At 47.7% G+C, this 70328-nt stretch overlaps 4 protein-coding genes and 1 long non-coding RNA gene across 12 annotated transcripts in view; 2 read left to right on the top strand and 3 right to left on the bottom strand.

Moving 5' to 3' along the window:
• tada2b (transcriptional adaptor 2B) overlaps positions 1–378 on the bottom strand; it is an 8202-nt gene extending 7824 nt beyond the window's left edge. The window contains exon 1 of the mRNA XM_029257477.1: positions 51–378. Coding sequence (XP_029113310.1) covers positions 51–320 — 270 coding nt within the window. The 5' untranslated portion in view covers positions 321–378. The remainder of the gene's footprint in view (positions 1–50) is intronic.
• Positions 379–403: 25 nt separating this feature from the next.
• Positions 404–2219, top strand: cfap184 (cilia and flagella associated protein 184). Its single transcript, XM_029257486.1, has one exon. It carries the CDS (start codon positions 705–707, stop codon positions 2094–2096), a length of 1392 nt encoding a protein of 463 aa, XP_029113319.1. The 5' UTR covers positions 404–704; the 3' UTR covers positions 2097–2219.
• Positions 2220–14658: 12439 nt separating this feature from the next.
• Positions 14659–42275, bottom strand: tbc1d14 (TBC1 domain family, member 14). 6 transcript variants are annotated; one of them, XM_029255542.1, is made up of 15 exons: positions 42214–42275; positions 41642–41805; positions 36139–36793; positions 27843–27966; positions 23059–23177; positions 21745–21827; positions 21250–21367; positions 21036–21142; positions 19912–19992; positions 19740–19828; positions 19080–19151; positions 17964–18092; positions 17151–17260; positions 16530–16788; positions 14659–16197 (listed from the first exon to the last, which is right to left on the bottom strand). In XM_029255542.1, the coding sequence occupies exons 2-15, from the start codon at positions 41697–41699 to the stop codon at positions 16141–16143; spliced, it is 2061 nt and encodes a 686-aa protein (XP_029111375.1). In that variant the 5' UTR covers positions 41700–41805; positions 42214–42275; the 3' UTR covers positions 14659–16140. The 6 variants fall into 6 exon arrangements, with proteins under 6 accessions (XP_029111375.1, XP_018585867.2, XP_018585868.1 ...); XM_018730351.2 differs by having other exon boundaries at positions 42179–42254; XM_018730352.2 differs by lacking the exon at positions 42214–42275 and having other exon boundaries at positions 41622–41669.
• Positions 42276–42312: 37 nt separating this feature from the next.
• LOC108921078 (uncharacterized) lies at positions 42313–45826 on the top strand. Of its 2 annotated transcripts, XR_001965029.2 has the most exons (3): positions 42313–42394; positions 42544–42709; positions 45750–45826. It is a non-coding gene; the product is annotated as an uncharacterized LOC108921078 (long non-coding RNA). The 2 variants fall into 2 exon arrangements; XR_001965028.2 differs by lacking the exon at positions 45750–45826 and having other exon boundaries at positions 42544–44291.
• Positions 44700–59072, bottom strand: kiaa0232 (KIAA0232 ortholog). 2 transcript variants are annotated; one of them, XM_018730349.2, is made up of 8 exons: positions 58841–59072; positions 53653–54149; positions 53344–53484; positions 51323–51392; positions 50699–50783; positions 47250–50556; positions 46433–46541; positions 44700–45931 (listed from the first exon to the last, which is right to left on the bottom strand). In XM_018730349.2, the coding sequence occupies exons 2-8, from the start codon at positions 53881–53883 to the stop codon at positions 45915–45917; spliced, it is 3960 nt and encodes a 1319-aa protein (XP_018585865.1). In that variant the 5' UTR covers positions 53884–54149; positions 58841–59072; the 3' UTR covers positions 44700–45914. The 2 variants fall into 2 exon arrangements, with proteins under 2 accessions (XP_018585865.1, XP_018585866.1); XM_018730350.2 differs by lacking the exon at positions 58841–59072 and adding an exon at positions 57014–57491.
• Positions 59073–70328: the final 11256 nt, after the last annotated feature.

Below are 70328 nucleotides of genomic sequence, written 5' to 3'. Positions count from 1 at the left end.
CGTTAGCCCGCGTTAGCCCGCGTTAGCCCGGGCGCGCTCCTCCTACCCACCCAGTTGCCGAAGCCGTACTGTTCGATGGCATCGAGCAGCAGCTGCTCTTCCCTGCTCGTCCATCCTCCCTCCGCCTCGGGACCCCACAGAGTGAAGCGGCCGCCGTCCACTTGCTGGTAGCCGTGCCATCGCCGATGGTTGCCAATCTCGGCCCCCGCGGAGAAGCACTCGGGACACAGTTCGATATCCTGGCAGTCAGTGCAGCGGAGCCGCAGATTCGTCACGTCCGCCAGGCAGTTCACGCAGTACTTCTTCCCCAGGTCGGCCATGTTGCTGGCTCCTGCTTGTTGTTGGAAGCAGCAGTGCCTCGCAGCCTGCGCATGCGCACTAGTACGTCCTGGCTCCGCCTACTGCGTCTCATTAATATTAACAAGAAGGCGCCGGTCCGCTCTCATTGGCCGAGTGTCCGCGTTTCCAAGACAACCGAAAACGCCAGCGGAGGAAGCGCAGCTCGGCGTTCCAATGCCTTTTTAAAGTGGCAAATTTCACTGCCCGCGCACTTTTTCCCGGCGTTTTATCCCGCTCGGGAAAGTTCTACTGTCGTCCAAAAGTCGTTGCTTTCCAGTTTAGGCGGCGAACAGGGAAAGTTTGTGAGAGAGTTTTGAGATCGCCGCTGGTCAGCGCGAGTAACAGGTGCCGGACACTGATTTACCATGGAGAGGGAGGATGGCTCAGAGCGCGCCGAGGAGGGCGCGGAGGAACAGCCACAAACGGAAGAGAGCACCGAGGACAGCAACGGTGCCCCGGAGGAAGCCGAAGCCGCAGCCGCAGGAGGCGTCCTGGAGCAGAGCCAGGGGGGGTCAGAAGGTCATCAAAGTGGATCTGAGGATGCAGAAGAGGAACTGCGGGGGGGGTGGCCGGTAGACAGCGAGGGGCTGGCGCTCGACGCCGACGAAGATGAGGAGGCGGCGGATGAGGGCGGCGACAGGGAGGACGAGCTGCGCCCCGGTGACCGCCTGCTGCTGGAAGGGGGCGGGACCGAGCAGCTTCCAGGGCTCGCGCCGGAGGATGCGGGCCTCGGCAAACCCGCCGGCGACACGGAGGCGGCCCCGCAGGAGAAGGCACCGGACACGGACGAGGAGGAGGTCGCGAACACCCTGCGCCAGCTGCAGGACGAAAGGGAGCGTCTCACGCAGCTCAACGGCCAGCTGCAGGCCAGGCTGGCGGAGCTCCTCTGGCGCAAGACAGGAGAGGAGGCGCGGGCCGAGCCCCAGAAGGACGCGGCGGAGCCGGAGCGGCGCTACCGCAGGTGCGTGGCCGCCATCGAGGAGCTGAGGGGGCAGTACGAGCGGGACGCCGAGAGCCACGGGCGGCAGGCCGAGCAGCTCCGTCTGCAGGCGCGGGAGAAGCTGGAGCGCGTGGAGAGCGAGTGGCGCGCCCTGCAGGCCCTCAAGCGGGACGTGGCGACCGAGGCGCTGGCGCGGCGCGTGGGCAGGCAGGCGGCGCAGGCCCAGGTGCAGCAGATCCAGGAGGCGGAGCAGCGCAGGGAAAAGGAGCTGGTGCGCGCGCGCCTCGACAACGTGCGCCTCTGGAGACAGGTGCGGCGCTACGAGGCGGCGCTGCGGGGCAAGGAGGAGCTCGCCGGCGGCCTGCACTTCATCGACTTGGAGCAGCTGAAGATCGAGAACCAGACGTACGCGGAGAAGATGGAGGAGCGCGGCGAGGAGCTGCTGCGGCTGCGCAAGAAGATCACGAGCACGGTGCAGGTGCTCACGCACCTCAGGGAGAAGCTGCACTTTGTCGCCGAGGAGAACGAGGCCCGCCGGGCGCAGCTGGCCGACGCGGAGGCGGCGCTGGGCGGGGCGCGAGACGCGCTCGCGCACACCAAGCAGGCGCGGGACGGCCTGCGCGCCGACAACCAGCGGCTGCGCCGGCGCTGCGGCATGCTGGGAAACATCACGCTGCTGCGCGACTGGGAGGACAAGGTGAGCGCCATCGAGGAGCTCGAGCAACGGCTGGACGCCCTCAAGCGGAGACACGCCGAGCTCACGGCGCACTGCTCCAGCGTCAAGAGGAAACTGCAGCAGGCCAAGGGCAAGGAGTAGACGCGTGCATGCACGTGCGCGCACACACACGCATTGACACAGAAAGCGAGAGGCATTATCATGTATGTACATTATTACATAACATGTATGTATGTATTATTAGTGTGTCGGATGTAGGATGCCATGCGTTTGTTGTATTTTTCTCTCAGATGTTCGTCGCTTTGGAGAAAAGTGACAAATGAATACATGTCAATGTAACACGCACACACCGTCTGAAACCACTTGTCCCATACGGGGTCGCGGGGAGCCGGAGCCTAACCCGGCAACACGGGGCGTAAGGCCGGAGGAGGAGGAAGAGGGGACGCACCCGGGACGGGACGCCAGTCCGTCGCAAGGCACCCCAAGCGGGACTCGAACCCCAGACCCACCGGAGAGCGGGACCCGGTCCGACCCGCTGCGCCACCGCACCCCCCACGTCAATGTAAATCGGGCACTTCCTCCAAAGTCACTTACACCGATTTACCCGTTTACAGAGCAGGGTAATTGAAGTACCTTGATCGAGGTGGGATTTTAACTCGAGCCCTGTGAGTGCAGGGTGGAACCTCTAACCGCTGCGCCCCCTGCTGCCCCAAACTTTCACTTAGTTCCCTTTAGCATGTTTCGCAGTGGAAAACGTGGTAAAGATGCAAGTGCGATTTTACGTGCCGCACATGACAGCGAGCGTGCACAGTATGGTACGGGTAGGTGATCGTTCCCGGCGTGGATGTGTTTGCGATTGCGATATGCACCGTGTTCTAGTGGAGTGATAGTAACGCCGAAGGGGGCTCCACGCACTCGGGTCGAACCGTTACGTTTACCTGGATGAGTGTAATCGAGCGTCACGTAACGTCGGTTCCGTGGGGCTTCGAGGAGTTTCCACGCGGCTCCTGAAGACACCGGACGAGTCGTCGCGGCGTGACGCTGACGGTGTAATAAAACGGTATGAAAGAATAGTTTTGTCCTCTGCCGTCACCTTTGCACCAGCGCACACACCACAGCTTGAGGGCAGGGAACACACACTTACCACGTTACTTTTATTCACTTACCGTGCTGACATTTTCCCTCACGTTAATGTCACCTCTTGCTCAGTTAGTTCACTGTGAAAATGACCTGTTTGTGGCCCAGCGTCTTACTGACATGATGTACTTGGTGCAAATCGAGATCTTCTCAGTCCTTTACTGCTGCGTATGAAGGATTTCGACACTTTCGCTCGTTCGCCTCACTGCTGCGATGAGGCCCTTCCCATCTTCTCTCACTAACGTTACCACTGGATCATAATGAATAACTTATAGCGAGAGGCCACTCTTCGCACGTCTCATTCCGGCTGCGGCCTCGGATTTTTCTTCTCTCTTTTGTTTTGCTCTGTGGAAGATGCTCTGCGAAGTGCGCGTAGAAACCGACACTCCTGAAAAGTGACTGCGAAGATTTTCAGCCTCAGACTGAAAGTTTGACATCCTAATAGCGACAAATTCATTGCGTTGTTTCTGTGTTCGGCGCATGAAGGTCTATTGACGCTGGAACAAGTGGGACTGCTTCGTATTGTGATCCAACGACAAACAACATTTAATCTTGCGATGATTCCCTGGACGTTTGGACGACGCCTGTTCGAGTGTCGCCGACTGCAGTAAACATTACAAATCACATCGCGAACTATCATTTCCACACCGGTAACGAGCAATTGACCGTGTATCATTTATTACCTGTAAAAGATGTGGAACAATTAATATCGTCCTTTTTAATTGTTGCTTAATGGACAATTAATGAAATAGAAACATTTTCTACAAAACAAAATTATCTACTGATGTTTTATTGTAGTTGAGTCTTGTTTTTGACCACCCTGCCACATGTGCTTTGAATATATGTGGTATTTCCCCAGGGTGTGTGTGTGTGTGTGTGTGTGTGTGTGTGTGTGTGTGTGAGAGAGAGAAAGACAAGCTGCTCTCACTGGGTGTGAGCTCGAAGCAGAAACATGTCTCAATCACACAAAAGCCATGTTGTGCTGATGTGAGATTTTCTAAAAGCTCCGGAGACCCGAAGGAGAAACGCGAGTTTCTTGCAGTCGCCGAACGACCAGCAGGTGGCGCTGCGGAACCGGCTGGAAAAACCGCCTGTTACCGGTAACCGAAGTGTTTGTTAAACTTTTGCACTCTGTCGTTCTCACTGTTAAAAACCACAAACACTGACACGAGACGCGTGTAAATATGACTAAATGTGAAATGGTAAAAAGTTAAAATTCTACTTTCTAACAGTTTTTCCACTCAAAATTCTCCCTCTCGCACACAGCACAGCTGTTTACGCTGTTTACGCTGTTTACACAGTTTTTCTGCTCTTTTTCGGGATTACCACCAGCCCAGATCCGGTGTGTGGTTCCGCACATTTCAAGTGGACATGTAAAAATGTGTCAATTCATCTTTTCCGACGTTCAAAAACCTTAAATAAATAAATAAATAAATAAATAAACAAATAAATAAACAAAGCTAAAACCCGTTACGTGGTCTCGCGCTCACAGCACCGGGAAGCTCCGTTACTCGGTATCGCTGGCGAAGCGCAGGATCCGCCCGTATTGGCGCGGAAGTACAGCGCGCTGTGCAGTCAGTCAGTGTCACAACAACACTGCAACACTGCAACACTGTAACAGTGAGTGTAACACTTTCCCGAAGCAGAGCTGCGCGCGCGAACTGCCTCTGACAGGCTCTCTGTGTTTTGCGCGCCTTTAATTTACGAGTACTAACTAGTGTATTATACCGTATTTACTGCGGGCATCACGCGGCCTCATCATCTCTTCCTCCTCCTCCTCCTTCTGCTGGGGACAAAGAAAATATTAACAAATATTAGAAATGGGTGTTTATGGACCCAAAGGTTACGGATTCAAATCCCACCTCCTGCTGTAGTAGTCCCCAGCAAGGTACTTACCCTAAATTACTCCAGTAAAATTACCCAGCTGTGTACATGAGTACATAACTGTAAGGAGTAGAACATTGTCAGTTGCTTTAGAGAAAGTGCCAGCTAAATGTACTGTGTTTTACTACAAGTACATATGTGTACAGGTTTTAATGGATGTTTTAATTCAGTCCACGTTCAATTTCTGCACAGGGGCCAACGAACCGGCAGAATGTTGTTTTGACTACTTTGAACGAGATATCAACAAGAAGTTCATCACGAGTTATTCACAGACCAGACCGGACTGCCCTAAAAAAGGAATTATGTAATTATTATTTTTCTTAATTTTCTGAACAAGTTCTACAGGCTTCACTTTACTCCACCATTTACCCACAAATATACCTGAACACATTCAGTGTGATCCTAGTTTATACACATCTGTTACACTCTGAAAGAAGTCAAATATTATTTTTCAGCTTTTACACCAGAAGATCAAAGGAAATCTGCGTCAGTCCAGAGCAGGAATGGGTTCAAAAAGTCATAAAATACCTGGACAAGCGTATTTTTTAATAACCCCTGCGGCCTCCACGCAGACATGGGGTCGAACAGATTGACGAAAATGTGTGATGTTTAATGCGACGCAGAGCTACGGCTTTTCTCTCAACTTTGTGTGTCTATATTTGACATTAATTTCATTCAGCGCATTTATTAAATCTACTGCTTAGATGCTGTTTTGTGTTCGTGCAACCGAATGAAGTTGTACCTTTTAAAACGAATGTTATATGAACCGAAGGCAAGAGCTGCAGCAGTAGAGCAGTAAACAACAGAAGTGTGATCAGGTGAAGCGGAGGCCATCGGAGATGTTTAATCGTGCGAGAAGACCGCATATAGATTGTGTCGCGAGCAGCGATTTGCGTATGTTGATCCGGGGACCTTTTGGCTGATCGGTGCGATTGGTAACGCCATTCTTCTGTGAAAACATCCAGTCTAATTGAGATGCTTCACTTACGAGCAATGTTAATAGCAGCAGTATAACTGTACAACTCGTATTAACATGTTCTGTGGCTTCTGGGCCTCTTTGCTTTCACAGTGACGTCACACTTGTAACCATTAAAGGAGCTTTTGCAAAGTGTCTGGAATCGTCTTTCCTTCTACTCATTGCTTGGGTCTCCATATAACAGTCGAGTCCGAAAAGGGGACAGCTGGCAGCGTAGCAGTTAGAGCTGCTGCCTTTGGCCCCAGAGGTTGTAGGTTTGAATCCCACGTTCAGCTGTAGTGCCCTTGAATAAAGTATTTACCCTGCATTGAAGTCAGCGAGCTGTATGAATGGGTAAGTAATTGCATTCCATCTGTCCATGAGGACACATGCAGTTTACTGTAATGTCTGAAGGTGGACATAAGGGTTTGGATCTCATCAGCAGAGTGAGACATAAGTGCAACTTAGGAAACCAAGTACAGATGTGGTGGAACAAAGGGTTGCAGTGACTGCTAATTGATAAGGACCCAAAGTGAAACAGAAGGATGGGACCAAGATGTGGACCCAGAGAGATGACAAAGACAAGTGACCAGGAACTGCTCAGGTTCCAGCAGTAATACTCTCAGGAGCTGACCATGGATCAACAACTGCTCAGCCCCCCCCAGCTGCCTTTAGTGTGTGTGTCACTGTGCACCTGCTTCATCTTAACTCTGCTCTTGCGTTCCCAACATGATCCAAGAGAAATCACGAGGGTGTTTAGGACTCATAAAGTATACAGGACAGAAGCTACTTGCTGGATGAAAAATCCCTGAAACCTCATTAAAACTGACTAAAATACGTATTTTAGCAAGGTAAGCAAGAGGAGTTACCATAGTAAAGGACGCAACCGTGTAAACTGGGTTGGACAAATTCACTGACGCACAACATGGACTGTGAAGTAATACTATATGTCTGATTTTTAACTGCTTCTCATGAGTTCCAGGTTCTCCTCCCTCATGTCAGGAAGTGTATTTTAGCGCATCTGCCTGTACTTCCGTCATTTCGTACATGTGCCTGGGGGGTTAGGGGTTAGGGTTGGGTTAGGGTTATGATTAGGGTTAGGAGTTAAGGTTAGGGTTAGGGGTTAGGGTTACGGGTTAGGGTTAGGGTTAGGGGTTAGGGATGGGGGGCCATGAGCTCCTCGCTTAGGCCAAGGTGTGAGAGCCGCCTGCTGTCGCCATGGTTTCCAGTGGCTTTTCAGCGAGGCTGGCGGGACGCAGAGGAGGAAACGCACAGGACGGGGTTCCAGGAGAGGCCGACGTGGGGATCGCACACGGGGGGGGGGGGGAGGAGGGCTCATTCTGGGAGCGGGCCCGAGGTTCGAAGAACGCGGTTCTTGGTCCGAAGAGCCGCCCGCGGTCGTGGTGCGAAGCGGGGGAGGTCGCGAGCGCAAGTTTTGCGCTCCGAAAGGCCGTTCGCGGCCCGTGTTCCAAGAGCAGCGACGGCTGTGATCCGAGGAGCAAAGAAGCAGGAAGATGAGGAGGAAAAGGCGCGTTGAGTCTGCGATCGAGATCCCGCAACCGTTTGGGTGGAACCTTGCGCTCCGGTCACACGCACACGGGGATGTTCACGAATACACTCAGATGTGCCGAGCGACAAAGTAAAAGTTTTGTATTTATTTGTCTGTTTTTAGGGGTATGATCAAGTTTTATATTCATATTGTACTTCAGAAGTATTTTATGTGTTTTGAAGGAAGCATGTATATGGATACGACGACTTCGGTCGAGCTGCTATTGGGGGACAGTCCTTCTGCGGCTATGTTGGCGTGGGGAAGACACGAGGGGTCAGTTGTATTTTTTGAAGCCAGAAAGGGGATTGTTACGGGAAAGACTGTCTTGATGATGTATTTTATGTAATATGGTTGTTTGGTGGGGGGTGCGGTGGCGCAGTGGCGCAGTGGGTTGGACCGCAGTCCTGCTCTCCGGTGGGTCTGGGGTTCGAGTCCCGCTTGGGGTGCCTTGCGACGGACCGGCGTCCCGTCCCGGGTGTGTCCCCTCCCCCTCCGGCCTTACGCCCTGTGTTGCTGGGTTAGGCTCCGGCCCCCCGCGACCCTGTATGGGATGAGCGGTTCTGAAAATGTGGTTGTTTGGTAATTATTTTGTTGACCAACTGTAGGAAAATGGTGTTGGGTTTGTTTCATTGGTTGTGTGTATTATTGATGACTTTATTAAATAAAAAAAAAAAAGTCCGATCCGTTTACCTGCACATTCAACTTTCACAGTGAGTACTCCAGCTGGATGTGTGACCGTGCTTTTACACCATTTTCAGTGTATTTCTCATGCTCTGCAGCACTGTGTGTGTGTGTTTCATTTATTGACGTGCAGTTTCCTCTGCCATCATCAGTCAGTGCCGTAGTACCGTAGTATTAATAATTAATGTAGTACTAACTCAGTAGTAGTACTGTACTGTGCTTTCTGTCGTTAAGAGACGGTTTGTGACAACTACACTTGATTAGAAAAAGGAGAAATAAACGCCAGTAAAAGTGATTGAACGCGACAGGCAGCGAGTCCGTTCCCAGGACGTGAGGAAAACCGCGTACGGTACCTCGGTACCAGTGAGGTAAAACTTAACGCGTCGTGTCGTGGGGCGAACAGCAGGTGGCGCTGCGGGGCCACGAGTTTCCTCCCAAGTCCGGAAGTGCCCAAGTCCGGAAGTCGCTGCTCGTGACCCCGAGAGAGTAAGAGCGGGAAGAAGTAAATGGGCGCCTCTTTTCCCAAGTTTCACTTCCACGAGTTCTCTTCGTTATTCGCAGTGAATCTTAAAACTAGAAATAATCCAGTTTTTTCCCTCGAAGTGTTTAGAAAAGTGTCGGCGATTTAACTCTTATTCCTTAATAAATTAGTGTTGTTTCTGTGTACTTTTGGCGACTCGAGTTTTGTCCGCATTCCCCTCTTTATTATTCCTCCTCTGAGAAATGACGGTACACGGAACCCCGCAGAACGGCAACTCGCACAACGGGCTGTTTCCGTGGCGCGAATGAGGCCGTTGTGTGAGGGAAGGCTTTACTCTGTACTGCCAGCAGTGATCAGTCAGTGTGTGTCTCTCTCACTCACACACACACACACACACACACGGGGAGAAGCCAAGTGCGAAGTCAGTGGTCCAAGGTAAACTCGGTGTACTGTGGTAAAGTCACCCTGCAGCAGCTCCACACTTGTCTCAATCTCACCAATCAAATTCCCTTTATAATTGTTGCATTTATTCTTTTCTCCAAATGAACTTAGAATGTTCATTAGACGTTATTTACCCGTTTGTACAGCTGGGTCATTTTACTGGAGCCCTTCAGGGTAAGTACCTTGTTTAAGGGAACTGCGGCTGAAGGTGGGATTTGAACCTGCGACCTTCGGGTCAAAAGGAGCTGCTCTAACCACTACGGTAGCAGCTGTACGCAAGTGGTAGAGCGGCGACCTGCGTGTCCCTCCGACACATCCAAGCGTGGTAAAGTAGCACTCGGTTTGAGCACCGTTACATTGCTTCACCGCGATGGGCTTCGCACCATCGTGACACGTGTACAGAAGTGGTCGGGCTGCGACACCGCTGGCGCTCGACACGCTGCCGCCCTGTCAGCGACAGCGAGCGAGAAATAACTTTTATATGCGTGGGACGGCTGGGGGTGACGGGCGGAGAGATGTTTCCGAGTCGGCGACCCAGCGATGTTTTACAGGTCCTTTGACATCTCCCACTGTGTCTTTGCTCATCCTCCACCTTCAGACCGATCCAACACCCTGTTCTCTCTCAACCTGACACATGGACTCGGTGCGGGCAGAGCTGAGTCACGTTAATACCTCGTCTTAATTAATATCTCGTCGTTTTTACATACATCTCATCTTCTCTACGTATTTTACAGAAGTGCAGACCGGTACTGTGAACGATGCTTAGCCTCAGAATTGGGATTAAATCGATAAGTTGGCTCTTAGCAGCCTTCCCAGAATGCACCTCACCTCACCTCACCTGTCCTGTAGTTTGCTATGGATTTTGTGACCACTATGGTCAGTATACATCACAGTTACTGCACTTAGGTTTAATCTTTACTATGAGGAAGATAGAGAACTGAAATGTCACCTGAATTTTACTAATAATAAAAGGTAAATGTACATATTATTATTATTATTATTATCACTACTACTAAATTCCAGCCAGTTCTGGTAGAATAAACTGAGATCATAAGAAGAGAAAACAACCTGGAATTGATCAGAAAACTGTTTGTTTTTAAATACTTAAAAATCATACATGTTACTTTACAGTCCATGTTATGGGTTGATTATTTTGTCCACCCAGTTTATAGTTTTACCTGACAGCACAGTTGGGTATTTTACTTTGGTAATTCCTCTTATTTACTTTGTTAAAATATTGCAGTCAGTATAATGACATTTGAGGGATTTTCATCACAAAAGCAGTTTATTTTCTATGTAATTTCAGTCCGAAAAACACCAAGATGCATTGACAAGTAAAGGTAGATTTCCTCAGAAAACTCCAGAACTTCCTGCATCTTATTATGGATGGATGGAGGAACCCTGAGCAAGGCCCACCTGAACCTGCCCGCCCCAGACGGGGCGCAGGGAACCGGAGCCTAACCTGGCACAGAGAGCGTAAGGCAGGAGGGGGAGGGGGACACACCCAGGACGGGATGCCAGCCCATCGTAAGGCACCCCAAGTGGGACTCGAATCCCAGACCAACCCACCGCGCCACTGCACCCCCATGCATTTTATTATATATGATTCATTATTCTGAAGTCTCCTGTAATAATCAATAAGACTTGTGTTCAACACAGTAGTTTGTCCATTTTCGGAACTCAACTTATGTGGAGACCCAAGCAATGAGTAGAAGGAAAGACGATTCCAGACGCTTTGCAAAAGCTCCTTTAATGGTTACAAGTGTGACGTCACTGTGAAAGCAAAGAGGCCCAGAAGCCACAGAACATGTTAATACGAGTTGTACAGTTATACTGCTGCTATTAACATTGCTCGTAAGTGAAGCATCTCAATTAGACTGGATGTTTTCACAGAAGAATGGCGTTACCAATCGCACCGATCAGCCAAAAGGTCCCCGGATCAACATACGCAAATCGCTGCTCGCGACACAATCTATATGCGGTCTTCTCGCACGATTAAACATCTCCGATGGCCTCCGCTTCACCTGATCACACTTCTGTTGTTTACTGCTCTACTGCTGCAGCTCTTGCCTTCGGTTCATATAACATTCGTTTTAAAAGGTACAACTTCATTCGGTTGCACGAACACAAAACAGCATCTAAGCAGTAGATTTAATAAATGCGCTGAATGAAATTAATGTCAAATATAGACACACAAAGTTGAGAGAAAAGCCGTAGCTCTGCGTCGCATTAAACATCACACATTTTCGTCAATCTGTTCGACCCCATGTCTGCGTGGAGGCCGCAGGGGTTATTAAAAAATACGCTTGTCCAGGTATTTTATGACTTTTTGAACCCATTCCTGCTCTGGACTGACGCAGATTTCCTTTGATCTTCTGGTGTAAAAGCTGAAAAATAATATTTGACTTCTTTCAGAGTGTAACAGATGTGTATAAACTAGGATCACACTGAATGTGTTCAGGTATATTTGTGGGTAAATGGTGGAGTAAAGTGAAGCCTGTAGAACTTGTTCAGAAAATTAAGAAAAATAATAATTACATAATTCCTTTTTTAGGGCAGTCCGGTCTGGTCTGTGAATAACTCGTGATGAACTTCTTGTTGATATCTCGTTCAAAGTAGTCAAAACAACATTCTGCCGGTTCGTTGGCCCCTGTGCAGAAATTGAACGTGGACTGAATTAAAACATCCATTAAAACCTGTACACATATGTACTTGTAGTAAAACACAGTACATTTAGCTGGCACTTTCTCTAAAGCAACTAACAATGTTCTACTCCTTACAGTTATGTACTCATGTACACAGCTGGGTAATTTTACTGGAGTAATTTAGGGTAAGTACCTTGCTGGGGACTACTACAGCAGGAGGTGGGATTTGAACCCGTAACCTTTGGGTCCATAAACACCCATTTCTAATATTTGTTAATATTTTCTTTAAAATTGTTGCATCAGTGTTAGTTACTCAGAGTAACAGAGATTCTGACTTCAGAACAAAAATACAGTTGAAGTGGAGCAACTACAAGTTGTACCATAGTAAATGTGGACTTACTTTGAGCAAGAGTTGAGAGCCACAGTTGTGTCCCCAGCAGAAGGAGGAGGAGGAAGAGATGATGAGGCCGCATGATGCCTGGAAAGGTGCGTGTGTGTACGAGTGCGTGTGAAAACCACTTCTGCCAGAGAAGCACTGAGACCAGAGCAGCAGCACCATGTCATTTTTAGTACAGCAGCACATTTTTTCTGTATGTGCGCGCATGTGTGGGGGGGGGGGGGGGGGAGATGGGGGAGGGTTGTGGTTGTCATGGAAAAAGTTTTCACCTACATTTCATAGATTGGCAGGTACCCCGATCAACAGCCTCTACCCAGACTGACTGCAGCTCCACAGCCCAGAGCTCCTTCTTCTCATTTTCCTTGGGTCCCTGCGGTAATATTTAGAGGCGCACGAAGAGGAGGGCCCTGGGAAACGGCGGTTGCCGATGCTACGGCCAATTAATGCGGCACCTGGCAAAGTGGCTCTAGGGTGCAAAGCTGGTAAAAGACACAGTACGATGATCTCACTGCCAACGACGCCTTGGGCACCTTCGCTCGCCCTCACAGGCCTAATTCCCCCGTCCTGTACGGAGTCACCGCGCGCAAGTGACCATATTATTAGCAGCCTGCAGGTGGGACCTTTGGCTCAACCGTGACACTGTGCACTTGGTCACAACACTTGAGCTGTTGCCCCTCTGACCTCCCCTGTGCCACTGGATGGAAAGACTTTGGACTGATGGACGCAGGATGGGGTCTGAGCTGCCCTGGACGGGTCACCTGGGGAACAGCGGCGATGATGTATCCAGGTGCATCTGATGCGTGTTACAGAACCGGAGAACATGGTAAAGGTTGTATTGTATTTGCTGCTGTACAACATTTGCAAGTCCAACTTCACATATTAAAAATTCTGACTTTTGTCCGAAGCACCTTACACCGATTTACCAATTGACACACCAGGGCGGGTACCTTGCTCAGAGGCGCTACAGCACAGGGTGGAATTTGAACCTAACTCCTTCGCATTCAAGGCTGCCCCTCCAAAGAGCTTTAATAGGGTTTACTTTTGTGTCAGACATCAAAAGCTGCTGTTCTCACCCACATAGTGGAGAGAGGCGTCCGAGAAAAGTGTGCTTCCTTCCTTCACACAGAGCGGGAGCATCGCCTGTGGTCTCTGTGCGGTTCGTCTTTGTCGAGCCTTTCTCTGAACACAAACTCTGTGTGTGGCAGCATCACCACTGGAGCTCATGAGTGAAGCTGAGGTGAAATACCTTGTAAGGAGGCAGAAAACTCCTTAAGAGAAACAAGGAGCTCTTTCTACTTCGTTAACTCACTTATGTGACACTTTACTGCAAAGTGAGTAACAGCGATAGGCTATTTACACTATTTACACTCATTTATCACTTATACAGAGGAGCCATTTTTACCGCATCATTCCAGGGTCAGTACCTTAATCAAGGGCACTCCAACAGGAGGTAGGATCCAAACCTGGGTCTTGGAAATATAAAAGACGCCTCTAACCAGACAGACACATGTAGCCGCAAGTGAGTGATATACTGTATGTACAGAGCTTTATTAAATAAAACTGTATACACACACACACACACACACACACACACACACACACTGCAGGAATGAACACATTTACACTGATGCTTCAGAGACACTTGTTCCTTGTTTGCCCTCCTCATGTGGTCCCAAGACCAAGTGGCCAGCGGGGTTCACCCAGCCCACAGTGCTGGAGGCGGGGGGTGGCCGTGCCCACTTCCAGTGGCCTGAGAGGGCAGAGCACATCTGCTGAAGCTGAAACAACATCTGACCGGCACGACAGAAGGGCAGTAGTTAAAATAAAAAGTAACGAAAGGACATCATCCATTTCACAATGATAAAGGACACGAAACAAAATCCAAAATGAAAGGTGTGAAATAAGAAAATGAACAGAATGCTACTGTGCATCACGCAACCTCAGTATAGAGGGACAACATGTGGACAGCAGAGAGCAGCACACGCTGGGATGACCGGACTGGACCAGACTGGACCGTGTGGCACAGCAGCAGTATGAGTGGATGAGTGGGACGCAGTTGTGTTCACGTCCCTGAGCTACTGCAGCTTCACAAGAGAAACACAAAGGACTCAGAGTTGAAGAGTTCCCACCGTCTGCTACTATAAGTGTCCTTCAGCGGGACACGAACAACACTCCCCCTGCAATGACTTCGACTGATAAGTGAAACCTCATCGTGCAAAACCAAGACATCTGACTCATTCAACTGTGCAGCAAATGAATCTCTAGGACCTGAAAAACACGGGCAGAACAAGAGCGCAAAGTTCAGAAAACTGAGCCAACTGCCCTGATTAGCTCAGTAGCCGAAGGTCTTGGGTTGAGCGCACGCACCCACACACAGACAGGCAAACAGGTTCAGTAGTACACATGCAGCTCATCCAGTGTTTCAGCACACAACAAATGAAACAGTATAAACTGTAGTAGTAGCAATGAAGTCCTCTGTCTCTCTCACTCTCTCTCTCTCACACTCGCGCGCGCGCGCGCGCGCACACACACACACACACACACACACACACACACACACACAACCTGCAAAGAAACAGGCCACAGTGCCTCCTGTTCTCTGGATCTCCTACTTTGGTGTGAAATCAGGCCGTGACCCAAAGCCTGCACAGCAACGCCACCGCAACAGACCTTTTGATAGCCGTGCTGCAGAACGATCAGGCCCCCCCGAGCTCAGTGTAAGTATGAGCTCCTCAAAGAGGCCTCCTACACAGGTGGGTATGACAGTGACGTCACAAAGTCAAAACTGCACTGAGCTCTAACACTGAGAAGATGTGTGTGTGCGGCTGCAGGACACTGCTGGTCAAGGTGACTGTTTGGGCTGGACACCCACAGCCCCCTCCACTTCAAAGTGTCTTATGTTGCCAGTTCATCCAGAAATCAGTAGAGCAAAAGGTACCTTTGTGAGAGGATGGTCCAACTGAATAAACACGGTAAATGAGTAAAAGATGCTGCACCCGTGGGGGAGGGGCTGCATCGCAGATTGTTTGCTTCATCCTTTGCAGTTCAGTTCAAAGGGGCTCCATGAGCACACATTCGTCCATTTCTTCTGTTGCACACTGAAATTGGTGGCCGCGCGCACACGCACACGCGCGCACGCGCACACGCACACCGCCAGTGTTTCCGACTCAAGTCTGCAAAGTGCTACAATGGAACTCGGGTAAAACCCAATTTCAAAACAGCAGGACACATTTACAGAGATGAAGTTAAACACACAAGAACAAGCAAGAGAGGAAATGTACAGAAAACCTTCACTTTGTGGAGACCAGTGCTGTGTCTGTAGTGCTACAGGAGCAGAGAATCGATCAGAGGTAGAAAAAGACAAACCTGAAACACAAAAATTAACAGAAAACACTACAGCTGGTTTGCAAATCTAAAAAAAAGAGCAAAGAAAACAGGACAGTAGAACAGATCATCATAGAGCTAAAGGCTCAAAGAGGAGCAAACAAGTGCTTAAAGCATGTCAAACACAAAAAACAACAATAATGAATTACAGCGTGCTGATGGTGCATCTGCGTCACGTACGACTTCTGGGGTCCCGCAGGAAAGACAGTTCATGTTGGGAACCAGCAGCGACTGGACAGCTGCTAAATGCAGAAGAAACCCTGATTCTGGAAGAACGGCGCCTACATTTGTTGGTGTCCTGGTTCATCTGCTCTGGTCACGGGGGACAGCAAACCGGAGTAGTTGTGGGTTTTAAGGCTTCGATCCTTGGACACTCGATGTTCCGCTGGAGGGCCCTCGGCCCACAAGGAGCACTTGCAGCTCTTTGATCCAGCTGGACTGGACTGATTCGGGGGCCGGGAACCTGATGCCTCTGCACAGGACCTTTGTTTTTCCAGCAAAAGGTGCAGGCCATGTAAATGGCCTTTTAAAAATATTACTGTATTTGTATTTTTAAAATACAACTTCTGGTACAATTATAGTGAATATAGAGCAGTAAATACACGTGTGTATGTGTGCAGGACCCAGGATCTCAGCGCTTCAACACTGGACTGCCTTTCTCCTGCTCCTTCTGCAACATTTGAAGAACCTAAAAGGAGAAAAACAAGACTAAAGGACATTGCATCAGACCAAATGAACATGAAATCTACATTCAACCCACTGATATATAAAAGCTTGCAGAGAGAGGAACATGCAGCATGAGGACCAGGTGTGTTCACACACTGGAGAAGGAAGGAGCTTAGTCTTGAGATGCAACCTTTTGTCAAGTCTAAGCCAACTGCTCTTCTCAGCCATCTAGCACCCAGTGTGAAATCACTGTAGTGTTCTCCTTGGTCTCAGCGTTCAAGCACACTTTCTTCAAAAATCTGCTCCTGTCCATAGCACTCTGAAACACTCATGATTTGTAACCTCTGACCTCACCTGGGCCCATTTCCTGTTCTTGCTGTGCATCTGGATGCTGCCGATGGCAGAGAAGAGCTCATCGGCAGAGATGTCCTCAGGCAGCCGTGTAAGGAACTGGGCATTGTGGATAAAGTCCATCTTGGTCAGGATGTCCTCGTAGAGCTTCAAGACACCCAGTGCTGTGCGAAACAGGAACTCCTCGCCATCCCGACAGAACACGTCCCATACCCGGCATGCCAGGTCCAGCGGGAGGGACTTGCTGTAGAGTGTGAAGATCCTGTGGGTGGTGGAAGTGACAGGGAGAGTTTGATCAGCCATGGTGGTCACCACTGACATGAACATTGTCCAGACTACGGCTTGTGGGGGGGGTCAGAGCTTGCTATAAACCATGAAGAAGTTTTAAACACTGAAAATTACAATATAGTGAAAAGGTACCCAGACAAGTGCTGCGCTTTTCCCCCTTTTCCCCACCCCATAAAACCATCGTTTTCCACAACAGGCACATGAAGACTATTAAAAAGGCATTAATTATTTTAAGATCATCAACCCCTGGCTGATCAATACTGGCATTTAACATCAAGATCATCTAATGCACATCTCAGCAGTCATTGCAATAGCACAAAAGAAGTAGAGACATACCAATCGATTAAATAGATATCTGGAGTTAAGTTGTTCTTTTTGAAATGTGCAAATAGCTTTGGTAGATTTTCTTCGAAGAAAACTTCAAAAGCCGCAAAGTAAGTCAACATCTGGAGGAGACAGAATACAGGGTCAGAAGAAATTGACAGTATGGCTCATGTCCCGAGCTACTGTGGCCTGGATTGACCCAGACAGCATTCGTTTGTGGTTCTCCCACCAGAACCCATTCTGATCACCACTGGCACAAGAACTGTGCTCCAGCTGCAGGAGTCCCCGTGCAAGTAAGGCAAACGGTGGATCTTGTCAAAGTCCTGACCCAATACGTTTGTGATGGCTGAATGGAGCTCTCTGTGGTCCAAAATCCACAAATGTTGCCAAACTGAAGCAGTTCTGGGTGGAGCAGTGGGACAGAGCTCCACCACAGTGAAGCGAAACCCTGGTCAACATCTACAGGAAGAATTTAGTTGCAGTCATTGCAGCTAAAGGTGATACAAGTTACTGAAGGGGCCAATTACTTTTTCCACACAAGTTGAAGTAGCAAAAGAACAAAAGTAAAATTTACTGTCAAAAAGCTGCAAAAACAGAAAAGTAGGTTACGGACGTGTAGGTCAGTAGTGCGGTGCAAGGAATGAGTGTGTAAATGAAGTAGGTGGTGTGCAGGGAGGCCAACACACAGCACTGGGGACTCATGCCGGAGTGTGCGGTGCAGCATTCCAAACACACACCGCTATAGTACAAGAGTGACGAGGTCTCTAGCTTGCAACTGTTCAGAGAGGGAATGTGGTGTGTAGCATGGATGGCTCTACTACTCACAAGGCTGTGGTCCACTCTGAAGAAAGCCATCTGACAGGGTTTGTTGAGCAAGTTGGCGAAAGCAATAAAGGCATCTGCTGTGTCCAGGTTAAGGATCAACACAGCTGCAATGAAAGACATGCCCTGTACCTGTAGAGTGAGCACACAGACACACATGTGCCTCATCTGCTTCAGAGACCACAAACACACAATCAAACAATCACCCCTCCTGCATTAGGGTCACACAATTTATTAGAGCTAAAATCACTAACAAGCCAGGCAGCAATCACGATCAAACTCAAACCACAAAGCTTCAGTAACAACAACCAACTCAGAAATTAGACAAATACTGGACTTCTAAATTCATAAACTGTTTCAATGGACTTACAAAAAGCATCTTTTCATTTAAAACAAACTTTACAGTACATTTTAATCAACAAATCCAATCTATCACATTATTGTTACTCATGATGTTGAATTGCCTCTGATAGGTAGGGGTTTTTCATAATGCTGAAATAAAGTTCAGGCCATGTTATTTTGCTGAAATTAACAGGAAGGAAACCCCAGAAGCCACTGATGCAGCACATGGGAGTGTTGGTCACCGAAAAGTGTTGCCGTTTCTGCAGCGCAGAATGGGGGGGAGGCAACCAGTATTCTTTCCTCCTGCACACAGCAGAGTAGTAGCTCCACCACCACCCTGAGCCTTGTCGAAGCCAAGGTTACCTTCGCAAATGCTCTCATACCTAAGCCCCAAAAATAGAGCAATAAAAAGAACAACAAAGAGGAAATGTCGTCCACTTGGTCAGTGCAGCGATGCAGCAGCTTTATTAAAAAAAAAAAAAAAAAAAACCCCTGCAGCACAGTAAAACTGGCCTGACTCTGGGGTGTGTGCCATAGGGACCATGGGTGTAAGAGGCCAGAACCCAGTGTCAGGCAGCACCACCACACTGGAGTGAAACTGGGCAGGACCTCAAGCAGAGCAAAACAGCGTGAGGGACACAGACAACCCCTTTCGGAGGCAGCTGAGATAGGAAAGTTTGAGAAAGGTATTATTCGGCTGCCACGGCATCACGGAACAAACACTGACGGTCATGCCCCTCAACCTCTTTATAGTGTTGTACGGAAATAGTAACTCACATATCCCACATCCGGCCTGTAGCAGGTGTAGGCTCCTAAGATGCTGTGCAGCACATCATGGTAGGGCCCCCCCTGATGAAACAAACACAGGTAACGCTGACACAGGGGTGCATCTACAGGACAACCTGCTGAAGGAAGACAGGCAGCCCCCTGGGCACTGGCTCATTTAAACAGTTTCAGCTCCTTCAACTCAGATCTCACAAGTGGCTTGTGATGAAATTAAGGACCGAAACCTCACCAGTGAAGGAAGAGGTAATATTTTATATAATATAGGTAATAAGAGATCATTTTAAAAACCAAGACACATAGCACGGTAAAATATGACTTTAGTAATGATAACACTCATCACTGAACACAAGAACATTGAAAGAGACGACATTTACACCAATTTATTCATTAAATTAACACTGTTCTCCAGAGTGACTCTCAATGTTACTATACTTACCCTGATTTACCCATTTATACAGCTGGGAAATTTTTACAGTATCAGTTCAGGGTAAGTACCTTAATCAAGGGTACAACCACAGGAGGTGGGATTGGAACCTGGGAGTTTCAAGTCCAAAGGAGAGAGCTCTACCCACTACACCAACTGTTGAGCCACACTGTTCTACGTAAAGCCAGCCCGTACATCCAGAACACGAGACCTTTACTTCAACTCACCTGCTGGAAGATACACAGGTTGGGAAATGTTCTGGAGATGTCAAGTTTGATGAGCTCCAGACTAGCCTCTTTGTCTGCCAAGGACAGTCCTCCAGCAAAACAAGCAAATAAAGGAATAGTTATTATACAAATAGCAATATGGGCAGAAGTGGTTAAGGAACTGGCACCTTACCATCACTGTCTGCCTCTGGGTCTGATATCGGCATGCATTTCCACTTCTCTTTAGCCCTCGCCAGACAGATGTTAAAGAGCTCTGGAAAGGTAGGAAAAATATGTCACTGTGGTAACTACAGAAAACAAACAATTAAGTAACTATGAAGGACAGCGAGCACTGCTGTGCCACTTAGTGGCTTGTGCAATGCAGCAGAACCCAAACACATAGCTGACATGACAGCACAGGGCACATACAGGCTTTCCCTGCTGCAGCAAAACCTGCTTGTCAGCCAGAGACCACTGTGTCAAATATACAAGAGAAAGCCAGTGGCTAACAGTTTTAATAAAAAGCAAGAGGAAAGCTAAATAGGAAATTGTGGTAATACTCCAGAATTGCTGGGGAAGATCAGCTTTCGCCAAGGGGGAGATGGGGGGGGGGGGGGAACAGCACAGACCGGACGCTGGCAGGAACTGAGTTCGTGGCACACCACGACCACCTAGATGGCGGACGAGCCCTGCGTGAACCCGCTCAACTAATGAAAGCAGTTTGCTTAGGTAACCTTGGCAGGAGTGCATGTACTGTACTCGTTGCAGCTCTCTAGTGCCCCCTACTGGAGCTCACTGCTCACTATGAATTCAGTTGGAAGATCCTGAAATGAGACCCGACACACTACTTTCTCACTCAGCTCCTCATATTTGTGATCGGGATCCATGTTTCAGGGTTTAAGGTGTGGAACATTTCTTAATGTTCACTTAGAGAATTCAGTCCAGCGCTGATTCTGTGGAACACAACTGTCTTAAGGCCCACTGCGGGCCACTGGAGCACCTGGAAGAAAGCTGCTCACCCAACAAGTCAGCAGTACCTGGAACACCTTCGTCCCAGAGAAAGGTGATCCAGGTGTGTATTATTCATGGGGGGGGGTTCACTTAGATCAGATGTCTTTCACCTCTTTCATAGGCTCTGCAGACGGGCCACTTGCGCACTACAAACACAAGCCTACAACCCTGCATGTCATTCTCATGTTTTTAGCCTTATGCAAACAGTTTTATAGAAGCACAGACATATGCACAAGTTCAGTAAAGTATGTAAAACCCAGAGAGATAAGCTGGAGAGAAGCAGAGGTGTAGCTGGGCCAGGCATACCATGGGTGATGTTGAGCTCGTTACCCACAGCAAGGCTCCACACTTTTCCACGGACGCTGGGGGGCACACCCTGCCACCAGAGCTCCCGAACCCGCCGAGATGTACACCTGTGGAGCACGGCAACAGGGTTCTGGTTCTTCCTTTGTTCTAAGTTCATAAAAATGTAATTTCAGAAGCAACCCACCCACACCGAGACTCCAAGGCCTGGACTCACATGGTCTCCCAGTTGGGCAGGATTTCCTGACTCCAGACGAGCGCTGCATTGCCAATGCTGTCCTCCAACTTGCACCGATCCTCCAGCTGCTTGCGCCTCTTCTGGGCTTCCTTCAGCTCTGCAGGATGTTGGTGAGGACAGGGCAAGAGCAGCAGCAGTACTTCTTGTCACACTACAATCTCAGTGACAGATAGCTCCCTGTGTGACCGCTAACGTTCATGGCTTACGTGCATATGGAGTGGTCTACAGCATGACAGCATTAAGGAAACATTCACTTTACCTTTGTATTCATATCTGCTCTTACTTAAACAAAAACAAACCTATCCCTAATCCACCCAAAAGCTACTGGTAAAGCTTGCTCCCCAGAACTGGTTAATAAATTTAGTTTGCGTTGGGCTGTACCCATCTGTCTACCACTGCCCTTGTTCCAAAGAGTCTGGAGTAGCAGGCATCTATAACACAAGAGGGACCATAAGCCCTAGATAGGAAACAAACCTCTTTTTTTGGCCTGAGCCACCATCTCCTCATACTGCTGCCTGTGCTTCTGTGCCTCTTCGGCCGGCTTGGCTGGGAGGTTCCTGCCGATACACACACACACACACACGAGGAGGTCAGCCATCTCTCTCTGCTCCAGCAACTCTAAAGTCTACAGAGGTTCATTTTTACAAAAAGCTTCAGAGATGCAAAAATGGTCATTGTTATTGGATTTCACCAGGAGGTGAGGAGAGAAACATCTCAAAAATGGGTTTGAAATTCTTCTTGAATGATGAAAGGGATTCAGCAGCTCTGAGGGCACTATGGACTTTTGACCTTGAACCCCTTTGTGAGTGGGACCACCAAGCAGCCAGAGGTGGAGGAGCACAGTACTTTTTCTGGGGACTGTTATGACCCTTTGAGTGTCCTGCAGACTGCAACCAGAGTTAAACTACAGTGCAGTGGAAGGGCACTGCAATTCTGAGCCCACATAGTGCTCCTTTGACCGCTAGGAACCACTGCCCTGATGTCAGGGTATTAACCAACAAACATCTTCCCGCAGCATTATGTGCTGCCCGTGGGGCATCAGACTAGTCTGCACAGGACAGGATCACCAGCAAAGCAGTGTGGGGACAGCCCCAGCAGGAAACACCTCCAAGGCAGGACTAAGTCTCACAAACTGTCTTCTGGTGAGCAGGGTGTGAAAAGCTGTGGGCTGGGCTGTGCTGCGGGGTTTGTATTGAGAGAAAGAGAGGTTGTAAACAAGAGAGAAACAGCTCTCACACCATTCTACTCCGGAGCTGGGGAGACAGCTGTATTTCTTAAGGACATGTGAAAAGTACGTAAATGGTTTTCATACTTTCCACAAGAGATGTCTGCTGAGAGACAAAAAAAGAGTGAGACAAAGTGCAGAAAGAGGAGGATGGAACTAAAGCTGGGCCCTAACAGTGGGTCACAGAACACAAGAAAACACCCCAGGCCTCTACGGTGTTTCTTAAAGGTGTCAGGCTCAGGAGCCCAATATTCTAAGAAACACACCTGAGCAAGTCAGAGGATTTCAAATATCTCCTGGACAATCTAACCTCCATTCTCACAACTACACATGTAATAAAGGGCGCTCCGCTGCGCTGCTGCAGGTAGTTGCCCCCTGTAACGGACTTTCCACCAGTAGTGCGACCACTCTGCCCTGTCCATACGGAGGTCTGCGCATCAGGGTTTCCCCAAACGTCTCCCTCAAGGCCGCTGTGGGCACAGACACCCTGATGGGCTACAGGTACCCCAGTCATGTAAAAGGAAGTGGGGGGGGGGGGCGGGCGCGCGCACGCGACGACTCACGCTGGCCGATCCTCCAGGATAAGCGCTGTGGTGGACAGTGGCTCAAAGTCCAGGTTCTTCCTCACGCTCTGCTTGGGGGAAGGGGGGTTTCCAGGCCGTCCACTTCTAGTTTCATATTCCTGCAGAACATCATTTTCAAACATTACTCAATAGTAACACTTTTTTAAATTTAAAAACACACCACACACACAACCCACTGTTAACAGTCTGGATGCATTGAGATTTAGCAAAAATCCTTCCTCATGTAAACGACCTGACAGAGTGTCAGTGTTGTGCTGTATTTGTATACGAGACCAGGAAGTTGCTGTTTTTTTGGCGGAAAACATGACGGGGGTAGAACCTCTGACTTTTCCTGCACATCCTGGGGACAGACGGATCGATCCGACTTTCGTCACTTCCCATCTGCGCAGAACAGATAGCGCTGCAGGCCCATTCCCAAGTCCAAACCCCGTTTGAACGCCCAGAGTACGAGCATTACGACTGAAGCACTTCCAAGCAGGACACACAGGCCATCATTCCCACCACAGTAAAGAGAACTTACAGCATTTTGTTCAACATGCAGCTTCTGCACACTCGAATTTTAGCATCTGACACCATGTGCTCGTAGGCAAGGATAGCATCATGCGCTCACTGTGTTGTTCAAACTGCAGCAGAAATTTCTGGAAGCTGTTTTTGGACAGAGTGGAGTCTGGTCTATACAGTGACAACGGATGTGGGAAAAGGTCCATGTATCATAGACAGAGCGGAGCCACACAGGTCCATCTGGACAGCTGCAGGCAGGGATGGAAATGAGACGTGAGCAGCCCGGAGCATCCTGGGATGCATGCTGGGGTCCTGCCTCCTGGCGCAGCTATGCTAGCAGAGGCAGAGACAACAGAGGACTGCAAAGGACACATGCGTCACTCCAGTAGTGTAGGGAAAACCGCGGGAGTGCTGACAGCTACAGGAATCTATGAGGAACGCTAAGGAGACAGCGGTGGACGGGAGGAGCTCCTCCCACTATAAAAACCTCCAGTAAATAAGCTGCTTCCAGCCATCAGGTTCCCACTCCCAGGTGGGCTGGATCACCAGCACATCCTGAAGCCACCCTTTCCGATAAAGTACTGTGCACAAGCACACCTCCGTGAAACTTCTCCCCTTCTACCCACTGCATTCAAAAGATACACCGGGGCATGAAATCATACGTAATGAAGCAGAAAATGACAGTATTTTGTATTACAGCGTAGTTATCACAGACACAGAGAGATCAGTCATATCAGTTCCCCCCCCCCATTTATGTTAAAAAGTGTTGGGGGGGGGGGGGTCTGGAAAATGGCACATGTACACAGGGCAGCCAGAGGTTACTGATGTCCAGTGTCTTCTGTGAGCTCACGAGTCGGGTCTCGCAGACGCACATTCATATTAATGAAGCAGGCGCTGAACACACAGTCCTAAAAGTACAATCATTCTCTCTCTCACACACACACGGGCAAATTAAGGTCACCACCTGACCCAAAACGTGTCTAAAAAGCAGGAGGATGTGAGGATACCTGGAAGAAACAGACGGTGACGTGGAGAGAACATGCAAAGTGCGCACACACACTGGGGCAGAGTCAAATGAGAGACTACTTAAACAGCTCAGATGCCGAGAGATACCAGACCTACCTGCTGTTCTCACAGCGTTTCCCACCTTTCCCAGTGTGGCACACAAATGCAAAGGGGCAGATGACAGAGGACAACAGCAGGACCATGTACGCACGCACGCACACACAGCAGCAGCGTGCTGACAGAGTCACACCGCAGGCTGCTTGTTCAGCAATTCTGCTCCCGGATCAATTGCACCAAGCAGCCCCTCAAGGGCAAGGCTGCAAGAAGGCTTCATGCTACACCACCCCAGCTATGGAAACAGACCATCTGCTACTCACAGCTGTTTGACCACAAACAAAAACACACAACACAGAGAAAAGGGATCAGAGATACTGAGGGAATTAACTTCTCTGTTCTGCTTCGTGGTAAAATGTCCTCCTTGTGCACATGTTGCAGTGAACTTAGTCTCAGGTTCTTCCGTGTCACATGTCTAAGACCCTGACCAAGGACACCAGACCACAGAGCACACAAACATTAAGTTCAATTAGCATTTCAAACAGCTGACACCACCCTTACTTCCTGGCAAATTCTCACGTGGACGCAGCAGCGGAATCGGCGCAGGTACCAAAAGCAGAGCACAGCAGAGCAGAGACTGGCCCAGCAGCATCACCAAAGACGACGGCAGAGTTCAGCGCCGGGTGCGAAAGCCAGCATGTGAGCAGCTAGCAGGATGCTAGCCCATCGCAATAAAGAACAAGTCCACCGGCTGCAACTCCCAGGGCCCGAGGAGATGAGCCAAACAACTACCCCCCCCCCCAGACTGAAAAACGGGAACATAAAGGAGATGAGCATTCAGCACAGAGTCCTTCTGCTTCAGGCCGATTGCTCACCATGAACGCTGCTGTTCCCGAGGTGCCCCGATCGGCGGTTCAAACACTCGCCGCTGTCATGATGGCGATGGTCCGGCTCAAGGGAGGGGAGATCAGAAAGAGAAGCAGAGCACGCGGAGGATGAGGGAGGGGCCGAGGGGCCTGCGCCGACACACCCCAGCAGGACTCTGCTGCCGCAGTAGCAGCAGCGCAGCACCATGGGACACAAGCAGGAGGCGATGATGGATTAGGGATCCCACCTCCTCCTGCGTGTGTGCGCGCGCGTGCACACTACTACTCTTCTCTTCCACTCGCTTGTTTGCACTATCCTTCCCCCTCCGATCCCACTCGTTTGGTGTGAGCTGGTAGCGCTGGGCCACGTTACTAACTGTGGCTATGCCTGAATGGAGCTCAGGACAACAAATCGATGGCAGAGTCCCAGGAGACAGAGACGCTTCCAGCTCATTAAAACCTGATAGGCTTTCTGTCATCTACTGGTAATGCCTTGCGTCTCCGTTCTACTCTCGTCGAATTAGCCTGTCGGCCCCCAGGGATCCATTAAGCCAGTGATGTCACTCTGAGCCTTTGTCCCCCTGTGATCTAGGTGAGCGAGGACTGTGTGTGTGTTCATTCAGTGAGGCAAGCAGGATACACTTTCTACCATTATCCTTGCTAAGCTTAACAGATGGATGTTTTTAAAATTCAACATTTCACCCCAACTACTTAAAGAATTTCACAGACAGCCAGGAGATCTACTTTTCTGCCACACAGGAGAGTTTATAAAGAGAGGCCACAATGAAGCACTGCTACCAGAGAAAGACGTCACCACAGTCCTAGAGCGGCAAATAAAGGCAATGAAGGAACACGTCAGACTGCCACGAAAGCCCGGTGCTCAGCTGCCCTCCTGTAAGACGTTGCTAAGGCAGGACAAAGGCTCTCAGACAGGCTTTTCCAGTCAGGTGACCCTCCCCCCCTTGGTTACCATTGGCAACAAAAAGCAGGGAGGCGGGGCTGAGCTGTACACCTGACTGCCCACTGCTGGGTTTCTGCTCAGACAGTGATGACTGGGACAAGTGTGTTTCAACCACAACACAAATCATTTTTACTCATAGTATGATGTAAACACAAACATTTCAGTGCTACTCCCCATCTCACACACACACACACACACACACACACACACACACACACACACACACACACACACACTTCTTTAGCTGATGCTTTTCTCCAAAGCCACCTACAGTTTTACTCTACCTACATTTGTACAGCTGGGTAATTTTTTTTTTTTTTTCCTCCTTTCTTCTTTAAGTGGAGCAATTTATGGTAAGTACCTTGATCAAGGGTACAACGACAAGACGTGGGAACCACTAGGTTACCAACTGCCACTGCCCATCACTGCTAGGGGACCTCAAAAGGTAACTATTTTAAAATGTTCTGGAAAATGGTAGGAAAGGTTAAACCCAACTGAAATCAGAAGTCAAGCAAACCATAAGCTGCGTTACACAAAACTACTGGGAGAAGAACTTGGTTTTCGGGGCCTGAAGTCCCAGCTCTAACACAAACTGTGTGATATGATGTGTACAGATGGTGACCGAGCTGCTGAGAAAATGTACCATGTTAAATGCTCAACGAGGCACCATACAGACACGGCTGCTAAATGACATCACAGGACTAATGTTTCCTCAAACACATTTACTTTCTAGTACACATTATCATTACTACTCCCTCACTATCTCACTATTGCTTTAACTACATGGACAGCAACACACATTAACCAAAGCTTGCCTACAGTGTCCTGAAACAACCTACTTTTATTTCTGTGTACTGTAACGCTCACTTCATAGGGGCAGCAGGGGGCATAGTGGTCAGAGCCACTACCTCGTCAAAGGACCTGAGTTAAAATCCTTCCTACTGCTGTACTACTCTTGATCCTGAATTGCTCCAGTAAATATTAACCTGTTATATGAACAGGTAAATTTCAGTTATTAATTTAGCAGATGCTATTCAAGAAGCAACTTTCAATAAATACTCTGTAATACTTAGTTGACATTTTTCATCCAAGGTGGCAGCACTAGATATACTGCGGTGCATCAGTCAGTCAGCCAGCCAGCCAACTACACAGCAGAGTAACATGCAACACGCACAAAAGGAAGAGTCACCAGTGCATCTGAAAACAATTTTTTTGGACTGAGGGGGAAAAAAACCCACGTAAAGGCCAGCTACATGCACTAAGCAAGTACTGAACCCAAATCCTCTTACACCACCCAAGTGCTAGAAGAAAACAGCACCACTTACCAGCACACATTCCCTCTCTCTCTGTCTGTGTGTAAAATATAGTGCCGGTACCTTCTGTATCCAGCGGGGGTCTTTGGCAGAGCCCTCGCGTGGGGGTACTTTCCCAAACAGCTTCCAGCCTGGCTCTCTCTGGGGCAGCTGCCTGGCATCCTTTACCTTGCGGGCAAACAGGTTCCTGGGCAGAGCAGGAGAAGTGGAAGGGCAGTTAGCACACTTGTGAGGACAGGCCTGCTGTAGCACCCATAACCATGAGGTCAATCACATCATGGAGAGAAGTGCAACAGCACAGCCCTGGTAAACCATTTCCTTCAAACAGTTCATAAGAGTTTCTTCATCATAAAAAAAACACTCATCTTCATACCTTTGAGTTAAGATGCACCTTGTGTCGCTCAAACAATGCATTTGAGGAGATGAAGTGTTTCATTAGGAGACATGAGCACCAATAAGGAAGCTCTGCCTGCAAAACAATGTATAGGAGGGCAGCGTACAGCAGGGACCACACGTATTCTTTCATTGCACCACTTTCAGTTATAAAAGTACTCTTCTATGGACATAAGGTTGCTGGTCAAAGTTTCAGCTCATAAAAAGCAAACTGCAGACCACAGTGGAAGCAGAGACTGTTCAGACTGGGACTGCAGTGCAGGACAGCATCTACAAGTTTATCGAATCCAAAGAGCTGTGGTGCAACTTCTCCAGCTTATCCATCGCTGACTATAAATAGGATTTCGCTGGTCACTAATCAGGAGTTATGGTATGGAGTCAGCAACAGCAGCAACTGCTCCACCAGCCTACCCCTAATGCAACACTGCTGCAAAAAGGAGCAGACCACGTAGTCCTTTTGGTAGAAGCGCATCAAAATGCTTGAACTGCCTGCAACAAGTAAAAGTGAACCCTGGTGTTCCACCTGTAGGCAAGTTACGCGCAGGGAATTAAATTTTGTTTCTTTTTGAGCATCCGTGCCACATTGTAACACAGTACACTGTATGTTCAGACAGACAAACGAGTGCGAAAGCGCACAGGGAGAGACTGGCGACAATACTAATGAAAATATTTTACATATAATATACAATGCAAAAACAAAACCATAGAGGACATGTACTTTACAGTGAGCAGAAAGTATTTACACAAAGTATGAGCACTAGGAGTAGCAATAAAATAAAACAGGGGGGCAGTGTGTCAGGACAATGTAACAGTCATTACTTGGGGGGGGTGCCCCCAGGGAGCAAAGGATTCGGTTGTTTGCATAATATGCTATTTTACTTCAAGTGACATGTGCTTTATTCAAAGTGGCCAAGTTTAAACCAAGTTACAAACAGAAAGTACATACTGATCAAAGACGAAAATGTCAAATTGCAGGAGCCACAAACAAGCTGCCCGTTGGAGAGAGACATCTGCCGGTGTGACTAAGGTAACGTAAAGCAGCATCATCCTCCTCATGTCCCCGTAGAACAACAGGCCCCATGAGTTTCGGGTGCGTTTCCTACAACGCATAGTAGGCAACACTGGTACACAAAACCCTGCACATGTCAAAGGCCACTTTCAGCATTTCTGCCATTCAAAGGGAAAAGGTTATGAATCTTTCCATGTTATTGTGGTTTATGATCAACATGTGGGTCACACAGAAAGACAGAGCTGTGTAGTGACACATAACAGCGATCCGAGTTCAAAGAGCCACCCAGCTCCTGCACGTCGCCAAGCCCTCAGAGATGGTCCCCTTCATCGCCTGGGCCCTACATTCGTACGTTCTCCGTAGGCCAGAAACAGAGCGGCGCAACCAATGCATATCAAGCGCTCCAGATCCACAAGCAGAGCCAGTTCACTGGGCCACATCCTCAAAGTTAAAGCCAACCCGTCACACGAATTGAAAGGTGTCCAGGGCCGCAGCCCTGTGTTTGACACACCTCTCAGCTTAAACCCTCCCAGGCCTGCTGACCTGAGCTTGGGTTCTGTCCACTGTCATGAACCTGGGTGCAGCAGCACTGTGAGAACAAGGGCAGCCTCAGGCTGCTTCACACGTTGTCATGCGCGTCTCATGGGAACGGAGGGAAAGCAAGAATTAAGTACAATGAGCAAACCTCAAAACTAATTATCAAATCATTTGATGAAAATATGCAAGACTGCTGACGGAAAAACAAAACCTCAACGCAGCTTCTGTCACAGCAAATCTGTCCATTGTAGAGCACAGCTGCCAGGGCACACGAGTTGCTCACAGCACGGGCACATGCAGGCGTGACGTAACGGCCGAGGGCGTCAACCAGGTGAACAAAGTGGAGAACACAGACACCCTCCTGACTCTACAATCACCATGCCGCTTGCTGGCCAAAGAGCTGATTTGATTAAGGAAATCAGGGTCAGGCTAGAAGTACGCAAACAAAACAAAACACGCGTAGCACCAGGTTGCCTGAACAATCCTAAGGTAACACAGGCCTCGGAGATGGAAGTACAGGAAGTTGCAAGCTGTGGTAAACCCACTTGCACCCATACCAGATGGGAGCAGCGTTCTCACGAAATGCACGTAATGCACAGAGACTGGCCTCACCTTCCTGTGAAAATGTATTTAAATAACAAAGAGCCTTATCCTCTGGTGTGACTTCCAGCGTGCGGGTGCAGCAGTCAGTGCCCGAGACCACCCGTGAAAGATTTAAAATAAAAAATAAGACAAAAGGGAAGAGAAGGGAGCAGTGTGTACGAACCCGTCCAGGAGGAAGAGGAGCGATGGGGTAGTCATAGTCCCGATCAGAGCGCAGTTGGACACGTTGAGGCTCGAAGGTGACACGGCACGCAGAGCGAGAACCACGATAGCCGTGTACTTAGTGTGAGCAGCACAGGGGAGGAGCGCAAAGGCAAAGGAGAGAGGTGTGTACGAGGAAGCGAAAGGGGGCCGGCCAAGGACAAACACGTGTAAAACTTTTACTTCCCTTAATTAAGGGAGACTCCGGCAGCAAAAACATTGGGGGGAGGGGCATTGAGGAAGTCTGGAAAGTAAGGGGGTTTCTCAAAAGAGACACTGCCATCCTTACACTCACTGTATATTTAAGGAGGAGAGGAGGGGGGGGAGAAAAAAAAAAAAAAAAAAAAAAGAAATGCGCACAACGGCACACTTTCTATAAGGACTCATATCTTTAATTTGTAAACATTATGACACTTGAGCCCAGAACCAGGGGGTGTTTCATTATTTGGATCTTTCACGCCTCTGTATGTTGAGTTGTGGTGGAACAACGGCACACACAAAAGGAAGAGAAGGACCCCCCCCCCACACAGTTAATGACCAAAGAGCCCCAGACTTGTTAATGGAATTAATTTAGCTCCATCAGTTGCGTGAAAGCCAAAATACCCCGTGTGTGTGTTACACCTGTAACTCAGCAACTCTCCACCCAAGTTCTGCAGAACAGCAGCTGCATCCCTTACCACTCACCACACAGACAGACAGTAGTATACTGCACCAGACGCAACATAATTTTAACTGAACCAATCATGCACGAGCATTAAAGTTTATTTATCTGAGCATTCTGGCAGGTTTACACAGCTAGCTGTGGTTATGTTACATCTGTTCATCTGCTATGCAACAGGAGCACACCCTGTGCTACACAGGCTTCCCACTCACCACGGCTGATGGTGTACAAACTGAAAAACTCATTTTGTCATTGAAAGGGTCTGGCTCAGCATCCCAGGAGGGCAACTACTTCTGTGACCTTGAGCTCAATATCTTCAGCAAATACTCTGCTGATTGTGGGTAAAGGTGAATTACCATACAAAGATGTTACCATACAAAGTCAGACAGGACTGAAAAATGGAAGTATCAGTGCAAGGCCAAAGCAGCCTTTCCCTGTGTCTTTTCACACCAAAGATGTTTTCACTTCCTCGCACCCAGACGAGGCCTTTAATGAACTTTTGAAATGGTTTAGCTCATTCCCACATTTGTGCAGGGGTCCCGGATCCCAGCCCCGTCGCTGCCACCTTCTCAGACCTGCCATTGATAGTGTCTTCAAGCCTGTTCCTAGACCTGCTAACCCTGCAAGCGTGCGTGCGTAACACCTGGCACAGCACAGTTCCATGTAGACCGGTTTGCTTCTTTAATCACAAATGGTCCATACAACTAATCAATCACGTTACGTGTATGCTGCAAACTGGCTGCAATACCAGTAGAGCGTCACCCAACATGTGACAAGACACACACATGTTGGAAGGTTAAAAAACAGGCTTGACTGAGCTGCCAAAATGTTCTCATTTCAATATTTGTAAATCAGAACAAATTAGTACATAAGCAATAGATAATTTTAGCAGTAGGACAGCAGGCAGCACAGTGGTTACATTCATGCTGAAATCCATGTTCCTGCTGTAGTTCCCTTGATTTGAAGTACCTCGAATTCACACTAGAATTGCCATACTGTGTAAATCAGTGTAAGGACCTTAACACCAAGTCACTTAAAGTATGAGCTAAATTGATCAATGTACATTTGTTAATTACTACAACCCCTGGCAAAAATTATGGAATCACCACACTTTGAGGATGTTCACACAGCTTTTTTACATTGTAGCAAACAAATCACAAAGAGAACACAATTTTTGTTTAATAGCTGAATATTCTGGGTTCATTAAACATACCTCAGAAAAAATGTCGATTTGGGGAAAAAAATTAAGTAGAAAAAATGAAATCACTTGGTATTTGCATTTTTAAAACAATCACAGACAAGTCAAAAAATGCAAATTAGTCTGCAGTTAAGAGAGAGAGCTTACTGAGCTGTTGGACTTGACTAATTGAAAGGAAACGTGGCCCCAACAAGAGAGTTGTCAATAGAAACAATGGAAAAGATAATAAAACTTCAAGAAGGAAATCCAACACAGAATGTAGCAAAAGAAGTTGATTGTTCCCAGTCAGCTGTGTCTAAAATTTGATGCAAGTATAAACAAAATGGGAAGGTAATAAAAGGAAAACATACGGGTAGACCAAGGAAGACGTCAAAGCGTCAGGATAGAAAACTCAAAGCAATATGCCTTGAAAATAGAAAATGCACAACAAAACAAATGAAAAACAAATGGGCGGAAACTGGAATCAATGTTTGTGACAGAACTAAGAAATCGGCTGAAAGAAATGGGATTCACGTATAGAAAAGCCAAAACAAAAACCAGCACCAACACCTAAACAGAAGAAAACAAGGTTACAGTAGGCTAAAGAGAAGCAATGATGGAATGTGGATGACTGGATGAAAGTGATATTCAGTGATGAATCACGACTCTGCATTGGCCAAGGCGATGATGCTGGAACTTTTGTCTGGTGCCGTTCTAATGAAACATAAAGATGACTACCTCAAGAAAACAATAAAATTTCCCCAGTCATTCATGATATGGGGTTGCATGTCAGGTGAGATGGCAATCACGACCTCAGCAGTCAATGCCCAGGTGTACACTGAAATTCTGGACACTTTTCTCATTGCATCAATAGAAAATAGGTTTGGTGATGAAGTAATTTTTCAGGATGATAATGCATCTTGCCACAGAGCAAAGAGTGTTAAAGCTTTTCCTCAGGAAAGGCATATCAACTCAATGACATGGCCAACAAACAGCCCAGATCTCAATCTGATTGAAAATTTATGGTGAAAATTGGGGGGGGGGGGGAAACTGGTCCATGACAAGACTCCATCCTGCAAAGCTGATCTGTTAACGGCTATTTGAGATATTTGGAACCAGACTGATGAAGAATATTGTTTTTCCTTAGTGAAGTCAATGCCTCAAAGAACCCAGGCCATCATAAAAGCCCAAGGAGGAACGACAAAGTATTGACTGTATTTTTTTGTTGATGATGCCATAATTTTTTCCTCTACTTGATTTGGGAAAAAAAAAAAAAAAAAGCCATTAATTTAATTTGTTTGAGGTATGTTCAACAAAGCCAGAATGTCCAGCTATTAAACAAAAAAAAAATGTTTTGTGTTGTATCTGTGATTTGTTTATTTGCTATGAAGTTAAAAAAAAAAAAAAAAAAAAAGTTGGGTAAACATGCTCAAAGTGTGGTGATTCCATAATTTTTGCCAGGGGTTGTACTAGTTTAAGATTTGCTCTGTTCATAATGACCAATTACTGAAATTAAAAGCAATACATTGAGCATTAGAGTATAATGAGAAAGTAAGCACACACAGGTGGGGTCGGGGACATAAAAGCAAGCCTTCCCTCATGTTTCGTGTCTTACACTCAGCGCCAAACACTCTGCCCTCCTGCTGGTCAGGTGAGCCTCCGCTGCCTGTCAGCATCATTCCCAGGTAAGGTGAGGCCACATTTCAGAGTGGTGAGCCCACAGAGGAGGGAGGGAGAGGTGGCGTTTTGCCCACATGCGAACAAGGACAATGTACACATGATGCTCTCTGCCTCCACAGGAAATGCCACAGAACTACACTTTACACCTTACCATGATCTCTACACCGCAAAGAGGAAATCTCTCAAGAGGGAAGGGGAAAGAAGGGGGGGGGAAAAAAAAAAAAAAAAAAAAAAAACCTCAAAACATATGATGGATGAGTGCAATGGGAAGAATACAAACAGCAGCAAAAAGGTTTGCCAGTTCCAACATAACATAATAGGGCAAAAAATGTAATAACCACACCTGAGCCTCCACAAGAGCAGTAATGTCACTAACCCAGCCCAGGATACACAAGCAACATGTCAGCCATGCTGGGAAAACAAAAACAAGATCCCTGACATGTTCCAACTTGAAGATCAGAGAAAGCTTTTATGAAAATCCCTGAGACCTGTTATCATTGTGCAGATGTAGCCAAGACAGAGCTCGCTCTGCACCCTCCAAACATAAATTCTACAAATAACATTTCTGATGCAAATTTTGACAAGGTAAAATACATAGATTTATTCATTTAGCTGATACTTTTCTCCAAAGCAACTTACAATGTTAAAGTATTCACAAGTATTTAACCATTTATACTGCTGGGTAATTTTTACTAGAGAAATTCAGGGTAAGTACCTTGCTGAAGCTTACGACAGCTGGAACTGGGAATCGAACCTGTGACCTTTGAGTCCAAAGGCAGTAGCTCTAAGCATTACAGAGCTTTCACAACACAGCAGTCACCCAGTGGTGACCAGAAAAAGCAACGTTTGCACAAACAGGTAATTATGCAACAAAGTTTACGTAGCAGAGGTAAAACACAACCAGTTTTCACTCAGTTACTCAGCTGAATTTAGTGAGTGCACACCCAGCTAGACTTGAGCTGTAAGTACTGGTACAAGGGCAGAGCGATACCAGGTCTCTTCACACCGAGCTCTTCTCTTGCGCATCGGCTGCCTTTTAAGCACAACTACAGTAGATGGGAGCCCTGATACTCAGGGCTGCAGCAGGTGTGGGCAGGGATGTAATGTGGGAATAAATTAGTGCTGAATTCAGATAAAGGGTTGATAAATCATTGATAATTAAACTGATCATAGGCTACAATGGAAGGAAGGCATATTCAGTGTAAGCAATAGGGTGAGATCAAACCATATAACGTAACAGGTTCTATGAATAGACATCAAATTATTAGTGGTGCAGGAGTGTGTTAACAAGCCTGCTGGTCTGCTACACAACAGCGCGAATGGGTGCGGATTGTGCAGAGTTGAGGGTACGGTGGTCTCAACGCCTGCGTGGTGCAAGAGGACATGGGTTTGACTCCCACTCAGTCTATGTGGAGTTTGCATGTTTACATTTACATTTATTCATTTAGCTAATGCTTTTCTCCACGGCAATTTACAATGCTAAGTCACAATTATTACATGCTTACAATCATTTACCCATTTATACAGCTGGGTAATTTTACTGGAGCAAATTAGGGTAAGTACCTTGCTCAAGGGTACTACAGCTGGAGGTGGGGATCGAGCCTATGACCTTTGGGTCCAAAGGCAGTAGCTCTAACCACTACGCTACCAGCTGTCCTGGAGTCTGGGTGGGTTTCCTCCCACAGTCCAAAGTCATGCCGTTTAGGTGGATTTGTGACAGGAAAATCACCTATTGTGTGTGTGTGTGTGAGAGAGAGAGTGTGTGTGTGAGAGAAAGAAAGTGTGTTTCATTGGTATAGGGATAAGTAACTCATTGTAACTAGTGCATCTAGCAGTGTAAGTTACCTTGGTGAATAAGGTGTGAGCTGATACAACTACACAGTGTTCACTGGAAGTCACTTTGGAGAAAAGTGTCTGCTGAACAAATAAATAAATGGGAAAGTTCAATGGTATGGGTACTGCAGAGTTCAAATGAGAGTAGCAGCTGGTGAAGTGCTCTTTTCAGACCAATAGGTAGTGCTGTCTGCTGTAGCGAGAGGGCATGAGGCAGGGCCCACATGTGCAAGTGTCACTAGATGGAGACTCTGCATTGGCGTACCTGCTGAAAAAGCTCGCCAAGGGCCCCAGCTTCTTTTGCCGGCCCTCCTCCTGGGAAGCCGTCTCTGGGGAGCAGCGCTGGGGGCTCCACGAGTCCCCGAGCACCGCCGGCGATGACAGCGATACATCCGAGAATTGAGTGTCATCCGTCTCCAGCGTAACAATGGCACTGGAGTCACAGGTCACCATGAAGTCCAGGATGTCCTCGTGGCTGACCGAGAGCGTGGCGGACAGTTCCGTGCTCAGGCTGGACACGCTGCACACAGAGATGTCGTCGCTGCGGTTCAGGGTGCTGCGAGCACCGGGGCTTGCTAGTCGGGCCGAGTCATAACCGCTGCGTGGGAAAGTGGAGGATTTTCGCACCCCGGCATCAGCTGGCTCCACTGGCAGCGTTGCTGGTGCATCGTCTTGGCCCCGCCCCCGACCGGGGACCCCACCCTCTGTGGCTGGCAGGCGTAAGCAATGGAAAGGCTCAGGGTGGGTCACCTCCAGAGTGGGGATGCCCGAGTCCTGTGAGGCTAGGCTTTGTCGGTCATCCTCACGAGTTCCACCAAAAGGCCTGTAGTGGGGGAGCGAGAGGGAGCAGGACCGGGCCGGCAGGTCACCCACCAGCTCCGTCACGACACCATTTGGCATCAGGGGCATCGGCAACACACCTGCCACAGGAAACAATGAAATTAGATGACCGATATAGATAGCTCCCGTGAATCACAGCACAAACTAAGGGTGAAAAAAGCCAACACATAGGAAAAGAAGCCAGTACTGTAAAACAAATGAAACTGTACAACAAGAAGAGAAAAATCCTTCTGAAGAGAATAAGTATCCGCTCGCTCGGCTGTACAGCTTAGATATTTTACCTTAGTTATACAACTTCAAAGATCCTCACTCTTCCAAATGCAGTTGTCTGTGTTAAAAGCAAGAGGGGGAACTGAAAGTGACACACTGGAGGCTGTGCCTCCAACGTGGGGGATTCCAAAGACTTTAAAACGTATGCGCGTGCGGATTTAACTACTTTGCAAAAAGAGCCTGAACCACTGGGCAGAGGCACTGTGATGCACACATGGGTTAGTCACAACTGGACTCAAACACAAGAAGGCTGTTGTTAAACTTGAAGCTGCAGGAATATAAAAAAAGAGTAAAGTGTGTGTGGAAAATGGTTAAATGCCTCAGAAGAAGAGGTAAAAAGAACAATCAAGCACTGAGCGACTCCACATACTGAAAGGACAAACCCAGGAGCACTGAGAGCCCTGTAGCATCTTCTGCTCCTTGATGCATGTGACTCAGGCCAGAAGATGCAAGGGTTTTGGTGGAATGAACTCCCCCTGTCCTTCAGAGCTGCTAAACCCTTTTAAACATCCAAGAAGGGTCTCAAACCCATCTCCTTCAGAGCCACTTTTCTCCTGATCTAACTGCTCCATAAACTCACATCACAGCATCTGTCACAATAACTTCTGTGTTTTCTATCAGTTCTACATAGAGCTACTTTGTACCACGGTATAGGACACACTGATTGCGCTTCAAGAAGCAGGTGTTTGCATCTATAACTCTCAATCTGTGGCTAAAGGCACTCTTGTTTACTCCAAGTTACATAAAAGCCTTCCTCAATGAATGCAGGTAAATGTAGAGCAGACACCTTGCCAGGCGAAGCCTGTGATCTCTGTGTACAAGTTGCTCAGTAAAGGCGTCAAGGAATGACGACAACATTTTAACAGTTATTACACCAAGGATGTTGTGAAAATGCCATCCAGAGGAAAACTACAAATGGTAACTTTAGTAGAACTGTGGCTCAACAGTTGTGCCATTTCCTGTGACGCCACCAGCCAGTAACGCAATACTCCATGGAAACGTGGCACATGAGCGCCAAATATTTTCTGGAAAACACCACTTAATCATTTAGATGAACAATTAAAGCGGCCGTCAGTTAAAGCACCTGACTTGCTGAAGTTTCTCCAATGGACGAACAGCAGCACATTCCAAAAAGCAGATCCTGCAAGCGTTTAGTAAAAACCCAACACCAATTACATATAAGGTGACAAGAGGACATTGCAAGAGTCATTTTGCAACAGGGCAGCACATTGCCATAAATAAAGGAACAAAAAGAGCGCGATATATCTGCAGCTGGACATTGAAGCCCGGCAGGAAATACAGTACTCTGTACATCTCTGTGTCTTCACTGGCAGACAGCAAACCTAGAGCAGCTGTCATGACAACACAAAGAATAAGAGCAACGTTACAGTTCAGCAAGAGGCTGCCAAACCTTCCAGTGGCGCAAAGGCGAGAGGGACTCGGCGCACGCGGCCTTACGCTGAGGGCTGAGCGCAGCAACACACTCCTTGCCTGGACTCTGTGCCTTTACCCTGCCAGCAAAGGATCAGAGATGACATGCAGCACAATCGCTTGGCCGCTTCGATGCTGATGAGCAGCAGGAACAGGAGAGTGAGGAGAGACTGGCGAAGGTCCCAGGGAAAACAACTGACCAACTGCTGCTGTTGCAGTGGCGGCAGGTCTGGGCGGTTATTCAGAAGGCCCCTAGACAGTTGACAAGTTGCGGCACGTCAACAAGGGCCAGCGCAGCACCGTAGCCTTGGACGATAACGCAGCCCCCGCGTGCGTGTGAGAGCTGTGGCAGTTCCCTTCAGACAAATAGCCCTTTTCTCTCTCTCTCTCTCTCACACACACACACACAAACACACACACACACAGCTCACCGACAAAAGCAGTCTAGAAACACGAAGGGCGTGTAAAGCGAGCACAGGAGGAGGTGCGGCAGGTACACGACAGCACAACCACCAGGGAGAGCAACACTCGGCACTGACTGAACATCAGTAACGTGAGACGGAACAAAGGCAGTGATGCAATGGGCTCATTATAGGATTTTGCCGGTTAATCACAAATACAGAACTACAATCCGGTGCAAACGAGAAAATCCTGTTCTGTAGCCACACCAAACGAAAAATAGGCCGGTTCATCTCTCCTGAAACACTACTGATAATGTGGTGAAATCTGCGTCACAACACACTTCACCAGACCCAGTCATTTTTCCACAGCTCGTGAGTAAAGTGCTAAGGTTGCATAGCTAGGATTGCAGTCGCTGCATCGCATCTTCTCAGCTCACGTACTCATTCAGATGTGTGTGTGAAAGAGAGAACAATGCTCCTCCTTCAGCCCATCAATTTACTGTACTGTGTTCCAAGTTACTGTTAATTTCATCCCCAAGCTTTAGGTTATATTACAGGTATTACACCATGGTGCCTGTATCAGATGCCAACATGTCTCCTCTGTAACATCAGCCCTGCTTCTTCTGTGAGGAGCTGCAGGGGGAGTGACGATGTTCTGCACACATCCTTCTGCTACTGCACGGTGACACCCACCACATGAGCAGCCTGAAGAGTAGACTAGCATTCCCCCACCAATACCAATGCTATATGGCCCAGCAAACCACACCTGAAAGGCCAGGAGGGGAGGGCAGTTACTGCTACTCAGATCACCAGTCCCCCCCCCCAAATAAATCTCAGCTGTCAGTTGCCTTAGCTGCTTGTAAATCATTATGTTACAATTTCTTCCTTTATCACTTGTGCTCAGCTGTGCAGCACTATGGTTAGTTAAGTGCCATCGAGTTCAAGTCATGGTGACTTGATGAACTGAAGATCTAAAAAGAAATCGGTTTTGTACTAGTTCGGCAAGCTCTTCCAACGTTGTCCCATTCTTGTTAACGTATCAAGCCATCTCATTGCAGGTCTTCCTCTTCTCCTTGTTCCTTCAGTCTCTCTGGTCATGACATCCTTCTCAAACAATCGTTCTCTTCTAATCGTATGGCCAAAGTATGATGGGTGCAGTTTCACTGACAGCTTCAAGTGACATGGTTGACTATCTCTTCTACAGTCAACTTGTTGGTTCTTCTGGCTGTCCATGGAACACACAATATCCTTCTCCAACACCAAAGTTCGAATGAATCTATCTTCTTTCTGTCTTGTTTCCGCACCGTCCAACTTTCACATCCATAGTTGACTATTGAGAAAACAAGCGCTTGAACAAGCCTAATCTTGGTCTGGATTGTCATGTCTTTGTTTTTGAACACCTTATCAAGAGCTTTCATTGATACTCTGCCTAGAGTAATCCAACGGAGAATTTCTTCACTGCTAGTTGCTTAATCGTTTACAGAGCCCAGCAGGTTGAAGTTTTTCACAATTTTTATATCTTCATCATCAAGCGCAAAAATTCTCAATATTTTCTGAACTTGATTTTCATCTTTCTGATGTTTACTTCTAGACCCACATTACAGCTTTCATTTCCTTAATAAATATTGCATGTCTTCTTTGTTACTAGTTAACTACGTCGTATCATCAGCATATTGCAAATTGTTTCCGCTTCTGCCTCCAACAGTTACAGCAACTTTTTCTTCTGATAGCTTAGTTCTACAAAATACTGCTTTGGCATAGGAGTTGAAAAGGTAAGATGACAATATGCACTATGGTATTCTTATGCAAACCAACTTACGTTTAGTCATTCATTTGACCCTTTTCCACAAAGCAGCTTTCACCACTTACAGAGCAGGGTAAATTTTACCAATATGCCTCTTGTATCATATCAGAGTCAGCACATTTATCAAGGACACCACAACAGGAGGAGGGATTCAAACCTGGGACCTCAGAGTCAGGAGGCAGTAGCTCTAACCAGTACACCTCGTACTGGCCCTGGACTCCAAACTGACGTGAAGGCCATACTTTGTTAGAGAAATGGATAAGAGCAGCAGTGGGTTCAAAGCCTTCCCTGACCTGGGGATGTTTTATTCATAGACATGTCTGAGCCTTAGCAACATCTCAGCTTTCTGTGAGGGAACAATGCCACTGAGGACACCTGAGCCCTTTAGGTCTTGGGTGTCAGGGGGGTATAAGAATCAGGAGAGCAGGGTAAGGACAAACTAACCAGCCATGAAACAATATTACTCTAAGATGTACAAACATGCATGTGTGCATTTATGTAAAATATATTTTAAAAAACCATTTCAAGCCTAGATTGAGTGAACTTAGATAAGTAGATACTGAATTAAAATACTAATATTGTATAAGAATAATAAGGTAAGTTACCTTGAATACAAGCATCCCCCCAAATATCATTAAAATAATGTCTATAGCTACATACTTCCGGTGAATAACAGCACTTAATTACATGTATGTATACTTTTCTCTAAGCCACTTACACTGAATGTGAAGTTACACTAATTTACCCATTTAGGCAGCGGGGCCATTTGGTGTCACATCAGGGTGAAGTTTCCTAAAGGGCACAGCAGCAGCAGGTGCTTCCAGCACAACACTGCAGCTCCAACTACCGCGCCACCTACTGGCCCAGGTAGCATTTTATACGCGCGCGCACGCAAATCTATTCTCCCCCGAATATTATTAATGAATACGCTGAACTTTAAAGGAAGCGTACAAAATGCGCGCGCGTGTCTTCGGGACGCGGACCTCCCCCCCCCCAACCAACCTGTTGCTCGCTCCACTCACCGTCCGCGCTCCCACGCGCCGCGCTCAGGTCGAGGGTCCCGCCGGGCGCATGCGCCATGCTGCTACCCGAGTCACGCGCGCGCCACCGCCGGGAGGTGAGGTCGGCAGGTTGGCGGGTCCATGGGGGGGCGCGGCGGCGGCGGGCGCGTGCGGCGTCAGCGCGGCTTCGGCCGGAAAAGAGAGGGAGAAAGTCCGTTAAATGAAGCAAGACTAACGAAGCAGTCAGCGCGCGTGATTATCTGGCAGCGGAAAAGAGGAGAGAAGGGCCGCGTAGCGCGGCTACTCGAGCCGAGGGCCAGTTATGGCATAACTAAGTCGACAAAAAAAGTGTCACTTCACTTCTGTTCACTTTTCTTTTCTGTCAAACGGCGGCGGCGACTCGAGCTCAGCGCCAGTCAACCTGTCACTTTCCTTCGTTGATCCGCAAAAAAGCCGATGCTTAAACTACAGTAAGTATCATGCCGCGAGATTCCGTTTGGACTGCGGTGAAAAGCGGACACAACACAAGTTTACAAATTCAAGAAACCCGGACCGTACCTGTCCCTCCGCCTTCGTCGCCATTTTAAACTCACCGTCCCGGAGTGCGATGTAATCGAGCCCAGAGACTCTCCGCATCGATGAGCTCACCTGACGGACGGCGAGGCGCGACTAATCGTGAACCGAACGACCTTCTTCACTTCCGGAAGTGGCCGTGGCGGCAGGAGAAGCTTGAGCTTGTCGTCTTCATGACGAAAATGAGGAGAGGAGTAGCAGGTACAGCGGCAGTCACAACTTTTATAGTCATGGTTTCAGGAAAATTTAGTATCTCTACTTTAAAGACATTCATTCACAGTAACTACACTCAGAATGTATGACGAGTCTGTAGCTGTGTCGGTTTGCAACCTTGTTTGTGTCTCTCCCAGCGGTCGTCTGCTGGTCTGCACTGAACCCAACTGCCAACACCCACTCAGCACTGACGGACTGACACTCCTAACTGAAGGCAAAACACCCAGCTGCTGGGGTACTTGTTTCCCCTAATTTGCTACACTCCCGAGTCCCTTTGGATTTCTTCTGCTGCTGACACCGAAGGTGCAGTACACAACTGATGACATGTCTGATGCCCTTTCAGCCACAAAACTTAATGTTAACAAAAGGCCTCAGCCAGCCCTGCCTGCTGCGATTCCCCCGTATCCGTCGTTCGCTTCTCACTCAGCGCTGTGGGGAATCAGAGCACCCTACTAATTACGGGTCTCCTTACAGCGCAACTCTGAAGAGCGCTATGATGTCCCAGCAGTGCCTGGCATTTGAACAAACGAGCAGAATGAGAAGGCAGCGTTCATTGGTTTATTTCTTTATTAGATGTTAAACTCCACAATGAAACAAAATAATTTACTGAGGGGCACACAATGAACTGAGAACAGTACAAGCACTTGAGAAGCCAGGTCGGGGGAATGGGGCGCTGGGGCCCTGGCCAACAAGGAATGGTGATCAAAAGGACAACTCGGCCGTTCGGTGCTGCGCTCGCCGTGTTTGGGGCCGCAGTGCAGTGCAGTGAACTCAGCTGTTCAGTCTTTCCAAAATAGTTCCTCATGCATACGCCAACCCAATTTGAGCTCTCTCTGCAGTCATCCCTTTAAAGATGGATGATTGAGAGATGGAGAGGAAAACTAAGAACAAAAAAAACGTGGCCATGTGTATTCCTTCAAACACCCACGTGAGTAACGTGACTTGGTCTCTCACGCAAAAATACATACACCATCTCAAGCACACAAAGTAAAATAAAAATAACAGTAACTACCATTTTAACTTTTTTCCTTTTTCTCTTTTTAATCTCAATTTGCTGGTGCCGGAGTGTGATGTTAGCATGCGGCATCTACTGGAGGACACTCCATGACTTTTAAAGCTGTTCCGCACTCAAAAATAAGATTCATGCAAAATAAACTGGATGGAACAATAGACCACTCTCAGTACACTCCTGTGCATGTCACACTGCTGCATACGCCACCACGTTGCTTACAACTCGTAGTCGGTTGCAGTTCTCCTGTTGCAGAAGTTGTAACACTATGAGCTGTACAGGAAGCTTAGAGATAAAGAAACACTAAAGAAATCTGTCAATAAAATAGTACAAGTAAAACACAAAATGCTGAGTGTTATAACAATAATGCTCATTATAAATAATGCAGTCATTCCCTTCATGTGGAAGCATGTAGTTGATCTGGCACTAGTTTGTAGTTGAGCCAATTCAAAGGCCCAGGCCACCACACCAGGACAGCTGTGTACAGCCTGTACATGAATTTCACTGCAAACAGTGCAAAGAAGTGCTTGTTTGAAAACAGGTTTTCAACACGGGGGATCCATGTTTCAGATGAAGGGAACCATCTCTGGACTGTGACCACACATCAATTTATAACAGACTCAAGCTGTGGGACGGTACAAGAGACACTTCACAGAACAAATGCAACTGTTGGGGCTCTAGAAGGGTCAGGTGAAATGAGACTGCTTACTGTTGCTCAATGTTTCTAAAAGGTCTTCAGTGTCTTGTAATAATGCAGAATGATTCTCTTTTGAGAGCAAGCAATTATAAAATTAATTTCTGTGGCATATTAAGATATGTACTGAGCATGGAGTCTGTGACTTAAAAGAATCTTCAAAGCACAGGCCATTAATTTTTCAAATAACACCAAACTGTCTTGATTATCTAGTGCACAACAGGGTAGGGCATAAATTAATTTGCATTTACGTAAATGCGTTTGCATATATAAACATTCAAACTGATCTCCATGTTAAGTTTTTATACACTCAAAGCAGTGTCAAAATAAATCCCAAATTTTAACACACATACATAAACAATGATTCTGTATACTAGGGATTTAATTAAAATAAAAAAAATAAAATAAAAAAAAAAAATAAAAAAAAAAAAAAAAAACACACCTCAAACAACTTTTGTACCTTTATGAGAATACCTGCTTTTAAGTTTTTTTTTTTGTAACACAAAAGTTCCCCTAAGTTTGGTAGTGTTTGAATTTGTCTTCCAGTATCTACTGCCTTTTGAACTTGTGGGCCATCTGCCTGCTGAAAACAAAGACATAATATGATGTGACACAGGCACACCAGCAATTTTTTTTGTGAAAAGGGGAAGAGACCCTCTGCACACAGTTTAAGTTTGTTGCAACTTGTTAATATAAAACCCAAAAGGTGTCTATTATGTAATTCTGCAAACTCGCAATGTAAAAAATATCTTTGAAGAAAACCAAGCCACACAAAGCGAGCCATTACAGCAGTCACACAATGATTTTTTTTTTTTTATATATATATATATAGATATCAAGTGATCCTTACACTCTGCAATAACAACAAACAAAGCTACGGGACCTACAGAATCACAGCCACAATATCCAGCTGCAACTGCTACAGACGCCTTCTAGATAATTTTGTCATAGCACCGATTTGTTTTTAATATTGAGGTTAGGAAAAAAAATTTGAATTTCAAAATGGGACTACAGTGGCTCGCAAGAACTTACTGTAAAGGACTGTTAGTTACTAAATGAAACACAAATTCTTCCTTCCTGGACATTTTTGCATTTGTTATTTAACATTAGGGAAAAAAATGTAGCATTGCATGAACCAAACCCTTTTCATAGAAAACAACCTTTACACACTTGAGGGCATCATGATGAGAGCCAACATTCTCCCAACAGAAACCTGCATGCCTGTTATCTCCCACCCTGCACTCAGAAAGGCACAGCTTAGGAACCCCCGAAGTGACGACACAGAAGCAGGCTCTTCTGAACAGCATGCAAGAAATTACAAGCAGCAGCTTTCAGATGGCATTCTGCGCACCATCATCACAGTCAAATGATGGAAATTGTAGCAGTTACACCATAAAGGAAGCAGCGGGGACTAGTTAGACGGGCACATGCACAACCATTCGGACACCACAACTACCAGTATCCTACTTCAAAAGCAAAGAGATTGGGAAAACCAATGAGGAAAAATTAATTATCCCTAGTGCCTAACGGTGAACTTTATTTTAATGATTCATTTCTGAAGAAATCTAAATAAAACTAAAAGACTCTTTCAAATGCTGCATCATTTGAACAGATTTTTTTTTATGCCTTTTTTTTACTAGCTTCAAGGTAGTGAAAATCAGCAGGGTTGGAGATGTTGGGAAGAGGTCCATGGTGCAGGCGGCTCATGAGTTTCCTGGTCCACGAGGGCCCCTCGAGCAGAAGCCGCCTTTGGAGGCCATTAAGCCTGGCCAGGGGCTCCTCGTCTCCCTGGAGCAGAGCAGCTCTCACATGTTGCTGCTCCCTGAAACATACAGAGCTGGACATGAGAACCCAGCCCCACTGAGGACACACGCCCAGCATGACAACAGCTGTTTGGCAAAACCCATATTGTTTGTGTATACACTTATGCAGTTCAAAACTGCACTTTTCATGTACTCCTTTTGGTCCACCTTTGACGAAGTATTGTGAAATTTAGATCATTTGGTAAAGGAAAAACCGTCATACCACCATCCTTTGTCACCCCCATTTCTGTGATAATATACAAAAGGTATATTATAAAAACAGTCTAAGGCTTTCTGCTACACGCTCACAGCTACGCAAGCTGCAATGAATCAGTACTGTGCATCATTTCAGCTGTGAATTGAGGAGAGTACGCGGCATTTAAATTGCCAAGCACTAGACATATATTCATAAGCCATGTCAAAATCGATTATTCTTGTCCATTTTGTTCTTTTTATTAGGAAACTTGCAGCAAATTCCAGTTGTCCTACTGCCCCAGAGTTAGTACAACTATTAAGCTTACCTGTACACTGAGTCCCAGGAAAGAGAGGAGAACAAAGTGTGTTCTGCCACCAGCACTCCTCTTTCTGGCTACCAGTGCTTCCCTGTGCACCAACATTTAGCAGAGGAAACTAAGGGAAGGTAAACAATGGGGGGGATTAACCCCAGGAAACATTTTCTAAACATTATTCAATGAAAATGTAGTCATTTCTCTAAAAACCACTACAATCAGCACCCAAAGCCCACGTTATCATACTGCCCTAGAATTTATAGTGATCTCAGATACCAGCTTTACAGCATTTGGTTGCTATAGCCATTAGCATCTTTGCAGTGGGTCTACAATGCATTAAGTCATAATCATATCTTCAGCTCCTTTTTGAAAGACAAAATTTTTAAAAAGCCTGCATGAAGTAAAATCTTTCATCCACAGTTAGTCAAAAACAGTTTTCCAATTGAAAGTACACAAAAATAAAAATCATTTAGCTACACTTCACATTTGAAGGAGTGATCATAAAGCACAAAAATCCTTCACAGGCAAGCAATGCTGCATCGGACTGGATATTGCTTTTTGAAACACTTTACTGTTAAGATACTACTGAAAATGTAACCAAATAAAATTCCACATATTATTTAAGTCATGTTACATATTTACAACAATATGCAAGTCCAGAACAGCTCTGGTGGAAAATGTCGCCCAAATATTTTCTTTGCTAAGCACATTTCCTTTGACCTAGTAAAATCAGAAAGTGTTTGCAGAATACATTTAATATGGCACTTTTACCCCGTGAGCCACACTGGAGCATCACCATTAACGTGACAGCAAAAAGTTAAATTCTTACCCTCTGCAAATCTTCAGCAAAGTCAAAAGCTTCACCAAAGTGGGCAACTCGAGTCGCCACTGGACATTGACACGCGTCTGTTTTGCTGCAAGATTCTTCCGTTTGAATCTTTTCAGCAGAGTTTTGAACTTGCCCGCTCACCGCCGGCGCCGCAGTCTCGCAGTCTAAGCAAATCTCTTGCTCAGCTATGGGCAAAAGGGTGCCGGAGCCCTCCTGCGAATCTAAGGAGGTCTGGGCACTCTTTTCCATGCCAGACTTCTTTAATCTGGGTAGAAATTTACCAGATTCAAGTTCAGACTTCCCGTAGTATGGGCCCTCGCATTCAGCGTCTTCCTCCAGTGGTTTGAGGTCAGCCTGGGGGTCGTCAAATACGTCCGCCTGAGCAAGGACAGGAAGGCTCATCTCTTCTTTCTCCGACTCCGCCTCGGACTCACTCCCGCCTCCCGGGGAAAGCTCTGAGGCAGATATAGGCCGAAAATGAGTCCTGGGTGAGATGCGAATCGCCCGGTACTGGGTCCTGTTGATGCCATAAATCCGTGGATGGAAACTTTCACTCTCTGAATCTGAGCATAATATAGATTTGGGCTTGAAGCCTGGGCTGAATGATGCCATGTCTTCAGGCTCAAAGGAACACTCCACGTGAAGGACTTGAGAGAACGGGTTGTTCAGGTCAAAAGACGAGAACGCGTAATCTAACCCCGGTTCCTCACCATGTAGGCTGCCACACGTTCCTAGTAAATCTTCATGGAAGATTAAAGAGAATCCCTTATTTAATCCATCCTCTCCCCCCTTTGTCGCCTGGTCACACTGCCCAAAAGAGACCAAGGGCCTCCACAGCGGTTTGTGGCCTGGGGCAAAGCAGCTGCCTGTATTCATGAAGACATCAGTGCCAGCGATAGTAACCACATCCGATGCGCTGGCGGCGGCACACTGCAAAAGACTGCCCCGGGCACTGCCGGGGGGCACGACAGCCCAGTCCCCATCACTGCCGAACGTCTTCAACTCTCCGTATACCCCTCCCAGAATGAACGTGTTGTCCTTCTCAGGGCTCACATCCCAGGGTTTGGACGGCGTCATGTAATCCCCGCCGTCCACCTTAGACAGCTCGTTTTTTGATAGCACCTGCTCTTCATTTTGACCCTCCCACAGGTGATATTCCAGGCGCTGCACTGCCATTTTCTGAGGCCCCTGATCTGGCCCTCGCTTAGTCTCTACATCTAAACAACAGCAATGGTAATTATTTATCTCCTCTGAGAACAATCCCTCATCAGACCTTTCTCCTCGAATTGGTACGGAATCTCTGTCTCCAATAGTTGTCCAAATGTCCTTAATTATCCCTGAGCTGTAGTTTTCACTCTGTTGGTTTGTGTCTTCTGTGAAAATGCCAGCAGCGTGTTTGCTCTCATCCTGTTCCAGCGGTATTCCACAAATTGACTCCAATTTGGATTTCTTTTTGAACATCTGACTGGACAACGAGCCCATGCTACTCTCGTCACGTTGTACGCTGGCATCTTCTTGTAGGAAGTCTAAGAGCTCATCTTCTAGATATCTAGTTGAGATGGATGGGACTATACAATTAATTTTTTCATTTCCAAATGGTGCCATCTCCTCTGACTGCACATTAATTTGCTCATTATCTGAACGCGTTTCTTCTGAATGTGACCATGGACTACATGTACGTGTTGAAAGATTAGAACAGTGTTCAGTTTCATCGAAGGCACTATTTTTGGTCCATATTAGCAAGCGAGACCGTTTGTTTCCAAGTGGATCTAGACAGCTATTTGAATCCGTGTTGTCATGACCAATGGTGAGCGAGTCGCAGGGAAAAGGAAGGGTAGGACTATCGTATTGCACCTCAAAAAGAGAAAAGCAAGAAGAGTTCAAACCAGGGGCCTCATTTGCCTCTGAAAGGTACTCTTCTATGTTTCCGGGCAGCCTGCTTGCATTGAATACTGTGCTATCCAGAACGGGGGAGAGATGAACGGGAGAGTCACCTGCAAAGCTTTCTCCGTCGATATCTTCAGAACTAGAGGATGAATAACATTCCCATACTTGAGCTATATTTTCCATATCTTGCATGTAAAACCCATCAGCGACAAAAGTTCTTTGTGAATCCGCCCTTATTGCACTTTCCCCTTGCAGCTCAGGGCCATCTAACACTAAACAACATTCTGCCTCAAAGTCTTTTTGCTCTTTGCTTTTCTGTCGGATCATGCTTAAGATCCGACTCTCTTGTACCGAGTCTGAGGCACTAGGATCCAATATGGATTGATAAATGTCAACTTCATAGAAGTGAGTGAATTCAGACAGATGCTCGTCATCTAAATCTCTACTATCCTCTGGTGGAGGGCAGGTTGAGGTCCCATTGAGTTCAGCAGCCTCATCAATGTCTCCAGGCATCTCTACAAAGTGCCCGTCAACGAAAGTTCCAGCTGCAAGGTACGTTCTCTGGAAGGTTGCATTACCGATGCAGATCCCTTGCATCCTCTCTGACAGCTGCTCCATGTCAGCTGATGCAGGCAGACCTTCATGTGAATCCAGTCTGTTGCGATACTTTGTCTCAAGCTTGCTTCTTCTGTTGCAAGGTGCAAAATATTCTGTGATCGGTTCCGTGTACCACAGGGGTTCTTCCATGTACTCTTTTCTGTTCCGCGTCTCACAGCTGGACTCTTTCGTTTCTCCACAGACAGAATCTTTACGGCTCTCTTTCAGTGGCCTTTTCCCCCTTTTGTAGGTTAGCTGCTGTTTAGGTGGGCCTCCAGTGCTGCTACTGCTTCCACCTACGTTCCTCCGTTCATCTCTATCAACGGCCTTCAGTGCAAGCTTCACCTGACCATTGCGCCCCTTTTTACCTCTATTAGCCTCTCTGGACTTGTGTCTGATCCTGATGGACTTGGCAGGTGTTTTTAACTCACCCTGGTTCCCACTGGAGCTCGACCCTGCCTCGCTGGACCCAGATGACCATGAACGGGGCCGAAATTTACCCTCACATCGATGTCTCAGTTGCCTCTTGTTGGAGATCGTTCTCTCTTCTGCCATACCACTGTAATAGCGATTCTCTTTCTCCTTTTTGCTGCGTCGCTGCTGGGGCCTTTCACTGACACTGCTGCATGCCTCTGTGGTCTTGTCTTTGGCAGCTTCGCCCTCACTGTTGCAGTCCTTGGGAGAGGAGGTGTCCGTGCTCGTTTGCGGGACAGCAGAGGATGATGAACTGGAGTATGCACATGCTTTGGCCTTGTTCCACACAGTCATAATCTCTTGAAGACAAACTGGTTTCTCTGACAAAGGTGGAAATGCTTCATAGTACCTGTAACCAAGGAAAAGAAAGGAGTGGGGGGGAAACCCCTAAAATTTAAGAATTAGAGCAACTTACAGGAATAATTTACAAAGTACATCTGAACCCTTGATTTAAACACACCTTATTATTCACTGAGACTAAAGTCACTTACATTTCCACCTGGTCTTTTGAAGATGGGGACTCAGCAAGATCAGGAGATTGAGAGCCATCCGATTTCTTGTTCATTTGTTTTTCTTCTGTGAAGCAAACATACAAGTTGAATAGAGAAGGGAGACTCTGCCGTATCTATGCCACTGGGAGGAAAAATCATTAAGACCCTACAAAACTTTATAGTGCACAATTGGTGTGGACTAATGTAGACTAGGTTACCCTGGTCCTTGTAATTTAAGGGTTTTCATATAAGAAAGCTGAGGTCAAATCTCAGTCTTTATTGGTATTTTTTTCTGAATGAGCCTCTACACACTTAGTGACTTAGATGAGAACTTTATTCAGAAACATCTTCTGAAATTTAAGATTATTACTATTGTACTACTAAACCATAAACGAAAACCGTAACCAGCACCAATTATTTCCAACAATGTGAACTGGACCATGCTTTCAGAATTAGAAGAGTGGAATAAACAACCAAAACAAAAACCAATACACACAGTGGCAAAAGAGAAACCAGCACTCAAGTCAAAAGTTATTTTCACCGTACACATCTGTTCAACACAAAGACAAACCAGGAACAGCATACATAATGACACAAATTCAGACACGTTGCACAAATACAAACCTTTCTGTTTGTTCTGGATATCCTTGAGTTTGGAGCAAAGCTCCTCAACCAAACTTTCAATTCCAGAGTTCTGTAGGTAAGAAGGCAAGGGACACTATTAGGAAACTGTGCACTTAAAGATGGCACTATTCTGAAAACACATCCATTTTGCCCAATAAATGGTAGAACCTGTGAAAATACTAGAAACTGATGTTAGCTTGTTTGTGTTGTCAGACATGGCAACGAGCAAACCTTTTGTGTTCACAGATCTGCAATAATTATCTAAAATGTCTGGTTATAAGCAACCACTGACACAGAACTAAATATATGTATAAAAACTTAAATTACAAATTATTGCAAAAAAAATACAAACAATAGTAGCAGTTTACTGCTCAATACTGCTCAACCTTCCACACAGTTGAATTTTAAGGAAAACAATGCTTTGTATCAGATGTTAAGTACAGTCTGACTCATTTTCCATTTGAAAATATATTAACCTTTACACAATAAAATTACAGAACTGGCTATATGATTTACACATCATTCAAGTTCAGCAGCAACTGAAATGAGTGCAAGTCCAGAGTGCAAATGAGGAGAAAACAAAGTTATTGAAAACTAAAGACGCAATGACTGGTTCAGTTATATATACACAATGTATTACGGGGTCACTGCCTTGTTGTCCATCAACATTACAGTAAGTTTCACAAAGAATCCGTGCACCATTCTAACAGAACAACTGTCTACTTCTGCTCTCCACTGAAGTACGCAATGATCACCTGAGGCCCTCACGTACACTGGATACTGTCGTTTACCTCTAATTAAAGTATACCATGTACCAGAAGAGTTCCTTGAGGTCTCTAAAAATGAAATTTGATGCAAGTATTTTAGACTAAAGCTTTTCTTTCAGTTCGAGCACCAAGTTTGCTGGACCTTTGAGCAAACGTTTCCACAGCAGGCCTGCACCATGCTCACATTTCACACACATCACAAGAAAATGTACTACAGCACTGCTTAAGCACTACAGTTCAGCTGCTCAACCTTCTTTATGGAGAAGAGTTACAAAACCTTATACTTAGGAAAAATGTTTCCCCAAAACATCAATGTCTTACCACTGTACCCAATGAAAGGAAGCTTTCCCCAGCCCTGTGTACTCCTGTTGCAATACTGTGCTAATGCTAGTCAGCTGACAAGCAGCAGACCCTGCTCAGTGCAGCAATCCTGTTCCACGTGTAACGGGTTAAAACGAAAAAAAAAGAATCAACAAGCAGAATAACAGCCCCTCTGTTCCCGTCTACCTTATCGGGGCGACAAGATATCACAGCATATTGATTTTAACAAATATCCAGCGCTAATTTTAGTCACAAATCTACCAACTCACTCCACTGATAAAATGCAACAAACATCTTCAGAGTATGACTTCAAACTTCATAAAGGATGCCATACACATTATACTTTAAAAACCATTTATAACCCACACTGACAACTTCTCTAACATGTTATGTAGGAATTTGATTAAACTATCCGGTACAAAATCCTTTAACAAGTGTATACAAATAGTTAGGTAGTCATGTTTAAAAAAAGAAAGAAAAAAAAGAAAAAAAACGGTGATTAAGCTGTTTGGGACCCTACAAAAATTTGACAGTCACTTAAGACTAACATCTGTAAACAGATGTTCCAAAACCAAGATTTGAAATAGTCAAAATCTGTGAACAGACAATGTATCATCACAGTTGTAAATGGTGACCAGTCCCTGCAACTCAGAAGTTCACATGGTAAACATCATAAGATATAGCTGCAATAAAGTTTCTGGACCAAAAAAAAAAAAAAAAACACACACACACTAAGTCACCACAGCTCTTACTAAGGTTCTCTTAGGGAATCATCCTTTCGAGATGCTTTTCAATTTGCCATCTTCTAAAATGTAAAAGCAAGGATGAATGGGAAAATACTCATTTGTGCATTGGTGATGATTGCTAACACTCCATCCAGGAATGTTTTTTTTTTTTTTTAAAAAGAATTTTTAGAATAAAAACAGCACTTACTTCATCAGATGCAGAACGCAGGCATTGCACAGCAGCTTGTTTCTTCATTTCCTCCAGACTCAGGTCTGTCCCTCCTTTCTTCTTGCTCTTCCCCCATTTCTTACCAGTTCCCTTCTCCCAGCCCAAGAAGATGTCATTTTCCTAAGCACATGGATGTCAAAAGTCACTCAATTCGAACATGCAATTTACCACAAACAATTCAGTTTCTAAATACATTTAATTATTTATAAGAAAGAAAAGTGCCATCACTTCACTACAACCACAAGGAAAAGAATGTGCACATAAACCTGAGGCAACAGCACAGGCTACCTGGTCCTGCAGGTCGTAGTCATAGCTGTCGTGCAGCAGCAGGCTGAGGACATAGCGGGTGTAGATCATGGCATCGATCCCACACTTCTCCAGCTCTTGGCCCAGCCAGCTCTGTACGGGACCCAGTGACTGCAAGAGAGACATCTCAGAGGCGGGCAGGGGCCCCGGGGTGAAAGGGCTCAGGAAGCTATTGGGAGCAGGGCCGTCCGACTCCACGCCGACTGGACGCATGGGACTCTAGGTGTTAGGCATTCTTGACGTCGATCGGCATCATTAGGGTAGGGCTGCAAGACAGGGCACTCCTATCTGGATGCAGAGTCACTCCAGCAGGATGCTTAGAGATAGGACTACATGGAGAATCATGTAGAGACCTTTTATGTGCACACTTATTGCTGTAAGCAGGGACAAAATTCACTCTTCAGGCATGGCTTCTTCTGGTGACAGCATCTCAATCAAAGAGCTTCATGTTGAGCTACAACCCTCTCCACCGGCACAACCTGCAGCAAAGAGCAGAGAAACACATCTTAGCATTGTACCAGGCCTACGCATCCATGCACATGAGGTGTAGTGCGTTAAATATTTTATCAGACGTTCATTATGTAATCTGAGGGAAATTAACACATTAAGTACATTTAGATTTTAAGCATACACATTTATAAATGACTGATAGAAAACTGCATGAAACTACAGCAGCAAAAATACAGAGTAGTGACAGAAGACACTTCACTGCAACCAGACAAGCGAAGTGGGGGTGACTTTGGACAAATAAGATGTCTACCACACCAACAACTTATTACAGAGCCTAACGACTGGTGACAGATGACTGGTCCACTTGGGCTACCTGAAGTCGCCTGCTAAAGGTGCTCTCCATTTAGCTGGGGGGCACTTAGAGGGTGATGCATCATTGTCCATGATGGTGACCTGTTTGTTTAGAGTCCTCTGCACCACACACACCCCAAAGAGCCCAGCCTGATTCCAGAACCAACCCAGTTGCTCTCATTCACTTATTAATCTACTGACATCCCCTGTCAATTCCACAGCCCACACAGCTGCATAGAAATAAAATATTTTACACGGCTGCATGCTGTACAACAGCAACCTGCATACTCCAAACACTTACTTTCTGAGGAAGCTGAGTTCAACTCTGGTTTCTCCCATACAGGACCTCAACTGGTGAAAGATTTACATTAATTCACTTAGACACTTTTCTCCCAAGTGACATCTTAGAAGACAACACAAAAAGAAAGGGGGGGGGGGGAAACACACTAGTGTGGTAGCAAAAAGATCCTCCTACTGCTTATACAATCCCTCTGCCTCCACTTCCATTCCAACAATGGCCACTGCACACAGTAGACCCTTGAACCCCCTGAAGTTCACCATATCATTTGTCTGCAGTTTGTTCCATTTGCACCATAATTACTAATTTAACTTTCTAAATTCTGAAAGCAGCAAGTCTTTTAAAATGGCCTCAAATGACAAATACCAGGCAGTCAACCTCCATAAGCCTAAATGAATGAACTACTGCCAAAAGAGATGTAAAACTGGGTAAACAATTATACTCACGCTACAAAATAAACATATGTAACACAGATTACATATGTTAATATGTAAATGAAAAATTATATGCAAGAACAACAATTTTGTTCCACACCAACAATTTCTTCCTGCAGACTTGCAAACCTCTGACTTGGCAAAATGACCCCCCATCAATCCAATGCAGTATTTTTATATGTCTCAATAACACAGCTGTGAGCTGAGCAATTTTACACATTATAAACTCGCACATATGAAGCAAATGAAAATGGTCACAATGCATTTTATCAAGTTGCAAATGGAGTGCTCAAGGATTCTGAGCAAACTAATTTCAGTGTCTGACTATTAAATATGACACGGTGAATACTACAGAGTTATAGTTAGCACTGCTCAAACAAATGTTATGAATCAGAGAATATCAGAGTAGCATAAGCAATGTTTAACAAATCTGCACAATGTACTTAATTTTATGGAGCCAATGGAAAAACCTTTTCCATTTTGAGAATGGAAAAGGTTTTTCTTAAAGATAAAAGTGTGGGGGGCATGGTGGCGCAGTGGGTTGGACTGGGTCCTGCTCTCCAGCGGGTCTGGGGTTCGAGTCCCGCTTGGGGTGCCTTGCGACGGACTGGCGTCCCGTCCCGGGTGTGTCCCCTCCCCCTCCGGCCTTACGCCCTGTGTTGCCGGGTAGGCTCCGGTTCTCCGCGACCTCGTATGGGACAAGCGGTTCAGAAAATGTGTGTGTGTAAAAGTGATGTTCGTAAAAACAGGTAAGTGATTTTGAAACCAGTAGTCATTAGCTAAGAAAATATTCCTCTAAACTGCCTAAAAGAATATTTATAAAAGTTACTTCATAAGTGAATAACAAATCATAACAGCCGAGATATACTCACACTAACAGTTTGGCTTAACGTGCAAACACCAAACTGAACTTCCCCATTATAGCACTGAAAAATTAACATTAAGTGATGGCCACAAAGCTGAAATTTCAGCATTAAGAAACAATAGGATGCAGTTTTCTACCAATCATTCTTCAAATGTAAGGGATGATCCTATTTGTCTTCTAGGCACGGGGGGAGGGGAGAAAAAAAAAAAAAAAAAAAAGACTGATCAGGGGTGAATGTTGAAAAATAAATCGATACTCGCTCAGTTCAAATGACTGCTCAATACAACACACCAGCATGCAAATCATGACTTCCTGAGAGTCTTCCCAACAGAGTCAAAAATAAGCTTCAAGGATGCCAAGGTCATCGTACACAGCTGAACACATGAGCTATTACACAGGACAGAATGTACACCTTTACTGTAAAGGGAAGAAGTATTATGCTCCAGTTCTATGGTGCTTGATGACTCAGAAATATTTATGGTTGGAAGAACTATGTTCTCAATTGTTGGGTTATGGCAACCCCAAAAGACCAGTCCCACAGAAAATAACCTGTAACACATGAAAAGAAGATCAGGAAACAATGTTGTTTTGTTAGTCTATTTAAGAAATGAATGAAATGCCAGTGTCTGACATGCCTGAAATGTAATCCAACCAGATGTTGTGACTTCATACTGACAGGTATGGCTTTAATCCACGTTCCAGCTGAGTCACCGGTGATTTTAAAAAGAAATAACTACCATTACATATCGAATCGATGTACTGCATACCACATTTCTTTGGTCTCTGGGTGAAAAGCACATACCAAGCACGGCAGTGTGCGCGCATGTAAATTCAAGGAAACAGAATTATCGCAAGTAACACCATCATCTAACTAGTTTCTGACTCCACAGCCTAAATATTCCAAGTATGTATCACTCACTGCTTCAATCTGTCACAGACACTTACATGATGTACGCAGACAGGGTGAAATCCTCTGCAACGGAGTAAAACTCTTCCCTTACAAGAAATGTGGGAAATGTCTTCCGATGACACAAAGAAAGTTTATTCACGGAGGGACAAATGTGCTTTGATGGCAGCAGCAGGACAGCAGGACGGCAGCTCGGCGCCGGAGAAAGTTTTTCACCTTGGGCACTTTGACAGGCTGCGCAGGGACGCTGTCAAAAAGCACTCGGTTGAGGAGACTGAAAAAAGCTTCGCCCCGCCCAACACCTCGTGTGACGCCGGATTAGGAGGCGAGCAAATGGCAGCTGCGCCCTTTCCATTGGTCCAAACAGCTGTCACTCAGCGACGAGGGCACGTCATGGGTTACGCTTAAGAAGGCATCGAAAGGGCGAGATAAGGAGCTTTACGGCAACCGTGCCAATGTCCGAAAGTGTACCAAATATTCCGATGCGCTCATGCGTTGTGCACATCTCGATTTTGAAAAGGCGAAACACACACACACACACACACACACACACACACACACACACACACACAGTGGCTCACCGACATGTCCGTGCTCCGGCCAGGCCCGCAGCAGGAACTGCCGCGCTGACATTCATTCTGTAACTGTTACCGCCATCTCGCCGAATAACTCCCGGCCTCGGCTACCCGCACACAACAAGCCGGTCCGAAACTGTAAGAATAGCCAGTTTGTACCTCCTTTACCCTGGTTTTGCCATGCCCTTCTTGCTTTGTGGCATGATTTTACATGGCACTGCAAGACACAGCAGAGCCTTACATAAGTTCGCTTGCCGGCATCATGATCATCATCATCATGTTCCCCATTTTTGTCTGTCTGTCAAACTAGAGTTGCACGCATGAAACGCACCACCAACTATTTTACCATGGTATTGTTCTCCGCATTGCTGCACGCACTGCCCCTCGCTTCGGTTCCCAAACACTCGTGGGAAACAATCACTGCAAAGCGAAAGAGATCATCATGCAACCGCCCGCCGCACTCCTGACTCTTGAGGACGAGCGATCACTCAAACCGTGCGGCTCCACACTTCGTGAAGCGCATGATGAAAAAGCAGAACTCGGCAGAATCTTATTTTCAGCTGATAGGGAGAGGGAGAGGAAAAAATAAAAAAATAAAAAAAAATAATATGTATAATACGCGCGCAGCTCGCGCTGCTCCTCTAGTCTCTTGCGCAAACACAGGCGGACAGCCCGGCTCGCGACACTAACCGGCGCCCGACCGGCACGGGCCGAAGCGACAGTCATTCAAGTCTCTCGCCAACCTGTATTTGTATGTTTTGTTTAGTTTTGTTTATTTAAGGACGTCACACCAGGCATTTTTACGCGATGTTGCCGCCGCGGTGCCACACACGACACGGGCGGGCGGGCGCTGACGCAGCTGCTCGGCGCGCGCGCAGGTGACCGTTGGCCCCCGTCGAATCCGATCCGCGCTCCCGATTCACGCCACTGGGAAACGCGACACGACCCTGCCTCTCCTTTCCGCGCAAAGCCACTGACTAACTATCCGGCCGGGCCCTGGCTCGGTGGTGGCAGCGAACGAAGCTCGGACGGGACGAGACGAGACGAGACGAGAGAGGCCGGGCCCGCTCGGGGTTCAACGTCGTTATTTGTTGTGAGGCGAGAGCAGGAGGAGGAGAAGGAGGAGGGGCGGCTCACTGACCCAGCCGAGACCCGAGACGTTTACAAAACATGCGCCACAAATTCCCGCTCTGTACATTCATCATCACACTCCTAGCTTACCTCACAGTAACACACTCTGTCTCTCGATGCCAAGGGAGAGCAGACAACATGGAAATATATTGCCCTTACCTGCCGTTACTAAAGGTAAAGAAAAAGAAGAGGAGGAGGCGGAGCGGCTAGTGCTCTCCCGCTGCCGTTCCCAGCTCGAGCTCCGGAATCCGCCGCAGTAGCATTACGTATCATGGACGCCGACCGGCGACGTACGACAGTCCCAGTTTCTACACCGCGTTCATATGGCACTGCGCGAATCTGACGACATTCCGGCTCCGTCGACGGCGCGGACTCCCTTTCAGCATTCTGCTTCCGCTCGAACCAACATGACAAACGCAGCGGCGCAGTTTCATACTCAGAGCTGCTATTGGCACCGCCCTCCCTGCTCGTTTCCAGGCAACAAGGCAAACGGCGTCCGTCCTACTAGTAGAAGGTTGTATCCCTCCGCCTTCGATTGCATCAGAAGGCCAAGTAGTCCCTGTTACGAAATATTTTGGGTTGTAGCGTGTGAATGAGTGTGACGTGCAGCTCGGCCCAGATAGCGAATTCTCACCGTTTTTGTTCTTGGCAAATACGTTCGACCGCATTTAACGACGCGTTATCACTTTAAAGAAGAGTGCGGCTCATGTTTACCACCACCAGCACAGCGCTTAACTGCTTACTTGAACGAATGACGTAGATACGTTCGTTTTTGTGAAACATTCATTCAATTTTAATGCTTTCCGCTGCTATACTACGCACTTTCTGCAAAGCACGTCGCTACCAGAACTGTAAATATGTGTCCGGTGCCGCGTCACAGTAGCCGAATCGCTACAAAGTATCGCGCGCCTGCGGACAGCAGTGAGTGAGACGCGCGCGACGGACTTCAGCAGCGACCGACAGCACGTACGTCTCGCGCTTATTTTGTGGCGAAACGTTCTCCAGTAACTGAGAATAAATAAGAGTACATTACTGTTTCCTCGCATTTAAAGTGAAGGGAGTGAAGGAGCCGCAGCCATAAACGCACGTTTGTCACTCACTGGTGATCCGATCGGCGGTTTGTTCTGTAGAGAAAGGACAGTAGTACAGTACAGTAGGTATCCGTTTATCTGACACATTCTTCCAAAGCGGCTGACACTGTTAAGCCAGCTGAGAATATATTTACACTGCTGGGTCATTTTTCACTGGAGCAATTTAGGGTAAGTACCCTGTTCAGGGTACAGTACTGTACGCTGCACCACACTACGGCTGGAGGAGGGAGTGGAAGCTGCGACCTTTGGGTCCGGCAGCAGCAGCAGCACCAGCAGCTGCTCATCGACATTGATGGACGCAGTTCAAGTCCCAGCTGCCGTCCACCTGTACAGCTGTGCGTCTCGAGCCTCCTGAGTCATGCTGTCCAGCATCACTGGAAACATCCCAAGAGAGTGATGGTGGACACTGGAAAAAAGTGTTTTCCCTCACAACCCGCGTGATCTCATGTCACGTGCAGGGAGTTGTCTGCAACAAGGTGCTTTATAACAACAAGTTGTTTTTGCGCTGATGCCATTACATTCAGGAATGAAGCAACAAGTATCATTAGTGCTGGATTTAAGAAAAAAAAAAAAAAGACATTCCCACACATTACTTCTATCGCAAGGGCTCTGTAATCACTGAAGGTCAAAAGCGTTACTTTCCCCTACCTCTGGGCATCATTTAAAAAGGAAAAACTGAATAGGATTCGGAGGGGGTGCAGTGGCGCAGTGGGTTGGACCGCAGTCCTGCTCTCCGGTAGGTCTGGGGTTCGAGTCCCGCTTGGGGTGCCTTGTGATGGACTGGCGTCCCGTCCTGGGTGTGTCCCCTCCCTCTCCGGCCTTACGCCCTGTGTTGCCGGGTAGGCTCCGGTTCCCCGTGACCCCGTAAGGGACAAGCGGTTCTGAAAATGTGTGTGTGTGTGAATAGGATTCCTGAAGATTTTTTTTTTTTCCAAACTCACTTTTCCACATTCCTGCATCTCTATTATTTGTCGAGTCTCATCTTGCCGGTGTTTCCTCCGCTTACAGCTAGATATTTGCCAGAAAGTAACGTGTAAAACATAGCAGCAAGGAACTATTTTTTAATCTAACAGTGAAAACTTTTATTGTTTATGTGTTTAATAAAGTCTCGCTGCACTATGTACAAAATAAGAAACAGCAGTGTAATTGCTGTCTCTGGCTCGTCTACACGCTGTTAACTAGAGTATTGGGAAACCGCTGAGAATTAAGACGAGATGCCGTTCTTGGCCCTCGCACCAAAAAGATGTTCCCTAAAGCCACATTCTCGAAGCCGCTAACAAGCGCCATTCGCGGGCAAAGTGATACATTTATGAGTCACTCATGGCTTCGTTTTCTTCCCGGGACTCAGGTGGACCTGGTGTAGCTGCTGTGGAGCTGAGCAGCGAGAAAAGGCTGTTTCGGCTCTCTTTCATACTTCTTCCTTACCCACATGTTGAAAAATACACTTTTATCCTACAGTAAACATTAAGTGGCGTGCGTGGCTCTTGTTCATTTCTATTTTAAAGTTATTAAAGTTTCTCTTCCTGCAGAATCCCAATTTGTACAAGACTCACTGTACTTTAAAAAAAAAAATTCCCTTCCCGACCGTGTGTGCACCAGCAAACCGTTCAATCATTTATCTTATTCTGTTCTCCGAAGTGGGGGGTGTGGTGGCGCAGTGGGTTTGACCGGGTCCTGCTCTCCGGTGGGTCTGGGGTTTGAGTCCCACTTGGGGTGCCTTGTGACAGAGTGGCGTCCCGTCCTGGGTGTGTCCCCTCCCCCTCCAGCCTTACACCCTGAGTTGCCGGGTTAGGCTCCGGTTCCCTGCGACCCCGTATGGGACGAGCAGTTCAGAAAGTGTGTGTGTGTGTGTGTGTTCTCCAAAGTGATTTACACTGATTTACCCATTTATACAGATAGGGAAAGTGTACCTTCTCAGTTCAAGATAAGTGCATTGGTCAAGGGCACTACGCTGAGAGGGGGGATTCGAACCTGGCACCTTGAAATCCATAGGTGACGTTTCAAGCTACTAGATGATGCTACTGTCCGTTCGAGTATTGACCACCAGCCTCACCTGTGATAAAGTTACACACACGCACATGCTGTTATGCTTTCCTGATCCTTCCTAAAACATTTTTGCATACAATCCATTTAACATCACCTCTTTGTTTCCAATATGTATCTTACAAAAGGCAATAGGATTCCCCACAGCCTAGTTTGCTACGAGGAAGCGATACTTTCACTACATCTCAGAAGCTATAAAAGACATCGAGGCTGAGCTGATGACATTACGGTCCTTGTGAGTGACGCTCAGGAGCGAAGGCGAGGCGCCGACCTCCCGCTTCCCAGGTGTGTCCCAGCTCAGCTCTGTTGTCATCGTTTCGAGGACAGTCTCAGGATCGTGAAGAGCGGCTGCAAAACACGCTTTGCAAACAGGTTGCTGGAGTCCCGGTTGAGTGTGGCGCTGGATACACTCGTAGGGACTGGGATGTGAGAAACGCAACTCAAGACATGTTGTGTAAGGAGAGTGAGTTACACTATCCCTCCACCTCGAGGCGAAGGTGGCATGTCCATCCACTCCGCTCCATCAGTGCGTTCGCTCTGCGTTCCTCAACCATTCAGTGTAAGAGTACCGTTTAATTCCCATCTCTCTTGGTGCCATGAATCCACAGGGGGGCAACAAGACACCGATTCTTCCTTGGAGACCGGAAGTGTTGGACTCCAGAGGTCATCACAGCCCCTCCCGTCCGCCCCGGTGCTCGATGGCCAACATCCCAAGAATGCAGAGCAAGAGCAAAAGCAAGGCTCCGGGTCCCGTCCTTAGGTACCACAATGTGCTGCTTCCCCGTGTCCTTCGTGCAGCTCACAAAGGGGTTATGAGACCGCAGGGGAACACTACGTGCTCTCGTAGGCTGCGATGAGCATCCCGAAGATCGTTGTGCGTTTCTGTTCGAGGACCTCAACATACAGAGCAAAAGCACTTTCCAGAGCGGCCAGCTCTCCTACGTTTACATGGAAAGTTCTGGAAGTACAGAAGGTGAAACTGAGGAACATCCTTTGCTTTCTCAAAGGCAGTTTTGTTTTGCCGTGAAGGTGAAGCAGATGTGCGATGACGGAAACTGGTCCCTCTTTGTCCTACAAAGGAACTGTCCGTCCTCGTTATTCCAGGGCAACGGTATCGCTCTGATGTCGGGACATGATACCTGTGACGCGGTCACCTTAGTCGATTTTCTGAGCACGTTCCTCAAAACATTCATGCTGTAGACAGAAAGTGAGGGACGAGCAGGAGGAGACGCCTGTTTTCTTGCGCTGGGTTCCACGCCCAGAACACCGGGGTGTTGCGAAGTGCATGAGACACGCTGCAAGATTTCCACCGTAAACATGTGCTGCGTTGCGTCCCTGCTGCCATGGCAACGCCCAGTGAGGGAGGGCTCGTGGGTTCAGCTCCCAGACGTTGTCTCCCTGGGCTGCAGTTGGAGCCACTGGCTGCGCCCTCTGTCCCGCGAGCGAAACACCCCCCTGCTCCCCCAGCCCTAATCCCCAGGTAAGTGCGCAGGCCCGTGCGGCCGGAGACACGGCTTAGCCGCGGCGCAATCTCATTAGAGCACCGCAGCTCTTTCGAAGCCCCGGCGAACGATGCTCTTGCTTCATCGGTGTTTCCGCCCAAAAGGAGGGGAGTGAAAAGTTCCTCCCTTTCTTGCAGCTCCTTTGAGTCCCTTTCAGCTCTTCTGTGCCGCTGGGAGTGTTTGTGTCTGTGCAGCTCGGCCCTCAGGACGCATCTTCCCCAGACAATAAGCGGAGGCACATGACACAGTAATTCCCCTTTCGATCTGGTTCTAACCACGGTGGCAAATCCTATTATTTTATCGTACCCGGTGTCCATGTGGGGTGTGGCGGTGGTGGCGGCGGTGGCAGCAGCGGCGTAGCGCCTCGACCTGTCGTCCCCAGCTGGAAGCCCCTCCTACTGTAGCGCCTTGACCTTGACCCTCACCCTGAAGTGATATACACACACACAGACACACTTTCTGAACCGCTCGTCCCATACGGGGTTGCGGGGAACCGGAGGCGAACCCAGCAACTCAGCAACTCAGGGCATAAGGCCGGAGGGGGAGGGGACGCCAGTCCGTCGCAAGACACCCCAAGTGGGACTCGAACCCCAGACCCACCGGAGAGCAGGACCCGGTCCAACCCACTGCGCCACTGCACCACCGCACCCCCCTGACGTGATACAGTAAAAATGTATTAAAGGGTAAATCACTGTAAAGTCTAACTTTCTAAGCGGGCCTGCAAGTAAACTAACTATAGTAATAATGCTGTAATCACAGTTTTAACATACTGTAGTAATTGCTCTCTTATAAATACGTTATTTTGACTTTCCTATAAATACCATGTCTTAATGCCCAAGGGAGTTTCTGTGGAGCTCATGGAGGTGAAAAGAGCTTCGTCCCGCAGGCAGTTTTGGAGGCTCCATGTAAGCGACCGCTAGAGGATGGACTTTGTCTGCTCTTCGCACTCCAGCAAGTCCCTCTGGAGGTGCTGCGCTCACACCGTGGTCCACGCTGCGCTCACACTATGGTCCACATTGATCAGAAAGACCTCATTTCTGCTGAGAAGCGCAGCGCTGCCTGCCGTGTGTCTCTAAAGATCAGCGCGGCGCCACGTTTTTGTTTCCTGCGATGAATGAGTGTGAGTGGAGAAAAAAAGCACATAAAACACACGTGGATATTCCATGTTGGCTCGGAACACTTTGTTCCCGCGGTCCAGCCAAAGCGATCCTCCTAGTGGATGCTGCAGCGGGGCCACAGCGCAGCAGGTTCGTAGCAGAACACCCTGCACGCACACACTTCGACACACACAGTCACGCTGAGCTGTAATCTCTGTGAAAGAGTTCAGTGCCCCGTGACACACACTCACCCATCAGGCTCAGCAGGGGGCACTGGTGCCTCACAGCTCCTGGCTTGTGCATTTCAGCGTGGGTTCGAATCCGGCTCAGTCTCCGTAGAGTTGATCTCCCTTCGGGTTTCCGACCGCTGTCCTTAATCGTGTGTGTGTGTGTGTGTGTGTGTGTGTGTGTGTGTGTGCTACTGCGATGTACAGATGTGTTTTGATCAATGTACTCTAGTGTACTGTAGTATGTAGCACTGTAAGTCACTTGGGAAAAGGAGTCAGTTGAATACTAGTTAACAGTCACTGTGGAGAAAAGTGTGTGATAAATTAATAATTCAATAAATTGTTCTGAAACACTAGTGTCCATAGTGTGACCTTTGATCCCTGAAGTCACTTGCATCAGTGTTTTTCACTTCCGCCGCTGTCCGACACATGTTGAACAGACAACGTGGACTTCTGTCATTAAACCTCTAAAGGTCGTGTGTGTGTGTGTGTGTGTGTGTCCTACTCAGAGTGACTCGTTTTGACTGTGAATTCTGCACAGCGCTGATAGTACTGTGATCTAGAAGTGCACTGTAACAGTACCACACTGTAACTGTATTGTACCACACTGCACCGTACTGTCTTATACCACATTGTGCTGCTGTACAGTACTGTACTATATCACACTTTCCTGTACTGCACTATATTACACTGTACCACGCTGAATTGTACTATATCTGCGAGTTCCGCTGCAACACCTCTCACCGCAGTTCACTTTGTGCCAGTGTCCTAATAATAATAGGTCGGCCGCACTTTACCGCGGTGCTCTGAGTGGACGTGCGAGCCGCTGATTTAAAATACTGTAAAGAACAAACGGGTTTGGGGGAAACCCATTGTTGGCAATTTTTCTGAAGCCAAACTAATCTGAAAAAGCACAAAAAAGTTCACAGTCATGGAGCTGAATCCAGCAGTGTGCGTGCGTGCGTGCGTGCGTGCCTGTGTGTGTGTGTGTGTGTGTGTGTGTGTGTGTGTGTGATTACAGTGAGACACACACACACACACACAAGGGGGGGTGGACTCAGCTGTGACCACTGGGCGAGAGAGAGAGCGAGAGAGAGGGAGAGAGAGAGAGAGAGAGAGGTGGACAGTGCGTCTCACACAGCGAGTGGACCGCAGTACGGAGCTACACAGCCGGGATGTGAGGAGAGGACACCGAGGGACAGGGATTGGACGGAGGGCGGAGGGACAGCACCCTCGCAGTGATCTCTCCAAAGGGGACAGATCTCAACCTGCTGTCCTCACTCACGTGGGACTTGTCCCTCCTGGATGCACCTCAGAGAAGCTGCTGGACCTGTTGTCTCACTTCTTGTGTCCACCTGATGGACATTACAAGACCGAGCCATTTCCACTGGAGCAAAACTGCAGCCGGACACAGTTTCATCCCACTATATCCGCCGTGTGCTGGGTCCATGCTGATGACCTGGAGAGTATAAAGTCAAAGACGGAAACGAGTCAAACGCTGACGCTGGACGCTGTTTGAAAGCCCAGGGAATGCAGGACACGTCCACCACGACAAAACAACATTTTGTTTGTTTGTTTGGGAACGCTGGGATAAATTCTAGCGAAGGACGTTCCTGAGTGAACAGCAGCGCTGAGTCGCGGTTCCGGACGGGTCCCCGACCTTGTGTGACCTTTGGGCGAGAGCTCTTCTCTGGGAGCGGACGCGGCGGGTCGTACGCTCACGTCCCCTCGGCAGAGACGGGACACTTTGCGATGTGTGTGAAGCAGGAGCAGGACGCACTCTGACACACTCCGACACGCTCCGAGCTCGGAGGAGGACCCCCCGCCTCACGGCGCCCTGGAGAGATGCTGAAAGGGAAGGAGACGGCGAGCGGCCAGCAGGGGGGGCTGCCCACACCCAGCAGCGGACCCCAGCGGTGACCCCCGACGCGACGGCCGCTCCGTGAGTGTGCGGGGGACACTCGCTGTGTCTCGTAACACCTGGCTCACCTGTGTGTGTCAAGTAGCAAACGAAACGTATAACCTGCGTCTGTCAGCTGACCTGTGTGTGTGTGTGTGTGTGTGTGTGTGTGTGTGCGTGTGTGCGGGTGTGTCCGGCAGCTCCTCAACATGCGTCCCATTTGTAATTGTTAATATCAATGTTTTGGTCTCAGTGCTGTGAACTTTTCTCACACCATCATTCCTCTGCTTTCTGTGGAAATATCACATATTTACATTTTCATATTTTTTACATATTTAATGAGTCGTCCAGAGCGCAGGAAGCCGCGCTCACTTCCGACTTTGTGACCTTTAATACTGTCAGTTTTCGCCCGAGTGAATCGTTTATATCATGTATCGCATTTATTTCTTTTTTTTTTTTAACATTTTTCATCCTTCAGTTCCCAACAATTCCGCCGCTGCCTGTATTTCCACACCCAGCCTTTAGGTGTCAGTAAAGTGCGTTCAGCGCCGCTTCGCTTCAACTCCCTCCCACGGTGTCTACAGCTCGGGTTCCGTGGTGCTGGGCGGCGGGAACGTTGCTCACGTTGGCCACAGAGAGGGAATCTTTTATTTGTAGTCATTTTAATTTACTCTTCTTTCAATGCAGCTTGACTTTGGAAAAACTAGTAAAAAAGCAGTGTTTCGCTGTGATGTGTACCTTCCCTCGCACCCTGCGCTGCACAACATCTTACCGATCATGGATGGACGGATGGATGGATGGACGGATGGATGGACGGACGTGTCACAGAGCGTTTTTTTATTCATCGCAGCTTTGTCTGCGTTTCAGAAGCAGGCCTGTTTGTAAGTGGGGACGTCTGCCTATTACCGCTCTTTCACGCGCTTGTGCCACACATGGCTCTGGAGCTTCTCACAGTTCGGGAAAGGAGTCCCTCGGTCCCTCTTGGTGACTTTAGGCTCGCGACTCGCCGCTGCTTCCGAATTCTGGCGGCGTCGCGTCGCCCCGCCTGTCTCCACGAGCAGGGCTGAGCGGCGGAGAATTTCCCCGCTCGAGGCGTGGAGTCCGTGTGGGCGGGAGGCGCCACAGAGTCGCTGTTCACCCTCGCAAACAGGCATTCCGAACGCGTCTCCGTTCCCAGTGGCCCGGTGGCCTCTCAAGGGCATTCCTTCAGCTTGTGGAATTCTCCTCGTTCTTCTTGGAATTGTGGGCACTGTACGGTGGCGTCCAGATTTCTGGACAAATCGAGTTGCAGATACACTCTGGGCGCTTTATGTGTCTCGCTGTAGAGGGGACATACGTACGGGCGGCACGGTGACACATCGAGTAGTGCTGCTGTCGCGCAGCACCTGTGTAGTGCGAGGGGACACGGGTTCGATCCCCGTTCAGCCTGTGTGGAGTTTGCATGTTGTCTGTGTGGGTTTCCTCCCACAGTCCAAAGACTGCTGTTCAGGTTCCCCCATAGTGTGTGAGTGACAGAGAGAGAGAGAGAGAGAGAGAGTGTATGTGTGTACCACTGATGTACGGATGAGTGACACAATGTAAGTAGTGTATCTAGCAGTGTAAGTCACCGCGGTGAATAAGGTGTGTGGGCTGACAGTAGCACTACACAGAGTTCATTGGACGTCACTTTGGACCCAAGGGCGTGATAAATAAATGTAGTGTATTTGTACTGTACACACACGTATCCAGGGAGCAGAAGTGTGTCTGTGACGGGATGTTTAGGAACCCAAAGTGTCTTTCACCTCGACAATAAATTCTCCATCGGTGAAAGATTATAAGAGAGGAGCCTTCATCCAGTCCTGGTTCGGCTTCTCAGAAAAGCCCACATGACGCACTTATACTGAGCAACTTGCGCAGAGCGGGGCTGCGGTGGTCTGGAGCCTATCCCGGAACCACCCCGGGCCGTTCTCATCTTTATTTCGTATGAACTTGAAACAACGAGTGCCGGAAAACAGTGCGTTACCTCCTCGACACTTTATTCTTTACGTGATCGATAAACGTGCGGCTGTGGAGACGTGTCTCTACGACTTTGCCGGGGAGGCCGCGCGAAACTTTGCCGCGCAACCGTAAAGTAGATCTCATCGACTCCACGGACGTCGGACCGATTCGTCCCGTGAACACGGGACGCGGCGCGGACGGTCCGAGGCCTGTCCGTCGCCCGCCAAGTACGGACGTGCTGCCGCGCAACGGAAGGACGGCGATCCGGACGGAAACGGTCGAGGCGCCGCGTCCCCGACGGAGACGTGTTAGGAAAGCCGACTCAGGGGTTCATGTCCGTGCGGAGCGTCGGTCACGAGACGCCGTCCCGGATGAGGACGTGTCGGTGGCACGCGGGCCACGCGGTTCGCACGGACGCGGATTCGGTGCCGGCCGGCGGTCTTATCGGACCTCCCGAGAGCGAAGGGGCGCGCGTGTGTGTGCGTGTGCGAGAGAGACGTCCGCTCGTGGGACTGAACCCGAGCCGACGCTCTCCCCTCTCCTCAGCGCGACCTTTGCGTACAAGAATATCCGCACGTTGACGAAGAAGCTCTCGCGACCCCGCGACCCTGCAGCTCCTGAGCCCAGCAGGAGTGTAAAGTGTGCAGAAGGGCGTCGGTGACGGGAGACGTTTTCCTCCGCGACGACGTCCCCGTTACCGCTGCAGTAAGCGGGGCGCCGCTGGGCAGGAAGCAGTCCGTCACCTCCGACACTTACATCCCTAAAGCAGACACACACACACCGACAACAGATTTTTTAGTTTAGCTCTACATACGTACAGAGCGGCAAGAAGGGAACTTTGAGCTAATAAGGGAAATAAATGTTGAATGTGATTATTCCTGATAACACAGGACTGATAACTCAGAACTCCAGCTGGTTCGTTGAGGAACGAAGAGGAGCGTTTGGAGCGCAGACACACAACACACACACACACCTTTCTGAAGTAACTTACAACAATTTACCAACTAATACAGCCGGGTCACTTCACATAAGCACCCGGTTCAAGGGTACTCCAGCTGAAGGCGGGATTTGAACCTGCAACCGCTCGGTCCAAAGAGAGCACTTCTAAACACGACACCGCCAGCCGTCCTCGTATCAAAGGCCCCAGATCTTCTTGACTTTGCCAATAGAAGTTTCTTTATTACCAGCACCGTTTGTCCTGCTTACGGTCTGCGGTCTGATTTCCGTATGAGGACTCGACCTCAGTTTCCCTCGCGACTCGTAACAGCAGCGTTTACAGGAGGGACCGGAGCAGCTCTTGGGCTACGAGCCCCGATGCTCCCGTCTCCTCCCGCCGCCCGCTGTGTCCGCTGGGAGACGAGAAGGACCGAGAGCCTCATTGTTCCCTCCGTAAAGGGAGAGGCCACAAGGCGCCGCGAACAATGTGTTTGTGTCCCACTCCTTGTGAATGAAAGGGCGGCTTTTTAACGCGGTAAAAACCGAGACGACGTTGACGGCGTTCGTTTTCGCCGACATCCCGTGCGTCCGAAGTGCTGAAGTCAAGGGCGAAATGCTTTATTATTTTGCTGATGCTTTTCTCCAAAGCGACTCAATATTCGCCAATTGACCCATTTCTCCAGCAGGGTAATTTTTTACTGTGCCTATTCAGCATAAGTACTGGGTGCTACAGCAGGAGATGGGATTCGAGCCCAAACGCAGAGACTCTAAGCGGTACACCAGGCCGTCTGAGGTGTCCGGTCAGGGATGTGGCTCAGAAAGATGAGTTCGGATGTTTTAAAATGCGGAACAAGAGCCGTCGGCGTCCAGGTGA

The sequence above is a fragment of the Scleropages formosus genome, chromosome 1, assembly GCF_900964775.1.
Source record: "Scleropages formosus chromosome 1, fSclFor1.1, whole genome shotgun sequence".
NCBI classification, from domain to species: domain Eukaryota; kingdom Metazoa; phylum Chordata; class Actinopteri; order Osteoglossiformes; family Osteoglossidae; genus Scleropages; species Scleropages formosus.
Note: the sequence above shows the minus strand (reverse complement) of the source record. Positions and strands in the feature narration are given on the sequence as shown.

What these genes read in the sequence shown, in the direction of transcription:
- cfap184 (XM_029257486.1), top strand. Translation starts at nt 705, where the DNA reads ATGGAGAGGGAGGATGGCTCAGAGCGCGCCGAGGAGGGCGCGGAGGAA.
- tbc1d14 (XM_029255542.1), bottom strand. Translation starts at nt 41,699, where the DNA reads ATGGCGCATGCGCCCGGCGGGACCCTCGACCTGAGCGCGGCGCGTGGG. An exon ending in CGAGCTCAACATCACCCATG is followed by an intron (nt 19,993 to 21,035) that starts GTATGCCTGGCC and finishes CTACCTTTCCAG; the next exon opens with AGCTCTTTAACATCTGTCTG. An exon ending in GATATCTATTTAATCGATTG is followed by an intron (nt 16,789 to 17,150) that starts GTATGTCTCTAC and finishes CACCACCCACAG; the next exon opens with GATCTTCACACTCTACAGCA.
- kiaa0232 (XM_018730349.2), bottom strand. Translation starts at nt 53,883, where the DNA reads ATGCGTCCAGTCGGCGTGGAGTCGGACGGCCCTGCTCCCAATAGCTTC. An exon ending in TCAAAAGACCAGGTGGAAAT is followed by an intron (nt 50,557 to 50,698) that starts GTAAGTGACTTT and finishes CCTTGGTTACAG; the next exon opens with GTACTATGAAGCATTTCCAC. An exon ending in TTGCTGAAGATTTGCAGAGG is followed by an intron (nt 46,542 to 47,249) that starts GTAAGAATTTAA and finishes ACCTTCCCTTAG; the next exon opens with TTTCCTCTGCTAAATGTTGG.